At 45.4% G+C, this 70,473-nt stretch overlaps 3 protein-coding genes across 6 annotated transcripts; 1 reads left to right on the forward strand and 2 right to left on the reverse strand.

The window, feature by feature from the left end:
• Positions 1 to 1,353: 1,353 nt before the first annotated feature.
• Positions 1,354 to 15,405, reverse strand: CSTF1 (cleavage stimulation factor subunit 1). 3 transcript variants are annotated; one of them, XM_055544648.1, is made up of 6 exons: positions 15,205 to 15,405; positions 9,455 to 9,655; positions 7,690 to 7,967; positions 7,389 to 7,586; positions 5,896 to 6,286; positions 1,354 to 3,553 (listed from the first exon to the last, which is right to left on the reverse strand). In XM_055544648.1, exons 2-6 carry the CDS (start codon positions 9,621 to 9,623, stop codon positions 3,294 to 3,296), a joined length of 1,296 nt encoding a protein of 431 aa, XP_055400623.1. In that variant the 5' UTR covers positions 9,624 to 9,655; positions 15,205 to 15,405; the 3' UTR covers positions 1,354 to 3,293. The 3 variants fall into 3 exon arrangements, with proteins under 3 accessions (XP_055400623.1, XP_055400625.1, XP_055400624.1); XM_055544650.1 differs by having other exon boundaries at positions 15,180 to 15,405; XM_055544649.1 differs by lacking the exon at positions 15,205 to 15,405 and adding an exon at positions 15,000 to 15,145.
• A 42-nt stretch (positions 15,406 to 15,447) lies between these two features.
• Positions 15,448 to 31,128, forward strand: AURKA (aurora kinase A). Of its 2 annotated transcripts, none has more exons than XM_055544651.1 (9): positions 15,448 to 15,562; positions 18,655 to 18,698; positions 19,675 to 19,954; positions 21,379 to 21,433; positions 22,450 to 22,641; positions 23,407 to 23,545; positions 27,920 to 28,068; positions 30,162 to 30,336; positions 30,477 to 31,128. In XM_055544651.1, the coding sequence occupies exons 2-9, from the start codon at positions 18,660 to 18,662 to the stop codon at positions 30,654 to 30,656; spliced, it is 1,209 nt and encodes a 402-aa protein (XP_055400626.1). In that variant the 5' UTR covers positions 15,448 to 15,562; positions 18,655 to 18,659; the 3' UTR covers positions 30,657 to 31,128. The 2 variants fall into 2 exon arrangements, with proteins under 2 accessions (XP_055400626.1, XP_055400628.1); XM_055544653.1 differs by having other exon boundaries at positions 22,453 to 22,641.
• Positions 31,129 to 32,955: 1,827 nt separating this feature from the next.
• Positions 32,956 to 43,890, reverse strand: FAM210B (family with sequence similarity 210 member B). Its single transcript, XM_055544654.1, has 3 exons — positions 43,637 to 43,890; positions 35,999 to 36,174; positions 32,956 to 35,491 (listed from the first exon to the last, which is right to left on the reverse strand). Exons 1-3 carry the CDS (start codon positions 43,820 to 43,822, stop codon positions 35,275 to 35,277), a joined length of 579 nt encoding a protein of 192 aa, XP_055400629.1. The 5' UTR covers positions 43,823 to 43,890; the 3' UTR covers positions 32,956 to 35,274.
• Between the last annotated feature and the right edge of the window lie 26,583 nt (positions 43,891 to 70,473).

Below are 70,473 nucleotides of genomic sequence, written 5' to 3' on the forward strand. Positions count from 1 at the left end.
TCAGATCAGGCATTAGATCCTGGAGTTTGGGGACCCCAGCTGTACAGAGGTGCTAGCCTGACACTCCACTACCAGCTGGAGGGGTTTTAAGTTCTCAGCTTGAAACCACACAGAGGTTTTTCTAAACCACTAAGCCGTGTGACTTGCTGTAGCCTTGCTCAAGGAGCCAACAGCTTGTGGACAGGGGATTCTCGACAGCCTTCTCCTGTCCCAACACCACAGACCCTCTTCCCCAAACCTGAGCCAGTGTTGTAGGTGGGATTCCTCTTTCTGAGGTGGGATTTTGTCAACATCACCTTTTAGCTGTGGGGGGAAGCACCTTTTGGGTTCTGGGTTTTCTTTCTGGGTCTTGATCAAAGTTCCTACCTTGTGAAGACTCAAGAGCTCAAGGAGTCTAGGCTCCAAGGGACTGCCAATGTCCATTGTGTTCCTACCTTGTGAAGACTCAAGAGCTCAAGGAGTCTAGGCTACAAGGGACTGCCAATGTCCACTGTGTTACCAGCAGCTGTCACTATCCGTGCTCTGGATGTGGCTGTGTGGTGGGGTCTGCCTCAGGAACTCCCATGCTCTCTTGCTAGCTCACCTATCTACTTAGTGATTAAAAATGAAATCTGTTCAGGTTTGTAGTGAAAGGGGTTCTCAGAGGATCCTGGCCCGCTGTTTCTTTCAAAAGCAGAAGTTTCCCCCCAGAAATCAGTGTCTTCCCCCTCCCCCAATTCTGTTTATATCATGATGTGTTTTTAAAAAAGGAGCTTCACTGATGGAAGTGCATGTTGGGGATGACTTTGATAAGCTCTTCAATCACAGAAAAGGAAACTGTTGCCTGGAAGAGAAATGATTTCCCTTAAGCGAGCTGAGACTTGGGATTCCCCCCAACAATCTCTTCTTCGGGGTGGTTCAGTGATAAGGAATCTGCCTGCTAATGCAGGAGACTTGAGTTTGATCCCTGGGTCGGGAAGATCCCCTGGAGAAGGAAAAGGCAACCCACTCCAATATTCTTGCCTGGAAAATCCCATGGACAGAGGAGCCTGGCGGGCTACAGTCCATGGGGTCCCAAAGAGTTGGGCATGACTCAGCAACTGAGAATGCAGGCATGCATGCAAGGGAAACCAAAACTTAAGACAAAAGGTAGATTTCTCTGAATGTTCAAAGGAACAGATTATACTCAAAATTTTAAATTCATAAAAGAGCAAAGATACACATCTACAGGTGATTAAGTCTGGTTTCCAGAACAAAACACTAGAGAAACCGAGAGAGGTATCAATCCAAACTCACAATGGCTGTTGAAGACCTTATGTTGTAACACAGAAACATGCGCGAGAACTCCCCCCAAAAAACGAACTAGCTTTAAAATGATCATTATATATAAAAAGTTTATTTTAGAAATCACATATCTTTAAAAAAAATAACATTGAAGTTTTAAGTTCTGATCTTGACTGAATGTTACTCACCCTCTGCATGTCAGGGTGTTTGTTCTGTGGTATAATTAAGGATGTGAGGAAACCAAGTCCCTTTACACTAGTTCGAAACATGAATGTGAGTTTTAAAAGAAGAAAAATTTTAAAAAGAAGTTATTTTGGAAACACACGTGGAAGCATCTTGATCTTGTAAACAGAAGTCCTGAAACTACAGACACACTGCTGAGACTATTCCAAAAGCTGAAAAAAAGTAGGCATTATCATTTCAGTTCATGAGCAGTTAGAAAGGTCCAGTGGGACCAGTATCAAGAGTGCAGTGTGCTCACCCTAGTGCATCTCAGAGAGAAGCAGAAAACTTAGACCTCGACTTTACCGCTTCAAAGGCTGAAAGTTGCAAAATGTGGGTAGTTTTGGTTGGTAATTTCTTGGGTAGAACTGGTTATCCTTTATTCTACTCAGCAGGTTTCTTTCAGTCTTATAAAAACGGCACCCACAGATGGCCAAGCTCAAATATTGGAGAATCAAGAAACAAATTTAAACTCACTAAGGACCCAAAAATATAGCTCTTTGGAAACCTGAACTATTTCCTGTGACTTAGCATGAAAATAGTTTTATAGATCAAAGAGTTAAAATGATCCTTAAGGATAACGTCTAAAGCAGAAGTTTTAAGCAGTAAACTTCAGAAGACTATAAATTAATTTCTATAACATAAAACAATTAGTCTATTTAGTATCTTTATCAAATGATCCCAGATTGTATTTCTAGGTGCTCCTACTCAGACCATGAGGTATCTGTATTGGGGGATAATGATAAACCAGAACATCTATCTGGTAAGAGGAGCTCAGCGCTCTCTGATGAGGCTAGAATTGAATCCAGAGAAGTATTGTCACTATATAAAAAATTCTAAGAATAAGAAAACCTGTATTATTTGGTTAATTGCAAAAAAAAAAAAAAAAAAAGGAAAAAAATTCTAAGAACACTGCTGCTGGGCACATCCAAGATGAGTAGTCATGGTACATGCTGCAGGGAACTGAAAGCTAAGATCTGAAATCACGTGAGGAGAAAGTCAATTGATAGAGATCATTCCTGACGATGAGCAACACCTGACAGCAGGAGGCGGTTCACCTAATTTTGATTAGATCGACTATACTGTCAGTGTTTCCCATCAAAAGGTAACAAGGTTATCTTACTGAAGATAAGTGTTTTAGGTTGTGCAAGGACTATGAGGGAAGTGTGCTGGGACACACACCTCCTACGAGTCTTCAGAAAAAAGCCGGCCGCTCATTTCACTGAAGTGAAACGTGTGTTGACAGTAAAGTTGCAGATCTGAGCTTTATTATCAGAATGACGTCATTTTAGGATAGAATTGATAGATTTTCTAAAATGAACTTAATATGGCATAAAACCCTTGATTCTCAGAGCTGTATGCCTATATATCTGCCAAAATGTATTTTGGAAATATACAAGGAGGATGCAGAACAGGCACAGAAGCTGACAAAAATATCCGGATGCACATTCCTCATGACAGATCCACGTGGGATCCAGAAAGCACTTTAATACCCTATCCTTCAAGTGATCAAGAGTCTAGAGAAATAGCCAGTCCTGTATTTACAAAACTGATGAAAATCACACTGTAATAATCAGTGAGTGCAGAACAACCGCACAGATCTGTGTTTCCAACTTTTTCCACCATGATTCTCCATCAAGGTAAAAAAAGATTCTTTCATACAAATCCCAGAAGGATGTAGAGGTGGCAGCACAACCGCCGGAGATGGAGCGATGACTTACTACTGAGGCTGGTGACAGACAAGGAGGGGGTTGGTGGAGAAGAGGGCAGAGTCCTTGAGAAAAGAACTCTGTTGAGCACAGGCAGCTCTAGTCTGTGGTTGACCTCCGGTACCAAAATCGTGCCCGGAAGTCATCGCTGCAGGTCATGAAGCCGGGGTTGGTGGGCGAGTGCACAATGCAGCGCACGATGTTGTTGTGGCCCAGGGAGAGCAGGTTCCGGCGCTCGGCCGTCCGCGAGTCCCAGCAGCACAGGCTGATGGTCCTCTCGTCGGGCAGCAGCACGTAGTCCTCCGTGTGGTTGAAGACAGCCTGCGTCCGGTGCACCTGCCGCCCGCTCAAGCCGGCGCCTGTGCAGAGACCGAGAGGTTAGGGGCCCGGGTGCCAGGGCCAGCTTTCCAAGTTCACATCTAGAACTTAGACACCAGTTCTACTTTTGACTTAGACACCAGTTCTACTTTTGTTATTAGCTGTACTGATATAAACACAGTATTAATTGTTGAAGTAATACACATTTATTGTTCAACTTTGGAAACTCTTAAAAACACCTTAAAAAGGAAAAGAATATACAAGTGGTGCCACATTATCTAACTTCACGTTGGGTACACTTCTCCATGCTTTTTTCCTAGCTGCAAAGTAGCCCACTGTTTGGAAGCACCAGTACTTAACGATCCTTTTCTTGCCACGCCTTCAGTTTGTATCCAATAGCGATACTGTGATAAACATCCTTGGTGGAGAATACATTATTTCTTTGGGATTAAATTCCCAGCACTAGAAGCACTGGGATATATGAGCAGCCACTCTCCAGAAGGATGTTTAATGCTTTTTAATGACCATGAATAAAAAACCGTATTTTATGTTTAAAGTATTACATAAACTATTACCAAAAAAAAAAAATCTGATAACCTTATACCCAGGGTTAACATTTTGATAAGCAACTTTTCCAAATATCTCTGTGCACTGTACACTCATTTCTGATTTATATAAGTCAGAGCCTACTACATGTGGTGACCTACAAAGAGGGGAATATAGCTCAATGGGTCAAAATACACACTGTGGTACTGGATCTGGACTCAGTACTTATTCTGGACATGACCCTGCACAAATGACTTAACATTCCCCAGGCCTCATCTGTTCTGTGGGGATAATCAGAGCACCTGTCCTCAGGATGCTGCGGGGATTAAAAGGTGTGATGTCCAGTCCACTTGGCAGGCTCAGTGTTCACCAAACGTTACTATGAGTGTGTGTGCATGCTTCCCAAGACTCTTCTTAAATTTCTAACACTGGGTATAGCAGGTCAAAAATATATGTATATTTAAAATTTTGATCTATGACACCAAGCTGCCCTTCAGAAATACTTTACCAATTGATATTCCGAACAATACGTGATTTCCCAAAATGTTTATTGAACTAGATAATACCAATCTTTTAAATTCCTAAAATCTGATGAACAAGAAAAGGATACTTCCATTTTTGTTTCTTAGGTTTTTTGGTGAAGTTGGCCATCTTTTCTTGGGTTCACTGACCAATATCTGACATGTTTATTACATATGCTATGGATGTTTCCTCTGAAGTCCAGCGTTTTGTTTACAGTGTTTTAAGTTAACTTCTAATATCAAAATGTCTAATATTTACTTGATAGTTTTCCCTTCTCTTTCATTATTTCAAGAGCCCTTTGAATTCTAACTAAACATTAAAACTGGAAAAACAGATCCAAAAGTGCTGACATGAAGGGGTCTTAAACTGTGAATTAGGAAAAAAGGGAATTTGCATATAAATTCAGTATTATCTCATTTAAAAACCAAATCCAAATCTCCAGCAAAACCAACCAATCAACCACATATAACTACAAAAATGTTCCAAACATTCCTAAAACAAAAATGACTCCTCCGTGCTGCACCAGCTACAGAGGAAGCTGAGAAGGAAGCTGACGCTGGTCACCACGAGATAATCCTAAGGTAGGTTATGCTGCACCCTAGCGGTTCCCAGGTCACTAACTCTCCAATCTTCACTTACTAGCAGCCCAGGAGAGCCCTTACAATAGTGTTGTTTTCTTTTGAGTTTTAAGTTCTGGTCGCAGTAATTTCAGTGTGTGACACAAACAGCTCACAACAGGGGAAACCAGCTGGTTTTCTACCCAACAGCCTTTGCTGCTACGAGGATCAAAAGGATGAAACACAGTATTTTAACACTTACTATCAAATAGTTAAATCTGAACACGGACTGCTAGGGATAGGATCCATTTAAATGGATCTCGTAAAAAGAGCTCTGGGACAACTGTTACAACCAGAGACCAATGTGAATTAGTCAGACAATCAGACTAACATCATCGCGTATTTATATAGGTCCAGAACTCTTGGGGTCTCTTCTGGGGGCTTACTTTCTTCAGGCACAAGCCAAGACCTTCCCTCTCACTCACTGAGGGGTTTCTCTGCACTACGTCCATGTTCTGTGGGCAACAGGCAGGCCGTGGGTAAACAAATGAACCTCCAAACTCTCAAGTGTTACTTGCGTGGAATCAGATCTAATTTTAGCTGTTAACATACTGAGATGAGCCAAGTTAAGAAACTGTGGCTTCTACTTCCAGCTCTGCCTCTTGTTTGACTTACATGGATTTATTGTGTGGATCTGTTTCGAGGTCTGGAAACTAAAACATCTCAGAAACATGAATTGATATCAACCTCTTTCATACCTGTGTATCTGACCAGCGTTCGTCCTGTTGATATTTCCCAAAGTTTAGCTACAGAGTCTTTTCCACTTGACAGAATGTATTTAGAATTTTTCGAAAAGATGGCAGAACAAACTTCCGCGCCATCATGTGCTTTCTCGAACGTTGTGATGCATCGATTTGAGACGCCATCCCATAATTTGATGCAGCCATCCTTGCTACCAGTCACGTACATATTGGCACTAGGATTGTAATTCACTGAACATATGGCATCAGTGTGCTGATCTTGAGGGTTGCAAGAGACAAAGCACTGAAATGTGTTGATGTCATAAAGTCGAAGTGTTGGATGCTGAGTCCCCACAAGTATAAAGTCTCCCGAAGGATGAAAGGAGATGGAGCGCAACATTTCAGCCTCCTGTCAGGAGCAGGGGTGGGGAACAGGTAGGGGGGAGAAACCACTATTAAACCTAGATGAAATGCACAGAATATCTGGCCAATGCCAGAATCCATAAAACAATGACCAGATATTACACAGGCATGAGAAGAACAAGAACTTAATGAGAGAATCATTTAAACAAAGATTTCCAAAACTATTTACTGGTAAGATTATTCCACACAGAAGTGAGCTTCATTATTTTCAAATAAACAATGGGTGAACTCAGAATGGAATATTATCATTCTATGATACATTTGTGGGGCTTCCCTGGTGACTCAGACCGTAAAGAATCTGCCTGCAATGCGGGAGACCCATGTTCAATCCCTGGGTCAGGAAGATCTCCCAAAGAAGGAAATGGCAACCTACTCCAGCACTCTTGCCTAGAGAATTCCACGGACAGAGGACCCTGACGGGTTATATTTACAATCCATGGGGTTGCAAAGAAATGGACATGACCGAGAGACTAACACACACACACGATACCTTCATATACAATTAGTCCATAAAGATAAACAACTGTACTTTAAGAATAGCTCCTTAGGACTTCCCTAGCAGTCCAGTGGTTAAGACTCTGTGCTTCCACTGCAGGGGGCACAGATTTGATCCCTTGTCAGGGAACTAAGATCCACCCCCAAAAAGAATAGCTTCTTTGTCCCAGGGCTCCAAATACTGAGGTGGAAGCCACTACTAAAACACCAGAATGTCTGAACTGCGTATTCAGAATAAGGCAACCAAATGTTGCTTTTTCGGCAAATACCTGAGTGTGTCAACTAAATAATTTTGTAATTCTCATAAGTTACACTGTGGAGAAGTTGGTTATATTTTGTCTTTAAGCAAGAATCTTCAACCTTTAAAGAGTGATGTGAATTCTGAACCATCTCTCTGACCACCAGCTGTCCTGAGTGGCCAGAGGAAGTTGGTGCCTGACAGCACCAGAGCCGTGCCATCTGTGGCAGGCAATGCATCCTCCTTGTTGTTTATAGGATGACCACTGAGACAACTTTTAGAAAGAGAAGAGTCACACATCAGCTCACTGTATTTAAGAAAAAAAAAAAGAAGCTCCTTTCCAAACATTCCTCACCTGGATGTATTTGAAAGCTCTTTTTGCAGACGGTTTGGAATAATCAAATAATTTAAGAGTATAATCCCTTGAACCAGAGGCGAGGATCTGTTCCGTTGGGTGGAAGGCGAGACACGTGACTTCATCCACGTGGTCGTAAAGAGTTCGAATCACTGGGTGGTTTTCCATGTTCTGCTGTGCAGTCTCATTCATCATGACCTAGGCCAACAAGGACAGAAGAGAAACTCTAAGCGCACTCACTCTCATTCTTCCAAGAAGAGACAACAGAAGATAAACGGTAAGATGTGACTGGGATCTTCACCTCGATCGGCATGGCACTTTTGGCCAGCATTCTTTCTGTGTCTAGGATTTTTATGGACGCGTCAGCAGATCCAGTAGCTATTAGCTGCCCATCTCTACTATAGGTAGCTACGCGACAGGGTCCTTTGTGGGATGTGACGTAGCAGGTTTCATACTCTGATGCTTCTGGGGACATAGTCTGGACATCTGCATCAAACTCCAGGTCAATTCCCGTGCCAGGGGCAACCGTGTCTGACCGACCAATTGCATACTGAACTGCACTGTCGTCATTCTCCATTCCTGAAAGCAGCGAAAATGAAAGGCATGGAAAACATTATTTTCAAAGGACAAGGCAAAGTTCTTGATCCAAACTGGGAATGCTGTTTGCCAATGTCAAGGTATTAGTTCTTGGAGCCACATGACACTACTGTACAGAATTACGTATGTTGAGCTGGGGGCACACACAGTGACGAGACTGTAAGGCAATATGGGCTGTGGGAGCTTAGGCTCCAAGTCCTCTCCCCAGATACTTGCCTCTGAAATGTTCTACTTTAACCACAACTATACAAGCTGAAAAAAAGCACTTCTCTAGTTAAATCGCTCACTTTTTCCCGTTCTGAATTTTAATATTTTGCATGTCGAGATCTGTCATTAGCAGCTTTGAAGCTCATTAAGTCAGACATAGTGTTAGTAGTAGCACTAGGGAAACATCTTTGGAAAAGTGTTAAGCTGTGAATAAAGTCAATCAAGAATATTCATTTTGAATTGAAAAATAACTTGACATTGTACAAACAATGTTGATTAGTATAGAAAAAATCAGAAATGCAGATGAACAAAAAAATAAACATAATCTTGTATGATATATATCACCCAGAGATAATTACTGCTAACGTGGTGATATGAATTCTTCTGAGCCTTTCTCCATGCACACGGTTGTTTCATTTCTTAAAACAAAAATAAAACCACACCATATAACATGGTGGAACTTACTTGGTCATTTAACCATACAGAACAAACACCTGGTCAATTTAATAAATGTTCATCCACATCACACCATTGGATCCAATTTTATGGATACGAGAACCTTTATAACCACTTGTAACCAGCTTGTATAGTTGTGGTTAAAGTAGAACATTTCAGAGGCAAGTATCTGGGGAGAGGACTTCACCTAGTGGAGCCTAAGCTCCCACAACCCATATTGCTGGGCATTTCAGTGGAAATCATTCTATTTCCCCAGGCTAATCTCACAATTTACATTGCCAAGTCAAAGGGTACAAACATGTATGGTAATTCTTATTGCTTCCTATGACACAGGCAAGCACCAGGATACACTGTTGAACAAGACAAGGTTCAAGGTTTTTATTAAACTTTCAGTCTTCCAGTGGGTGGTAAGGATTGTGAGGGAAATGACAACTCTAAACAATAAAGAAAATTTCAGATAGTGATTCTATAATGAAGGAAATAGGACTGTTGTTTCAGAGCAAATGGGGAAATATGGGGAAGATGTTCAAGTTATTTTAGAAGAGATGAGGAAGACTCTGAGATGACATTTGAGTTGAGATTTGAAGCAATAATAAACAGAACAGCAGAAAGCACCAGATAATTCATATAAAGATCCAGAGGCTAGACAGAATCAGCTCAAAACCTTCACAATCTGGACTTTGTTTACTCCTCCAGTATCTAGCACTGTACTTGATACATACTAGCGCTGAAATGAAAGGGCAATCATCTTGAAAAACATCTGAAACTGTCATGGGCTCAATGAAGAACTTCCGTTCACAAGTTACCAAGTTTGATGAGATGCAGGAGCTGCTCCGAGGGTGCACACACAGACTGAGGCTTGATCTCATTGATGAGGCCATTGGCAATGCTGATATAGCCATCATAGAGCAGCTGGCTAATGATCAGCTTGTACAGCTGCTGGCGGTCCTTCAAGCCCACTTTGGTTCTGTACATCTTGCAGAAGAGGAAGATAATTTTCCTGCCAGCTGTAAGAAGAGAAAACAGGTGATAATGAAGGGCAAAGGCGAGTAAACCACAGAAGCAACACAGGAATCTGGTCAGACTTCTCAGGGTTTAAATCCCAGCTCTACCAGCATTCTCTTTGGTTGGCAACTATGTTTCTCTGAGATCAGGGCCCTCAGCTCTCAAAAGTCAGTGAAGGTTAAACATGATAGTGCGTGTAGATTCTTTTGTGCACAGTGGCACACAAACAGCTCAAAATAGGTCAGCCAACATTTACAGCTAGACCTCTCTTCACCGTTGTTTCTTTGCCAAATCAGCCACCTGCGACTTTAGTTTTTCACTGCAATCCCCAGAATCTTCCATTTGTTCTGCTAATAAAACACTGGTAATGTTGTAATAGGTAAAAGAGCTGCTATTGTAGATGCCCAGACATTACTGTTTCCACCAGCCTAAGCTGTTACATTTACTAATGTCAGTTATGGTTATTCTTAAAACACCTTTTAAGACAATGGAGCTTGTTATGTTACATAATTTAATTACACAGTAAGTCAAAACATAAGGGCAAAAAAGCTATCATGTAATGAAAACTAAGTCAAGTTGAATGCTTTGGAAAGCACTGCTTAATAAAATATTTGTGAACAGGATACGGCGAAAACAACTACTTAAAAAAATGGAAAAATTGGAAGGACTGCACACTTTGATTTACAAGTTCTCAGTCTCAGAAAGCAAAAGAGAAAACTGTAAATAATTGTTAGTTTTTGAGTTTATGGGGGGAAAAAAAGAACTCCAACTGGTGAACATGATTAGATAATCTGATTACAAAAATCAACCTCTGTACATATGTGTAGGTCTGTACAGACACCAGAGATGGGAAACAACAATAAAGAATAAGTCACTGTCAGACAGGTGGTTGTGGCAGAGAAGAAAACTAAAAGACAGACCACAGGAGAGATAATATAAGAAGGGTGGTCAACAGCCTATTAACACCAGTACCTCCTGGTACTCCTGCACTACTAATTCTGCAAGGGGGAGACTGTAGTAAAGGGGTGGGGAATATGTCTTTAACTACACAATGCCCTCTGGAGAATTACTGAGGCTACTGATCATAAGAACAGTTAACATTTACTGGGTACTGACCCCACGAACAGTATGAAAAGGCAAAATGATAGGATACTGAAAGAGAAACTCCCCAGGTCAGTAGGTGCCCAATATGCTACTGGAGATCAGAGGAGAAATAACTCCAGAAAGAAAGAAGGGATGGAGCCAAAGCAAAAACAATACCTAGCTGTGGATGTGACTGGTGATAGAAGCAAGGTCCGATGCTGTAAAGAGCAATATTGCATAGGAACCTGGAATGTCAGGTCCATGAATCAAGGCAAATTGGAAGTGGTCAAACAAGAGATGGCAAGAGCAAATGTCAACATTCTACGAATCAGCGAACTGAAATGGACTGGAATGGGTGAATTTAACTCAGATGACCATTATATCTACTACTGCGGGCAGGAATCCCTTAGAAGACATGGAGTGGCCATCATGGTCAACAAAAGAGTACTTGGATGCAATCTCAAAAAAGAAAGAATGATCTCTGTTCGTTTCCAAGGCAAACCATTCAATATCACAGTAATCCAAGTCTATGCCCCAACCAGTAACACTGAAGAAGCTGAAGTTGAATGATTCTATGAAGACCTACAAGACCTTTTAGAACTAACACCCAAAAAAGATGTCCTTTTCATTATAGGGGACTGGAATGCAAAAGTAGGAAGTCAAGAAACACCTGGAGTTACAGGCAAATTTGGCCTTGGAATACGGAATGAAGCAGGGTTTTGCCAAGAAAATGCACTGGTCATAGCAAACACCCTCTTCCAACAACACAAGAGAAGACTCTACACATGGACATCACCAGATGGTCAACACCGAAATCAGACTGATTATATTCTTTGCAGCCAAAGATGGAGAAGCTCTATACAGTCAGCAAAAACAAGACCAGGAGCTGACCTGTGGCTCAGACCATGAACTCCTTGTTGCCAAATTCAGACTTAAATTAAAGAAAGTAGGGAAAACCATTAGACCATTCAGGCATGACCTGAATCAAACCCCTTATGATTTATACAGTGGAAGTGAGAAATAGATTTAAGGGCCTAGATCTGATAGATAGAGCCCCTGATGAACTATGGAATGAGGTTCGTGACATTGTACAGGAGACAGGGATCAAGACCATCCCCATGGAAAAGAAATGCAAAAAGCAAAATGGCTGTCTGGGGAGGCCTTACAAATAGCTGTGAAAAGAAGAGAAGCGAAAAGCAAAGGAGAAAAGGAAAGGTATAAACATCTGAATGCAGAGTTCCAAAGAATAGCAAGAAGAGATAAGAAAGCCTTCTTCAGCGACCAGTGCAAAGAAATAGAGGAAAACAACAGAATGGGAAAGACTAGGGATCTCTTCAAGAAAATCAGAGATACCAAAGGAACATTTCATGCAAAGATGGGCTCGATAAAGGACAGAAATGGTATGGACCTAACAGAAGCAGAAGATATTAAGAAGAGATGGCAAGAATACACAGAAGAACTGTACAAAAAAGATCTTCATGACCCAGATAATCACGATGGTGTGATCACTGACCTAGAGCCATACATCCTGGAATGTGAAGTCAAGTGGGCCTTAGAAAGCATCACTATGAACAAAGCTAGTGGAGGTGATGGAATTCCAGTTGGGCTCTTTCAAATCCTGAAAGATGATGCTGCGAAAGTGCTGCACTCAATATGCCAACAAATTTGGAAAACTCAGCAGTGGCCACAGGACTGGAAAAGGTCAGTTTTCATTCCAATCCCAAAGAAAGGCAATGCCAAAGAATGCTCAAACTACCGCACGATTGCACTCATCTCACACGCTAGTAAAGTCATGCTCAAAATTCTCCAAGCCAGGCTTCGGCAATACGTGAACTGTGAACTTCCAGATGTTCAATCTGGTTTTAGAAAAGGCAGAGGAACCAGAGATCAAATTGCCAACATCCGCTGGATCATCGAAAAAGCAAGAGTTCCAGAAAAACATCTATTTCTGCTTTATTGACTATGCCAAAGCCTTTGACTGTGTGGATCACAATAAACTGTGGAAAATTCTGAAAGAGATGGGAATCCCAGACCACCTGATCTGCCTCTTGAGAAATTTGTATGCAGGTCAGGAAGCAACAGTTAGAACTGGACATGGAACAACAGACTGGTTCCAAATAGGAAAAGGAGTACGTCAAGGCTGTATATTGTCACCCTGCTTATTTAACTTATATGCAGAGTACATCATGAGAAACGCTGGGCTGGAAGAAGCACAAGCTGGAATCGAGATTGCCAGGAGAAATATCAATAACCTCAGATATGCAGATGACACCACCCTTAGGGCAGAAAGTGAAGAGGAACTAAAAAGCCTCTTGATGAAGGTGAAAGAGGAGAGTGAAAAAGTTGGCTTAAAACTCAACTTTCAGAAAACGAAGATCATGGCATCCGGCCCCATCACTTCATGGGAAATAGATGGGGAAACAGTGGAAACAGTGTCAGACTTTATTTTTTGGGGCTCCAAAATCACTGCAGATGGTGGTTGCAGCCATGAAATTAAAAGACGCTTATTCTTTGGAAGAAAAGTTATGACCAACCTAGATAGCATATTGAAAAGCAGAGACTTTACTTTGCCAACAAAGATCCGTCTAGTCAAGGCTATGGTTTTTCCTGTGGTCATGTATGGATGTGAGAGTTGGACTGTGAAGGAAGCTGAGCGCTGAAGAATTGATGCTTTTGAACGGTGGGGTTGGAGAAGACTCTTGAGAGTCCCTTGGACTGCAAGGAGATCCAACCAGTCCATTCTAAAGGAGATTAGCCCTGGGATTTCTTTGGAAGGAATGATGCTAAAGCTGAAACTCCAGTACTTTGGCCACCTCATGCGAAGAGCTGACTCATTGGAAAAGACTCTGATGCTGGGAGGGATTGAGGGCAGGAGGAGAAGGGGACGAGAAAGGATGAGATGGCTGGATGGCATCACTGATTCGATGGACTTGAGTCTAAGTGAACTCCAGGAGTTGATGATGGACAGGAAGGCCTGGAGTGCTGTGATTCATGGGGTGGCAAAGAGTTGGACAGGACTTAGCGACTGAACTGAACTGAAAATCCATTAGACATTCAGTACAGCATTTAATGAGGTGGCACAGAGGTAAGGAACCCACCTGGCAGGTTGGATCTTGGAGTCAGGAAGATCCCCTAGAGGAGGAAATGACGACCCACTCCAGTATTCTTGCCTGGGAAATCCCATTGACAGAGGGGCCTGGCAGGCTACAGTCCATGGGATCACAAGAGTTCGATGTGACTAAGCATGCACGCCAAGCCACAGTACGTAATACACATATTTGTTGTGTAAGGAACAAATATGCATACCTCATTCAACCCTCATTTAATCTCATTTTAGAGCTGGCCAACTGGAGGCCCAGAAAGGTTAACTCACCCAGGATTCAACAGGTTGTAAATGGCGGAGCCTGGATCCTAACCTAGAGCCTGTGCTCTTACTGTGCTGTACTGATGGGGGTTGAGCTGCTGCCGCCAAGTCACTTCAGTCGTGTCCGACTCTGTGCAACTCCATAGACAGCAGCCCACCAGGCTCCCCCAACCCTGGGATTCTCCAGGCAAGAACACTGGAGTGGGTTGCCATTTCCTGCTCCAATGCATGAAAGTGAAAAGTGAAAGTGAAGTCGCTCAGTCGTGTCCCAGTCTTAGCGACCCAATGGACTGCAGCCCACCAGGCTCCTCCGTCCATGGAATTTTCCAGGCATGTAAATCCATGCTTGTGTAAACACTAGGACACAACAGAGGTGATGAAGCCGCTCAAAGAAATCAGTGAACACTGCAAGGAAAATGTGGCTTTGTCATCCTGTCTCTTCACTTACGTTAGGCCCATCAACCGGCGTACCAAGAGATGAAATAAGAGGACGAACCCCGCTGAATTCCCATAGAACGTTCACTCGCTGGGCTAGTAAGCAGGTAATTACCATCCCCAAATTGGCAGATGAAGGGGCTACAGCCCGAGGGCAGGAAGAGCCCAGTGCAGGACAAGTTGTACCTGGAGCTGGAAGAAGGACCAGGGCGAAAACACAGACGCCCCCTCACAGAACGCTCCGCTATGACCCCGACAAAGAGGCCAACGAAGGATGGAAGGGAGAGTGTGAGCAAGGCCATTAAGGAAAAGAAGGGACAGTGCAGGCCGAGCCCAGCAACTCAGGGCGCACGCCACCCCGCTCACTAATGACCCTTCCCGCCCCGCCCTGGTCCTCCCGATGGTCCCCCAAGGGTCCCAGCCGACCGCATCAGCACTCTCCACGCAACCCTGGCTCCCCATACCCGCTGGTCCCGCTCTCTCCGTCTCCCGCTCTCTCCTAGAAAAATGGAGACGCGAATCCTGCCCGATCAATCGCTCCGTGCGCACGTTCACTGCGCACGCGCATAGGGCGTCGCGCTGAGCGCTGCGCTATCGATCCGCACCCGTCAACTTGCTCCTGCCCTTCTCGCCATCTTACTTACGGGCACGATCGAAAGACTCGCTCACCTCCTTCAACTTTATCTACTCCGTGACAACCCTGACGCCAAGGAACTGGTGATTTATGGACAAATGTCAGATCCAGAGAACACCGCGGGCGCTAGAACGGCCACGGGTGTGTCGGGCCGTTGGCTCCACCACTTCCGAGACATTACGCAGCAAGTGCGCCTGCGCGCCTTCTCCGCGTGCGTGTGACACAAGCTGTAGAGTTGGCTCAGAACCAATGAAAAGGCAGCGCCTCTCTAGCCCCGACCAATCAGCATTCGGAACAGAGGGTTTAACTCCTATTTAAAATGAAGACTTTGAATCTTAACGGCTGAGCTCTCGGGAGGACTTGGTTTCTTTGGTCGGAGGTGGGAGTCCACAGGTGCGTAGACCTGGGGCATCTCTCTGAGGCTGGCTGGCAGGCAGGCGGGCTGGCGGACCCAGGGTGGCCTTTGCGGTTTGGTGGGAGGGAAGCGGTCTTGGGGATCGCTGGGTCAACGAGGGGAGGTCGGGGCGACAGAGCTTCCTTTTTCCCCACCCCCCGCCCCGTTCCTCCCTGCGCCCCCTCCCCCGCCCCCCGTGCTTTCCCTGCACCCTCCCTTCTGTGCTTGGATACCGATATGCCCTATAACATGCCGCCTGGTGTTTATTGAACACCCGGAGTGAATGGGGTTGTGGGGGTGGGGGGATTGCTTTCTGATGGGATTCTCATGTTAAGTGAGCACCTGGGTAAGAAAGAATGCAGAATGTTTTTTTTGCCGTCTTGGAATTGACGTTCTAGGGGTGGGGGGTGAGGAGACAGACTAGCAAGATAACTTCCGATAGGGATGAGTACTAGGAAGTGGGCTAGTTTGAATGGACTAGCCAGGAAAGGCCCTTGTCCGGGCAGGATGGATGAGTGGGTGAATAAATAAACCTGGAAGCCAGTGTTTCTCAAACCGTAGACCCTGGACTACCTTTATAGGGATTACTTGAGCGTTCTAGTTAAAAATATGAACCCACCTAAGGGATCAGAGGGGCTTCCCAGGTGGCGCTAGTGGTAAAGAACCCTCAGGAGATGGAAGCGACTCAGGTTCGATCCCTGGCCTTCCCTGGAGGAGGGCATGGCAACCCAGTCCAGTATTCTTGCCTGGAGAATCCCATAGACAGAGAAGTCTGGTGGGCTACAGTCCATAGGGTTGCACAGAGTTAGACTCGACCCATGCAGGCAAGGGATCAGAAGTGCTTGGGCGTAGGACTCAGGTGTTTGTATTTTTATCAAGCTCTGCAGGTGATTCTGATGTTTCATTGAGAACTAGTGTATGCCCGGTGTATACTGGTCATCTGGGGATGTCTTTGAAACGCAGGGTCTTAATTTGTTAGGTCTAGAGTTGGGCTCCAAAGTCTCCATTTCTAACAGTTGTCCTCCTGATGTACATGTGGCTACCATCCTTGACTTTCACTGTTTTCTTCTTATCCTTAACCTTCCTTGTTTGTTTAAATTAAACGTGTTTCAGCAGCATACTCATTTCCTCTCCACTCTCCTTCATATGTGCGGGTAATTTGCAGGTTTGATGAAGGAAGGAAAAGTCTCCACCCACAGTGCTATTAAATCTGCTTTTCTATGTAGACTAGTAGGATCTCCAGTTTGAAGTGCAGGGATCTTATGCAGGTCGTCTGGACATGAGACTCTCGAACTTGGCTGGAGTCCAGAATCACCTGAGAAACTGTCTTCTGTGGCTCTCTGTGGAATTCTGAATCAGAGACTTAGTCAATTCTGTTCCGTTATTCTTCCTGAGAAGGAAAAGTGTATTACCTGGAGCGAATGAACTTTGGTAGCTTCTATAAAACCAGTGTCTGTAGAGCTATGTGATCTCATGAGTCAGCTGCTTGTAACTGTCAGGGAGAGTGAAGAAGGCACCACAGCATGGGTGAAATTACGGTTCACATGATATGAGAATGTATTTCCTTTTCTTGTCTATTTCTGAATGGCTGTTTGATATAAGGACTCCAGATTCTTTAGTCTGGTCTCCTCTTGCAGGTGGAGTTATTTGTTTGCTTATAAAATGGATGTGAAAGTGGGGGTCTGAAGAGTGCTTTCTGATTGGATTCTAGAATTTAGGGAGCAAGAGAAATGGATAAAGGTTTCTCTGGCCCAAGGATCCATATATCTGACTTGTTAAAGGGATTACTGGGCACGGTGTTGCAAATGGACCATAATGGGGCAAAGGTGAAAGCAGAGTGACCACTGGGAGCTTTTTGCAAATAATTGAAGGGAGAGAAAATTGTGGTTTGACCAGGTGGGAGTAGGAAATGTTGTGAGCAGTGATTTTCAAAATAGAGCCTGTAGGATACGCTGATGGCTTAGATACAGGATTTGAGGGAGAACCATATAAAAGATTATAGGACTTTAGACTTGAGCAACTGGCAGGATGGAGAGAGCAGGTTAAGGGGAATGGGGATTGGGAGGAAGCAGGATGTCAGTTGGGGACAGGTTAAGATTGAGATGCCACTCAGATTACCAGGTGGTAGGAGTTCAGAGGAGAGCTTTGGGCTCAAGATGGAAATTTGGGGGTCCTCAGCCTGTGGATGGTATTGAAAGCCGGGGAAGAAGAGATTTCATTTGGTGTGTTGGGTTGAGATGCCTGGCAGGCTTTCCTGGGGCATGCTCAGCAGGTGATAGAGAGCCTGGCAGGAGAGGAGAGGGCAGAAGGCACCAATTTGCATTCTCCTAATAGAGATGTTTAGAGCCCTGGGGCCCTAGGAAGGTGTAGACAGAGAGTGGGGAATCCCTTCCACGGTTACCCTAGACGCTGAGATTGGTGGCAGAGGTGAGGCTCATCAGCAAAGGTGTTTGCTTTGGGACAGCTAGTAGACAAGTCTGTGCAGGAATAGAGTGCAGGACCCCCTGGAATGCCGGGAATGCTTCTGAGGGGAAGGCTGAGAATTGACCTTTGGATCTGGCAACAGTTGGGTCTGCCTGGAGCCTGGTGGGGATGAAAGCCCTGTGGGAGGGAGCCTGCAGCCTGGTGAGGGAAGTGATTGAGACAACTGTTGCCCAGTTCTGCTGCTGAAAGGGGAAGCCAGAGATGTGGTCATAGTTTGAGTCAATTTAAGGGTAAAGAGGACTTTTTTTTTTTTTTTTTTTAAGGCAGCACTTAAGGAAGCCAGCCTATAGACTGATGGAAGGGATTCATTAGAGAGATGATGGGAGAAAGGGACAACGCAGTTCAGGAGTGGGGTTGGAGTACCAGGGAGGGGAGAGGATGGGATGCAGTGAGTGAGGGGAGAGAAAGGCCCCACACCTGAACCTGATGTAAGCCCCATACTTATGCTCTATCACAAGAGAGAATGCTGCTCCCTTACTGGCCTTCATTGGACAACAAATCATGTAAAATTCTGTGTGATGCTGAGGCTTTTTTTTTCATCAGGATTTTTAACCCTTTGAAGCAGATGGATTTTTACAAATTAAAGGTGGTTCTTTTTTCTTTTCAGGCATCATGGACAGATGTAAAGAAAACTGCATCTCAGGGCCTAAGGTAAATTGAATAATCAGGAATCTCAGATTCCGTTTGTAAGACCCAAAGGGAAGCTGGGTTTAAGTCTAGAGTTGTTTTCACCTTTCCTTTGAGGTGTGACTGTGGCTCCTCCTCCACGTCCCTGGGTGGGAACTCGTTGCTTTCCTGAGCATTCATCAAGGCTCTGTTGCTTCTCTCAGTGTAACTTTTATTTTGCTCTAACTTTTTGAAGAGCCTATGTTTGTTTCCTCTTTTGCCTCAGATCCGTTTTGTGAGTACTTGGAAACTGAAACACTAGTAAATCAATCGTAATTAGCTTTGGGGACTATTAAAACTGTGCTCATCATTATTAAAAAAATTATATAATTAGCTTTTTGTGGAACATGTGGCAAATACAAAACTTCCCGCAAAGATAATCACTATTGAATATTTGATATGTTTAGAGAAAAGACTGAAAAAATACAAGTATTGTTGAAGAAATTTCAGTGGAATTGGGATTTTAGTATAAAGTTTCTGAATTGTAGCTTCTTGCTAAAGAATAATTCCCAAGTCACTGAGAATTCTTAGAAAGTGTTTAATGACTCACTTTTTAGATAAAAGTTTAGTTAATGAACATTTTTTTAATGGGGACATGACTTTTAGGGGTAGGGTGTTGGGGAGCGGGTAGGAGGTGTCATTCAGGTATTTCAACCCTATACTAACTGTATCCTCTGCAAGTGCTGATTCCAATCGGTTTCCCTGTCCATCTTATCATTGCTGCTGCTGCTGCTAAGTCACTTCAGTCGTGTCCGACTCTGTGCGACCCCATAGATGGCAGCCCACCAGGCTCCTCCGTCCCTGGGGTTCTCCAGGCAAGAATACTGGAGTGGGTTGCCATTTCCTTCTCCAATGACAGTCATTATATTGCAGTATTAGAAGACAGACCTTTGGAATACTCTCAAGATACTCAGCTTTCCTTCATGAAGACCATCATATTCCTTTTTCCTCCCCCATCTAGACTGCAGTTCCAGTTAGTGATGGCCCAAAACGTGTTCCAGTGGCTCAGCAGTTTCCCTCTCAGAATCCGGTGTCTGTGAACAGCGGCCAGGCTCAGCGCGTCCTGTGTCCCACAAATTCCTCTCAGCGTGTTCCTTCACAAGCACAGAAGCTAGTCTCCATCCAGAAACCAGTACAGACCCTGAAGCAGAAGCCACCGCAGGCAGCCAGCGCCCCTCGTCCTGTCACCAGGCCGCCAAGTAACACCCAGAAGAGCAAACAACCCCAGCCACCAGTGCCTGGTAAGCAGTCTTCTTAGGCTCATTGGAGAGCCATTCTTTTATTTGCTTAAAAAACTACCACATATACAGATGTGTGTTTACTATTTGGAACCCTAGCTTTTACATCATTTCTACTGAGGATGGGGAGAGCATCTGATGTCGGGGTGAAGTAACAAGTCTACTGTGGGTCAGGCCTGACCCCCACCCTCCTGAAAGAGGTGGGCAGCCAGGGAAGACACAACAGCAGCCCCGTATTCTTTGGATTGCTTACTGGGGCAGAGGGGATTCTTTTAGCAAGTACACTTAGAACTGAAAAATTCCAAGGTTCTGGAGTGTGGAGGGAAGTGCTGGGGGTTGGGGGAGTGAGTGGACTGAGGCAGGCGGGGCGAGGTCGGGGTGGGCACTGTCAGCCTCAGCAGGGCTTTGTCCCCTATGTACTGGGAAGCTGCTGATAGGTTTTTGAGCAGAGGAGGGGCTGACTTGCCTCTTAGAGAAAGCTTATCTGGATATGTGGGATGAATTGAAGAGTAGCAATGGTGGACCCAGGGGTACCAGGTAGGAGGGAGGCCACTGGGGTTTGGCTCCAGTATTGCAGGGGCCTGAGCTGGGTTGGTGTTAATAGTTATTATTTACCAGTTGTTGAGTGCTCCATAGCAGGCTTCCTTCATCCACATTGTGTCATTATGTCTTCGTAAGCACTCTACAGAGGCAACCGTAGTTTCTACCTCGATTTTGTGGAGGAGGAAGCTAAGACTTCAAAGCATTAACTTATTCAGACACAGCCAGGGCAGAGTGATTGAGACAGATCTGAGAGCTCACTTAGGATGCCAACTTGATGGAATTGGGCGGTAAGCCAGACATGGGGATGGTGGTTATACAGCTGGCATTAAACCACTAAACCGAGATCATGAACCGTGGAGGGAAAGACGACAGTTTAGACCTGAATTCAAATATCTCACCAGAGCAAACTGCTGCTGTTGGAGGTTGAAGTGCTGGAAATACTCAAGTAGGAATGTCCAGCGTAATTTCCCCTTGGCTGCTAACACAGTGGAAGGAGGGTGCTGGTGGGCTCATGTTTTGTTGCACATTGTCTGATACTGACCCACCTCCTGGGGAAGAGGTGATGAGTTGTTACGGATGGGAAGACTGGTAACTCTGTTTAGAAGCTCTTCATTTAGAAACTGAGGCTCCAGGGAGAATCTACACAGCCTTGAGTTTTTAGATTATATGAGGGCCTATGATGTATCTGCTTATCTTTACTCTCAAAGCTTTATACAGACTTCAGATGGCAGGAGTCAGGTTACAGTGTAGTTGTCTTTTTTTTTCCTTTTTAAAATAAAGAAAACCAAAAATAGTTGATCTGTCATTCTGGGCATACCACTGATATTTTGGTGACCACTCTTCGATTCATCTCTAATCAAAGACTGTTAACTTATTCAATTTAGGAAATAATCCTGAGAAGGAAGTGGCATCAAAACAAAAAAATGAAGAATCAAAAAAGTAAGTTTTATCTTATGTACAAAGTTCTGTACCATCATTCTACTAGAACATACTAATGTCATTTAATTGCAAATTTAGTTATAGGAACAGGCCTGTTAAAAATAGACCTTTGTACTTTCACTTGGAAATTTGAAACGTCTATATTTTCTAAATCTTCAAAGAGAGAAGGGATTTTAATGATGTTTATGAGAGACTCGAGTTTTTCTTACTGCTTTTCACATTTAGAAAAGACTTATATTTGACTTAGAATCTGTTACAGAAATCAAGTGAAACTTCCTCTCTACCCTCAGAAGTAACTTCTGCGTACAGTTTATGTATGCTTCTCTACTACGTCTAATAAAGAGGTGGAAGTTAAACAACAAAATGTGGTCCTCTTGCAGCCCTATGGACAAATACTTGACTGTAGAGTATTTTGAAAGTATTGATACAATTACTGTATTTGTTCTTCATAATAAAGCTTGGCTGTATTTTCCCTTGCTCTCAGTCTCTGAACTGTCTAGACTCTAGCATGTAATAGAAGGTGACAGGAATAAACCCACAGCCTTTTTTGCTCTAGCTGCCTACCAGAAACTTTCTGAGAGTCTCATCCAGTGGTTCCCAGCCCACTGTCCTGTAGGCTCCATCCTGTTTGCTTTCCCAGAGTGCGTCTCCACCCCAGAGAGTGGTGGCATCTCCACGGCTAGAGGAGGCCATTTGAAAGAGGTTCCCAGTTATCTCGGGAACCTTCTTCCTTCTCCAGCTCCTCATCTAATTCTCCTATGGTCTTAGCATCGTTGCTAATGGGTCTGTGCTCAGAGCATAGTACTGTCTCAGGCCACTTCCCAGCAAGTGCCTCAGCTCCAGAAGTCTAGACTCATTCAGAGGAGGCTGTGGTTTGGTTCTTGCCGAGGATACGTGCTGAATACAACTTTGAGTATGGAATTATTTATAGGACTGGGATGTCTGCTACTCATTAATATACCTCATTAGAAAGGATGTGTTTTCTTCACACTTTCAAATGTTCATTTCTTCCCCAGAAGGCAATGGGCTTTGGAAGATTTTGAAATTGGTCGCCCGCTGGGTAAAGGAAAGTTTGGTAATGTTTATTTGGCGAGAGAAAAACAAAGCAAGTTTATTCTGGCTCTTAAAGTATTATTCAAAGCTCAGCTGGAGAAGGCAGGCGTTGAGCATCAGCTGAGAAGAGAAGTAGAAATACAGTCGCATCTCAGGTAAGTCTTCAGATGATGTCCGGGAGAGTGGCGTACGGAACTTAGACTTCAATGTTTATGAACTTCTTTGTAGAAGGCTGGCTTCATAGTACTGCAAAGAATGACTAAATTCATCATTTTTTCAAAGATTTATCTAGACTTAACTGTTGTGGTTTGGAAAAATTGCTTGAAGGTTTGTCTTGTTAATGGAGTAATTTACTGGATGAGTTTTGTTTTGTTTTGATGGATAATTAAAGGAATGATACCTCTTATTTTGAGTTCGGGTTGCACACTGGTAGCCTACAGGTTGACTTTGGCCAGTGGATCTTTTTGTTTTCAGTGAATTAAAAAAAATCTCAGCTAGCCTGTGCTCAGCTGTCCAAAGTCCTCCACAGCACATCTGCTGCCGTTATTGAACATGGTCTGCGTTGTCTGTCTCATGGTATTTGAGTTTCAAACTACTGTGGGAATGGCATGTCTTTTTTTTTTTTTTAATTTGCGGAGACTTAATATTTAGCTGAATTCTTTCCCCCTAAGAATACAGATGGTTCGAAGGAAGGAAATAGTCTTAACTAAACCTGAGGTCCAGGTTTAATACCTTGAAATGCATGTAAATTGATAGCAGTGTACGTCTTTTTCTTAGAGTGGGTTCATAGCTTCACATTTTCAAGGGGAGTGGAAGGTGGGATCTGTGACCAACAGCAGCTCTCACCACTGGTTTCACATGAGGGATCTGATACTCAGTACAGATGACCCCCCATACCAGATGTCCATCTTGCATTGCAGGCATCCAAACATCCTCAGACTGTATGGTTATTTCCATGATGCTACCAGAGTCTACTTAATTTTGGAATATGCACCCCTCGGAGCTGTCTATAGAGAACTTCAGAAACTGTCAAAGTTTGATGAGCAGAGAACTGCCACAGTGAGTTTTCATTTACTGTCCAGACTAATTGTGTTTACTCTATACCTGTCCTACATAGCGCTGTACCTTTCATTATATAATAGAGGGGGCTTTGTTTCATGGAAAGCTAGCTTAATACAGGGGTCCCTAATCTCTGGGATCTAATGCCTGATGATCTGGGGTCAGGCTGATGTAATAATAGAAATAAAGCACACAATAAATGTAATGCACTTGAGTCATCCTGAAACCATCTGCCCTACCCCAGGTCTGTGGAAAAATTCTCTTCCACAAAATTGGTCCCTGGTGCCAAAAAGGTTGGGGACCACTGGCTTAATAGGATCAAATATGTGAAATGGGAAAATCAGAGTAGCTTAGGTGTACCTTATATACAGATGAAATCAAATACCAAATGAAATCTTGTGGTTGGTTTCCACAGCTGTTTCTGTGGAAATATATATAAATAGTTACCCTGTTTAAAAAAGAGAAGAATGTATTTTTGATTAGTTTTAGATTTACAGAACAATTGAAGATAGTGCAGACTTACTTTTTCCATGCACATCTGACTTCTATTACTATTTTATATCTGTGTGGTACAACTGTTATAACTAATGGACCACTAGTACATAACTATTGACTGAAATCCACACTTAGATCCAGATTTCCTTTGTTTCTCATGATTAGATTCAGTTCAGTTCAGTCTCTCAGTCGTGTTCGACTCTTTGTGACCCCATGAACTGCAGCACGCCAGGCCTCCCTGTCCATCACCAACTCCTGAAGTCCACCCAAACCCATGTTGATGATGCCATGCAACTATCTCATCCTCTCTCATCCCCTTCTCCTCCTACCCTCAATCTTTCCCAGCATCAGGGTCTTTTCAAATGAGTCAGCTCTTTGCATGAGGTGGCCAGAGTATTGGAGTTTCAGCTCCAGCATCAGTCCTTCCAATGAACACCCAGGACTGATCTCCTTTAGGATGGACTGGTTGGATCTCCTTGCAGCCCAAGGGACTCTCAAGAGTCTTCTCCAACACCACAGTTCAAAACCATCAATTCTTCGGCTCTCAGCTTTCTTTATAGTCCAACTCTCACATCCATACATGACCACTGGAAAAACCATAGCCTTGATTAGACGGACCTTTGTTGGCAAAGTAATGTCTCTGCTTTTGAATATGCTATCTAGGTTGGTCATAACTTTAGATTAGGGTCATGGGTTTGGGGAGGGAGGTCAGAGGTGAAATGCATTCTCTAAGGATACAAGCTACTGACCTGACTCATCCCCAGGAGTTGGTCTTGACCACCCGGCTGGGGTAGTGTTTGTCAGGCTTCTCCTCTGTAGAGTTACTCTCTCTCCCTTTTCAGAGGAACAGCTCTTCTCCTACAGGGCAGGGTATCAACATAAATTATTTGGAATTCTGTACCACAGAGCTGTCTTTTCTCCCTTATTGATTTACTCAAATATTTATGAGTATGGACTCAGATGCTTGATACTTTGAGGTGCTATTAATCTAATAGCACTTTACTCTCATTGTTCGTTCCAGGTTTGGCCACCGGGTGCTCTTTTACACAGTGCCTGTGTCCTTCTGACTTGTCCCCATCTTTGTGGGGAGTGTGGGCCTGTGTATTTTTTAAAAGCACTTTCTGTTTGTCGGTGCTATAAGGTGCTCCAGCTTCGTCTTATACATTTTCTAAGTCTTAGAATTCATTATTTCTCTAAGGAGTTTTGCTTCCTTTTATTGGAAAATGTTATTAGAAGCCTTGATCTGGGTGCTGGATGTGCTCATTGCTACTGTTACTACTTCTGGGCTTTCAACTGAAAGAGAGCATTGAGATGTGTGTATTGTAATCTCGGTATTTGCATGTATCTAAAAGTATTTATAATTATCCACCTGTATCTATAGTAAACATGAGTCCCTTATCACATGGATCATTCTACCCTCCTCCCTTATCATAACCTCCACTCCAACACTGAGAAACTTGGATTCCAGCTTCGGCCATCCTTTTATCCAATTCCAGTGTTCATGTATAGTGGTGTCAGAATTGTTAACCAGTTACCCTCGTGGGGAACAACCGTATGCATTTGAGGTTCATCTGTATCCTCTTAGGGTTTGATGGTTCATTTCTCTTTATTGCTGAATAATACTCCATCATATGGCTCTACCTTGGTTTATTGCTTCATTTGTTGAAGGGTATCTTGGTTGCTTCTAGTCTTTGATTACGAGTAAAGCTGCTGTAAACAGTTGCATGTGGGTTTTTGAGGGACACAAGTTTTCTTATCTGCTGGGTAGATACCTAGGGGTGTGCTTGCTGGCTTGTATGGTAAGTCTACGTTCAGCTTTGTGGAAACTGTCAGCAGTCTTCTGCAGTGGATATGCCTACCATCTGTGCATTCCCACCCACGCATGAGCGTGTCCATGGCTCCCCACCAGCAAGTGGTGCTGTCGTGCTTTTTCAATTTCAGTCTTCCCAGTAGGTGTACAGTGGTGTCTCATTGCTTTAATTTGCAGTTCTCTAATGACATGCAAGGTTGAGCATCTTTTCAGGTGTTTATTTTCCATCTCTGTAGCATCTTTGAGGTCTGTTCAGACCTTTGAAAGTGAAAGTCGCTCAGTCATGTCCGACTCTTTGCGACTCCATGGACTATACAGTATAGTAGACTGTACTGTACAGTTCATGGAATCTCCAGGCCAGAATACTGGAGTGGTAGCCTTCCCTTCTCCAGGGGATCTTCCCAGCCCAGGGATCGAACCCAGGTTCAGACCTTTGGCCCATTAAAAATTTTGTTGTCTTACTGAGTTTTAAGAATCCGCGTGTATTTGTGATATGAGTCCTTTATCATGTGTTTTACAAACATTTTCTCCCCTTCTGTGGCTTGTGCTTTCCTTCTCTTAACTGTGTCTTTCATGGGCAGACATTTTTAATCTTAAAATCCAACATAATCAGGTTTTTGTTTTGCCTTTTTCTTTTTTTTTTTTTCATGGATTGTACTCTTCTTTATTAATGTGAAAATTGTTTGAAGAAGTTGTCTTAATTTGGACTGTTTTTTGTTGAATTAGCAGATGAAGGGCCTATAGAATGGTGGTTACTTTGTTCTGTTTCTTAGTGGAGGTCTCTGGGTAGTATGTACACTTATCTTTTTGGCATTGATCTAAATGGCATTAAATTGGAGTGGTTTTACTTTTATCTTCTACTGAAATCACAGCACTGTTGGTGAATGACCGCTTTGGTTCTGTCTGTGCAATGAGGACATACTATTTCAACTTAAATATTTGCCCTTTGGATAAGTAGAAATCTATCTTATTTGCTTTTTAAATATTAACTAGGCAAGCTAGTTTCTTCTTTAATTGGCAAGTAATGTTTGTACTCAGTTGTCTTCAATCCAGTGGAATTTACTTTGGTGTAAACAGATAGCTGCTTGAAAGGAAGTAAAAGATTGTTCTTTCTAGATTCCCTAGTAGTTTACACACACACACACACACACACACACACACACACACACACCTGTTTTTCTTTCCTGATTAATTAAAACTAGTTCTGGACATAATCCATAATCTTAATGAGGCGTGTGGAGGGGGTGGATGCAGAGAGCTCTGGTTCCTGCCGGATTTGAGCAGGGGCAGCCCATTGTCATCTGGAATCGTACTGTATCCTCTTAGAGCATCACCCACTTTGGTGCAGGAGATGAGCTTTCTTTGCCTTTGCTTTCAGTTTATTTATGGTTTATTTAAGTTTATGGTCTAAATTTTGGTGGAAAGCAATGAAAAATGTCCTTTCTGATGATAACATCTGGTTTGTACCCCTTCATATGGTAAACCTTTTCGGTATAACATAATGTTCAGTCCTGTTTAGAATTACTTTTTGAGGAACCAACACTTCTCAAACGTCAGTCAGAACTAAATATATTCTTTCAACATATTAGAAAACAATTCTCATTTACATGTTAAAGCAAATCCTGGGCTTGCTTAAGTTTATAGCTTCAAACAAACCCTTTTGTTGTAATTTTGCCTTAGTTTTAACAATGGGAATGGACTATAAAGTTTTTCTTTAAGAATGTTAAAAATTGTTTCAAGTCTGACTCATTTGTACCAGTTTTTCAGTGTTGTCATAATTGATGGCTTCCGGGCCATAAATTGCCAGGTGGGATGTGGTGGCGCCTCGTGTTCTCCTGCCTTCCAGCGTCGCACCTGCTGCGTTAGCAAACCTAGCACGGTCACTTGTGCTTCATGCTGAGCACTAAATTGGTTTGTTTTCTTGTAGAGTCATCCACTGTCTCTAGTTTTTGCTTTCAAATCTACAAAACATGTTAAAATCTATGTTGAGTTTCCTTTCAGAAGAGATGTCTAAAATTAACTTGTTATATAAATCTAAAACAGATTTCCAATACTTTCTGTTTTAATAGTATATCACAGAATTGGCAAATGCCTTGTCTTACTGTCATTCAAAGAGAGTTATTCACAGAGACATTAAGCCAGAGAACCTGCTCCTTGGATCAGCTGGAGAGCTTAAGATCGCCGATTTTGGGTGGTCGGTACATGCCCCATCCTCCAGGTATGTAACTTCAGAGATGGAACTTGTTTGGTTTAGCAAAAGCCTAGGGGCTAATGAGCTGAATAGTAAAATATTTACTATAAGTAAATGTAAGCATAGATGTTGTGGGCGGTTGGGTCAGGTAACTGATATACATGCTTTGGAGTAATTTAGGCCTGGCAGGAAACTAGTGTCTTCAAGAACATTTTTACTGTGCAGCCATTTGTGGATGTTTATCCTGGGGTTACGGGCAAGGCTATGGCACCCCACTCTAGTACTCTTGCCTAGAAAATCCCATGGACAGAGGAGCCTGGTAGGCTGCAGTCCATGAGGTCGCTAAGAGTCGGACCCAACTGAGCGACTTCACTTTGACTTTTTACTTTCATGCATTGGAGAAGGAAATGGCAACCCACTCCAGTATTCTTGCCTGGAGAATCCCAGGGACGGGGGAGCCTGGTGGGCTGCCGTCTATGGGGTCGCACAGAGTCGGACACAACTGAAGCGACTTAGCAGTAGCAGCATCCTGGGGTTAAAGATGCATACTATCCTTAGAGTGAAGGGGACAAATAGGTAAAAGATACGACAAGTGTATCACGGAATGAAATGCAGTGTGTAGAGGGGGAGTAACACCTGACTGCCTGTGGGAGGGAAACTCCACTGCCTCCAGGGCCAGGAGACACGAGTTCTACGAGTTCTGAGGGCAGCACCTGCAGAGCTCTAGAACTGAGAGCTTAAAGGAATCAAACTAGTTTGGATGGAACTTTCAGGGTGGTGGTTAAAGATTCTTTGGTCTGCTCCTGTCAACAGAGCAGTCTTTTCCTATCTCTTCTTAAAGCAGAGAGATCAACCTAATGAAACAATTGAAGTGAACTCTGTAAGCAGAGCTAAAACATTTTCTCCTGTTTTTAAGTTGGGTTTCAATGAGCTTTTGAAACCATGTGTGAAGTAGGGCAATTGAAAGCATACATCTACTGCTAAGAGTTTGTCAGCTTTGGGGTAGGTCTTAAAAAAATTGTAACCAGATTACTTTAAAGCCAGTTAAAAAAACTGTATAGTCCAACATGGATGCTGTTGAGTGTGAGATTTGTTTTTAATACAGATCACTCCTAATTGTTTGCAGCAAGGCACTGAATCTGCTATTGCAGTCTCTTGTTGTTTTGGGGGGAAAAAAATCTGGTTGTCACAAGTGGGAGCTGTTGGCCTCTGAGGCCAACAGCAATGGCTGTAGCACCACAGGGCTAAGCTGGACCTTGGCCTGCCCAGCGGTGTCATCATGGCAGGAAAGATAAAGAGGATATCATATAAAATGCTGGTCACTTGGCCCGGCTTCACATAGCTGGTTAACTGTAAGAGCTCTCAGGTTACTGTGCTGTCTTTTGAGGCTCTTGATCTGGGCTTTCTCCCGAATCCAGTGGTGGTGAGAGGCTAGGAGTCTACAGTGGCAGCTCCTTTAGGTGAGTGAACATTTGTGTGCTCGCCGGGCACCAGTGGCACCAAAGAATAACTGGTACAAGGCAGCAAAATCGGCCTAGCCTTTGCTCCTGTTTTGATGTCTGTTTCCAACCTCTGTTATAAAAACAGACACGCTGAATTGGTCACCTGCCTATCCAGTGCCTATAGTCCCAACAGTTGTTAACATTTTACCATACTGAGTGCGTCTACATTTTGGTGAACCTTCAAAAATAAGTGACAGGCAGCATGCCTCATGCTTTGAGTACTTCAGTAGTAGGCACGTCCTGAAAATAAGGACATTGTCCTGTATAATTACAACCATTATCACACCTAAGAAACCTAGTCTTGTTAATATCTACTATTTAGTCCATGTTCAAATTTCCCTAGTTGTTCACACAGTTTTATAGTGGTGATAGTTTAAATCTTATTTATCATTTAAGGAAGTTCTAGAATTAGACATATTTGGGGTGCCACATGATTGCTAGCTGTGAGGTCTGGTACAGCGCCCCATCTAAAAATGGATTTTTAATAGCACCTGCTTTGTAGCACAGGAGCTAGCCTAGGAAAAGCGCTCAGTGTTAGTGGAATGGTTGGGGACTTTGAGCAGCTGTCGTGCTAATAGAAACAGTAGCACGTCAACCTGAGCCTGCCTGTGTTTTCAGGAGGACCACCCTCTGCGGCACGCTGGACTACCTGCCCCCTGAGATGATTGAGGGCCGGATGCACGACGAGAAAGTGGACCTCTGGAGCCTTGGGGTGCTTTGCTATGAGTTCCTCGTCGGGAAGCCTCCTTTTGAGGCAGACACGTACCAGGAGACCTACAGAAGAATATCACGGGTAAGGCCTCACTATAAAGGCACCCATCGTTGTTAGAATTCCTTCCTTATCAGCCTTGACAGGAGGCTGTGATCTGAGTATTTCTCGTGTTCTCTCTGAGCCACGTTGTGACTCTTGTCACTTATTGTGTACTCATCCAGGTGGAATTCACATTCCCTGACTGCGTGCCCGAGGGAGCCAGGGACCTCATTTCAAGACTGCTGAAGCACAATCCCAGCCAGAGGCCCACCCTCAAAGAAGTACTTGAACACCCCTGGATCACAGCCAACTCAAAACCATCAAGTTGTCAGAAAAAAGAATCAACTAGCAAACAGTCTTAATCTTTGGGGGCAGAGATCCTTAGGCCAGGGCTGCCTTGTCCTGGAGCAGGCTGCTGGCATGTCTCCCTGTGGCCTGCCCGCCATCGAGACTCTACAGGACATGCTGCTGACAAGCAGGCAGTGCTCGGAGTCCCACTTCTGCAGACACCACACCCTGCAGCAGTGGGCGCAGCTGTGAGAATCGTGCTAATAACTTCACTGGTTATAGAATCAATCCGGAGGCAAGGTTTGAGGGCAGCCACCCCGAAGCCTATTTGGAGTAAGGCGTCCTCGTGGAAGATGGACTCAGAGCCTGGCTGTGGGGAAGGGGGTCATGCCTAGTCCTGCCTCGACCCTTGAAACACTGTGCAATAACCTTCCCAGTCCTGTGTGTGTGTAACTTATCGGGTGGCCCAGTCTGGTAACGCTGTCAGAATGAACATGTGATTCTTCCTTTTAAATGTTAAAATAAAGACTTTTGTATAGCCTTGTATCTTTACCCCCACAGCATCCCTTCAGGACTGTTCGGGGTCTGTCCAGCACCCCCGCTTGGCCTGCTTGTGGGTCCTCAGTCACTCACCTGGTGAGACTGAGGCAGGAGCATGGGCTTGCCTCAGTCTTGGGGCACAAGGGTGTCTCAGCCCTTTCTAAATGGTAAAGCCTTATTTTCTCTCATGGTGTTGATGTTTTTATAAAGTTCTCACGTGTGTAACCTTGACATTACAGTGCGTCTCCCAGGAGTTCACATTCGACAGACACTTTGAGAAACTGGCCTAATCCTGTCACTAGGTGGTGGGGACGGGGGAGGTCGGCAGGCCCATGGACATATGGGCCTTCCTTCATTCCCGTCCTTCCCTCATCCCTTGTCCTACACTCCTGGGGGTGGGGGAGGAGTCGTCAACCAGCAGGCATCTTGTGATGGGTTAGGGAACAGAAAGGGGGAGCAGGGCCCTGGGGAAGGAGTCTCTCAGTTGGACTTGAGAGGATTTAAAGTGTAGAGGCAGGTGTGGCAAGAGGTCCTTGCAGCCTGAGGGAGGGGCCTGCAGGAAATGTGGCCCATTGGTGGGGGGAACTGGAAGTGGGGTGCTCTGCTGGGGAACACCAGGAGCGGTTGTGAGCGCAGCCAGCACCCTCCACTGTCCCCGGTGCCCCCGAGCCTTGGTCCCTGTCCTGGGCAGTGGACATTCACCATTGTGCATGACCACAGCCCGCTGGAGCCCTCACCCTGAGGAGTCACCTGCCCAGTCAGCAACAGCTCACAGAAGTGAGTGATCCCGGCACGGGGGCCGCTGGGGGCTCACTAGAGCTGCAGGCGGTCTGGCTGGACAGAGGGGAGGGGTCAACCATCCATGTCCACACCCGCCCCCTTCTGGGCTCTGACCATGTTCTTGACAGCATGGTGAGGAGTTCCACGTGTTGGGTGAGCCAGCTCCCGGCAACCTGATTTTCCCAGTTTGGCCCTCCGTCTTGATTCTGTGGTAAAAGTGTTCACCCAGCCGGACTCCCTCCCCAGCCGAACCGGAGTCTGGGTGCTGCCAGTGTTCAAAGTGGTTCATACAAGTGGACACTGCTGCCCCCTCAGTACAGCTGGCTGGGGCTTCCCTTACCCTGGTCACCTGGTCCCCATGGGACACCCTAGAGTTGTGGCATCTGTGTCAACTTGCAACCCAAGTCCACAGATAAGTCTGCTTGCAGTCCACAGGTAATTCTTTTCACCAGCTGTTCAGTCTCGGCCTAGAAATGAGATGCCATGAGGAGCTGGTCTCTCCCATTTTTGGTCTCAGGTTCTGTGTGCTCCTATCACGTAAAATTACGTATTTCTAGCTGCCAACACCTGTGCATCAACCGAGGTGGTGAACTTGACCATGATGCAGACAAAGGTGGAAGTGTTGAACTTACTGAGAACTAGGAGAGGAAATAAGCTTTCATGGCCAACTTTCAACGCAAGAGGTACAGAGATCAGAAATGTCCACACAAGTGCTATACACTTCCATGGCAGAGTTGGTGAAGTAGTCACGGAAACATCAAAACAAGTGGGTAAAACTGCAGTGTCCGATTGCCTTAGGACAAAGGAATTTCCAGTTCCCATAGTCTTGAGCTTTATATCCCATTCATCCATCTACCCCAGGCGTGGTCAACATGACATGACTAATCCCACCAGGGCTATTAGCTAAGCCACATTTGCCCGAGACAATCCCACACAGGCCCAGAAAAGAGCTCACTGCAACGGGGCCACATTAGCAAACTAGTCCCACGCAGTGCTGGTTTGTCACTGGCAGCAGTGATGGCTTACCACAAGAGGAGTAACAGGTTCTTCACAAACTTTACAAAGGTGTTTATTCGTTTCATGGAACTTAAGCTGCTCATTTTGTCAGATTAAAAAATTAGAGGTGAACAATGGCTTACATTTCTAAAATAGATAATCAGTTCTATTCCCCTAGTTCCATAAAAACAAAATACAAGCAATCTGTACATCTTGCTGGTGAATTCACATAATGCTCTAGTTCCCTGATCCTTTGACTTTCTCTCCTCTCTAGTTAACTCTGTTCTGTTTTGACCACTGGCCACAGGAGTGGAGTGGCGTTGGGGCTTAGAAGCAAACGCTATGGCTATTTGGTATGATAATTTATTGCTTGCCCTTTCAGTCCACTCTCATTTCTCCAAACAGAATCAAAGTTTGAGATTTAAGCCCTTAAACTTGGAGGAATCCCTGTGGGCTTTTTTGCATAGGCATTCCTCAGGATGTGAATGGGTTGGGAAGCCGGTGTGGAAGGTGGTTAGGAGCCCAAAGCTAACTGTTGCCATAGAGACAGCAACACAGAAGTGCTGGTCCTGCCTCACAAGGAATTACCTAGCCCTGGTGCCTTCATCTTGTTCTGCTGTGTCCATGGTCCTTGGAATTAGACCCCAGAAAGACAGTTCCAACTTTAAATGGCTAAAACTTTTTGGCAACGGGCTAACTGCTTTAAAAGGGGAGAAAATACCCAATGCACTTTAAAGATCTTGCAAGTGGAGAATCTGTCCCACGAAGATACTTTTAAAAGTTAACTGAAATAACCGATTGATGTGGATCACTAAGGTCTAACTAGGAAAATGTCAATAGTCCGAGCTCAGTAAAACCAGGATGATCAGTTCACAGTTGCTTTAGTTTTCTGATTGTCACAAGTGTAGTTAATCAAACCAAAAAACTAAAATAAAAAGTAAATCTGGGAGCCAGAAAGATAAACACAACCCCTCATCCATGGCAGAGGGGCAGACGGGTTACAGTGGGGTTCCCGGGTGTGGAGCAGGTGCCCTGCAGGAACCCGGCCCGGGGCGGGGCGGCTGTCAGTGACGCTGAAGCCTACCGGAAGACATTCCTTCTCTGTTGCCTGCTTCTGACTATTCCGCAGAGAAAGTCTCAATTTGAGTGTGTGTGCTTCGATTTCTATTCTTAAATGTCCCTAACAGAGATTGTGGGGTCTCAGGTCATACCCCCTTTATCTGGTAAACTGGCTCCATCCCTCCCCGGCTTGTATTATTACTGTATTATATATTTTGTAGTGGCCTCTTATTTACAGAAACTGCTAGTAACTTTCCTTTTTTAGAGAGTGATACAAAATCTTTTTTTTACACACATAATTTTAACTCAATTAAAAAATAGAAATAGCAACTCAGTGTAAACATTGTGACAGTGATTCTGGAATGTCTGAAGTCTGAGACAGAGTGAGTTAGGCCAAGATTGTCTCAGTTTTCCATATACATGCAGTGGAGCCAACTGATGCCATTACTATTGGACAAAGTTTCCATTTTTTACCTAAAGAGACAAATGATTCTGACCTATTTTAATGAAATTTGTGAAAAACCAACTGAGGCAGGCTCTACATGTCCAGATTTGAAGATGTTTGGGAATCAATGAAACATACCAGAAATACTTGTTTGTTTTCTTTGCCCAAACAAGTGTAATGAATGTCAAAGTGTTGATGCTAATTTAGATCCTGATTACATATTGGGAAGTCCTCAATTCTGCTTCATTAATTGTAGCACTGGACTCTGTTTTGCACAATACTGCATATTAAACTGCAGGCAGCCTGACAAGTTGGAGAAGGCAACGGCACCCCACTCCAGTACTCTTGCCTGGAAAATCCCATGGATGGAGGAGCCTGGTAGGCTGCAGTCCATGGGGTCACTAAGAGTTGGACACGACTGAAGTGACTTAGCAGCAGCAGCAGCAGCAGCCTGACATGTATGGGAGGAAGGGGAATTTTAAAAATCAGCTTAATGAATCACCACCCTTCAAGAATTTGAGCAAAGACGAACCCCTGAGGCTCTTGCAGGCAGACCCTCACCAATGGTCTTCTGGAAGGAACATTTCCTGGCTGACGGTTTTGTCTGACATGACAACTCATTGGTGGTGTTCTGCTGACATTTTTAGAGTATGCAGACAAGCCCTGTGATGAATAGCATTACCCAAACTTTAAAGCAGAAAAACTACAATGATTTGAAACCCTGAATTTTTGCTGGCAAAAGTAAATCCTATTTGTGAGAATGCAACAATTAGCCCTTGCTACCCACCCACCACAAAACCTACATCCTAAAACCAATCTAGCATGTGTCATTTACAAGAAATAGGTTTTCAGGCCCACAGTTGAAGAGTTCATCAAGGCTTTGCCGCTGGAGGTTTAAAAATTCCCACTTTCCGAAAGTATCTGACAATCAAGGGCACAGAAACTAAGGTAATACTGATCCTCACGGGCGCGAACAGCTTGTGGATGGCGTAGGCCACCACAAAGGTGCTTGTGCCGGCCGCCATTTTCGACTGGACCAGTGACTCTTTAAAGCCGAGTTTAAGTAGGACGGCTGACATGTCCACACCACTGGAGGGGAGAGAGACAGACAGACAAACACAGAAACACAAAAGATATTTACTACAGCAAGGGACTAAGTTAAGCACTCAATCTGGCTATGAGATTTACACTATTTTTTTAAAATGTAAGTAAAGGTAGCTAGATGAATACTAAGTCTTAGGAAGAAAGTTCTTACTCTCAAAGACTCTTGCTGCTGCTAAGTCACTTCAGTCATGTCCGACTCTGTGCGACCCCATAGACGTCAGCCCACCAGGCTCCCCTGTCCCTGGGATTCTCCAGGCAAGAACACTGGAGTGGGTTGCCATTTCCTTCTCTAATGCATGAAAGTGAAAAGTGAAAGTGAAGTCGCTCAGTCCTGTACGACTCTTAGCGACCCCATGGACTGTAGCCTACCAGGCTCCTCCATCCATGGGATTTTCCAGGCAAGAGTACTGGAGTGGGGTGCCATTGTCTTCTCCGCTCAAAGACTCTTACATGATAGCAAAAAACGAATACCTACTACTGTCCCAATCTTACCTTGAAATAACCATGTAAAACATTCCCAAGGAGATTAATGAGATTCCAATGTGCAGTGACACTGCCACGGCACCATATTCTTGAAAAATCTTTTTCAGCTGCTGCGACTTGCTTAGCTTTTCCTCCTCTGTGCCCTTGATATTGCTGCCTGTGGTCACAGTGATTTTGCTGGGGTCCTGCACACAAACCAAAGAAAGGGAGACACTTGAGGGCAGGTGCAAGGATGTGAGTGGTCATCACCACATCACCACCTTCAGAATCATGCGATGTTCTGCTCTTTCTTATCCAATGAGAGATGAGTTCCTCTCTTTCTTCATCAGCTGAGGCTAATGCCCGCTACGCCACTGAGTGCACTGAAGGGCTGGATACCACATGTGATGGGCAAAACGATGGCCCCAAAGATGTCTAGTTCCTAGGCCCTGGAACCTGTGAATATGTTACCTTATGTGACAAAAGGATTTTGCAGGTAGGATTCAGTTAAGGATCCTAAGATGGGTAAATCATCCTGGATCTTCTGAGTGGGACCAATGTGATCACAAGGGTCCTTGTAAGTGAAGGGAGGGAGCCAGCAGGGTCAGAGAAGCTGACATGAGGAGAGAAGCAGAGTCAGATTTGCAGAGGCTGGTGCTACTCCCTCTGAAGATGGAGGAAAGGGGCAAGCCAAGAGGGCAGGCATCTCTAGAAGCTGGGAAAGACAGGAAATGACTTTCCTGGCAACTCAGATAGTAAAGAATCTGCCTGCAATGCAGAAGACCCAGGTTCAATCCCTGGGTCAGGAAGATCCTCTGGAGAAGGAAACAGCAACCCACTCCAATATTCTTGCCTGGAAAATCTCATAGACAGAGAGGAGCCTGGTGGGCTACATAGAGTCCATGGGGTCACAAGAGTCAGACACGACTAAACCACCACCACCAGAGCAGGTGGAAGGACCCAGCCCTGCTGATGCCCTGAGGTTAGCACCTATGAGACCTCATGGGCTTCTGACTTCCTTGACTGTAAGAAAACAAACGGGTGTTGTCTTATGCACATGACAACCAGGCTAGACTCTAGCCTGTGGGTGTGAAATAAATGGGAGCAGAAGCTATGATATATTTACTTTTGGAATCAAGGTTTATCCCTGAGATCTGAACAGATATAGGGGGAGGGCTAGTTCCTAGGCCATAAATACAGCATTGGGGGTTTGCAGAGAAATGATTTACTGTGTAGGGTGTCCATTAACATTTATTGAGCATCTACAAGGCCTGGTACGGTTTGAGAGAAACAAAAACAATAATATTGGGTTCAAAAGACAAAACTCCTCCACGCAGAGAGTGCTTTTTCATCAAAGGATTGCTTCAGCTCTCATGACAGACCTCACAGACAGAGCTCTTCTCAAGGACAGGATCTGGGTCAGCCAGCTCCGGTTATGGACTTTGAAGTGGAGGCCATTTCCTTATATTTTTAGAACATGCAGGGGCACAGGCATACCTCAAAAGCTGGCAAGGCAGGGGTTGGGGGTAGGGACAATGACATGCATCATGGCGACCCCGGGAATGAAATTAAATGATACCCAGATATCCAGATCAGCAGCCTCCAAACCGAATGAGGCAGCGGTCCTCCCAGTTCCGCCCCGCCCTGCTCTGGAGGCATAGGTGGCCGCTGGGTTTCCTCTCTGGTCACTCCGTGTGTCCACCAAGGGAGGGCACTGGGAGCGAGAAGTGGTCCAAACCCCCGCATGACACCAGCTGGGCCCTGCTGACACCCCGCCTCGGGTGGTGACCCAGATGTGTGTTTCCCTGAACTCTGAGCTGGCGCATCTGCCTTGGCTGTGATGTCCACAGTCACACATCCACAACACGTCTGGACAAGCTCCTGACCCACTCCCACCCACATGCTCCTCTCCAGGTCACAGCTGTCCCTGTTTCGGCAAACCTCATCCTCCTAGATGCTCTGCCTGAAACCTGAGTCACTGATTCCCACAACCAGCCATCAGCCAACCCCACCAGGTCCAAACTAACCCCCCTCCCCTCCCCACCCAACACTCCTATCACCCTGGCCCAAGCTCCGCACCTCCTCCCTGGGTGACTGTGATGGCTTCTTCCTAGCTGTCCCCCAATCCTACCTCTGACCCCTCAACAGAGTGGTCAGAGACAGCCTGTGAAATCCGAGGTGGGATTACAGCACCGCCCCCGCTCAGAGGCCTCCTGGAAGCTAAAGTAGTCTGTGCACTAGCCCCGCTGGCCCTCCAGACACCACCCCCAACCCAACCCCTCTCCTTCCTGCTTCCCATTCTAGCCGCCCAGCTTCCTTGCTGCTTTAAGGAGGACAGGCCAGGCCCGACAGGCCCTGGCATCTGCTGCTCCATCTGCCAGGAAGTTTTTCCCCAGAGGGCCTCACAGCACTGCCTCCAGATCTTTATCCAGCACCACCACAGGGAGGCCCTCCCGGACTGCTCTCTTTAAAACCAAGAGCCCCTCACCCTGTGGTTCCTGTGCATTTCCCTCCAACCTGACTTCATCATCTAACATTCCACGTCCCACGTGCATTTTCTCTTCCTCCCCAGGGAGGGGCCCATCCACTTTGGAAATGGTTTTGCCCACATAGAAATTACAAACCGTTAAGTCCACCTTAACGTTTAAAGTATACAGTTGCATGGTTCATGTGTGTCTGCCATTGTGCAGTCATCACCAGGGTCTAATTCTGGAAGATTTTTGCTACTCTATCTGCAGTTACTTCCCATTCCCCTCTCCCCCGTCTTGCCAGGGAGAATGGAGACACCAAGCTCCTTTCCGTCTACGGATTTGCCCATTCTGGATGTTTTTAATATGAATAGGGTCATGCAACACGGGGCCTTCGGTGACTGGCTTCCGCTACAGACTGAATGTTTGTGCAACTTGCCTCCCCTCCCTCAAATTCATACAATGAAACAAAATCCCCACCCTGACCGTATTTGGAGGTGGGAGGTGACTAGGTCATGAGAGTGAAGCCCTCATGAATGCAATCGGGGCTCTTATAAAAGATACCCCAGAGGGCTACCTTGTCCCTTCTAACATGTGAGGACATGCCAAGAGGACAGAAGACAGCTGGCAATGAACCAGGAAGCAGACCCTCTCCTGTCCTGATCTTGGACTTACAGCCTCCTGGGCTGTGAGAAATGAATGTTTGCTGTTTAAGCCACCTGTGCTTGAGTGCTCAGTCACTTCAGTTGTGTCTGATTCTTTGCGACCCTATGGTCTGTAACCTGCCAGGTTCCACTATCAATGGGATTCGCTAGGCAAGAATATTGGAGTGGGTTGCCATGCCCTCCTTCAGGGGATCTTCCCAACCCAGGGATCGAACCCGTATCTCTTATGTCTCTTCCACTGGCAGGCAGGTTCTTTACCACTAGCACCACCTGGGAAGCGCTTAAGCTGCCCAGTCTATGGTATTTTTGTTATAGCAGCCTGAACAGATTACTGCAGCTTTTTCCACTTATCATGTTTTCAAGGGTGATCCACATTGTAGCAGGTATCCAACTTCATTCCTTTTTATGAAGTAGAATTTGATTCAACTGAAATACAAAGTATGGATTCTAAAATTTATCCTGCGGGCTAAGCTAGGAACCATAGCACATTTTTTGCTGACAAAGAATGTCTGCTGTGTCTGGGAGCGTTGTTGTGCCTGGTAACCTCTGGGACAGGATCTCACCCTGGCTTCATGCAGGACAGGAGGGCCTGGCTCTGAGTCAGCTGCTGGAATGATAAAGTGTACGTGCTACACGTTTGTGGAAGGTAAGGTACAAAAGCAGAGGAAGGAAGGAAGGCTCAGTGAAGAGCCACATTCTGGGCATGGTGATGAGCAGGTGGAATTCAGTCTTGGATCGAAACTTGCTCAGAACTGAGACTTCCCTAGCGGCCCAGGGGTTAGGACACCTTGCTTTCACTGCTGAGGGGGAAGGGCTTAATCTGTGGTCAGGGAACTAAGATCCTTCAAGTCATGCGGCCAAAAGAAAACAAAATTTGTCTAGTCATCCATGATTTATAATCATACGCAACTGCTACTCATTTGCCCCTCTTCTCCCAAAAGCTGGTACAAAACTCAGATTTATGAGTTAAGAGTCTTTTCATTACCTCCCAGTTGAAAGAGCATCTCTTTTGTTCCCAAACTGCAGTTAGGACTGAAAAAACAAATACACACACACACACACACACACACACACACACACACACACACAGGTGCGCGCGCGCCACCCGCCCCCCACCCCCCACCCCCGCCGGAAGCTTTCATCCTGGAATTAAATTTCAGTATCATTAAAGGCTGTTCTGTCCCTGGGAATTAAGTGTTAAGGCCTTAAGGGTGGGGATGAACTGTTATTTTCTCACGGCCTTTAGCTTTAACTTCTGCGGGGGGTTTTCAGACTTATGAAAACAAACAGTTAAAAAAAGGGTGGGTGATTTAGTTGCTCAGTTATGTCTGACTTTTGCGATCCCCTGGACTGTAGCCTGCCAGGCTTCTCTGTCCATGGGTTTCTCCAGGCAAGAATACTGGAGCGGGTTGCCATTTCCTCCTCCAGGAGATCTTCCTGACCTAGGTATCAAATCCACATTTCCTACGTCTCCTGCACTGCAGGCAGATTCTTTATCGCTGAGCCAGTATCCGTTTATGGGGTCCCAGAGACTGATTCTGATAGGCAGGAAAGCCTATCATGTTTTGAAAGGTTTTAGGAAAACCATGAGTATTCTCAGGAGAGGCCACTTCTGTTGAGCCAGCCACTGAGCTTAGGACTTTAAAGGTTTTATAAAAACCCTCACGACCTCATGCTACAGGTACCTCTGTGACTTCCACTTTGACAGATGGGAGACCGGGGCTCTGGGGTGAAGCTGTGAGCTGGCTGGCAGTGCCCAGACTGGGTTCTGCACTACAGACTCTCCTTCTTGTCCCCCAAGAGTTGAACATTCCTAGAGGAAGAGCCTGTTCCAGAACCTCAGGACTCTGGAGGGGAGAAGGAAAACTGTCTTCAGCCTCCCTTGTTCGGCCAGCACCCACGCTCCCAGTTCTCCGACGCCCACCAGCCGGAATGGCCGCTGGGAGCTTAGGCTCTTTCTGATAAACAGGTCCCCACCCGCCTTTTGGCTGCGGAGGAGGGCTGCCGGGCGCTGATAGGATGGCTCCCAGAGCCAAACCATGTCCTGGGGTGGATGACGATGAGTGAAAGCCCTTTTCACTCCCACCCCAACACTTGGCCTGACAGAACCTCATTCTGCCCCATCTGTCCACTCACAGGACGGGGCGGAGCTGCCACTCTCTCTCTCTTCCTCCCTCTTCTGTGCAAGCTCTATTTTGGCAAATGGCCTTTTGGCCAAAAAAGAAAAATAAAAAGGCAGCCAGACTTCCAGCTACAGAATAACAAGTATCTATTGCCAGACAACAGGAGGGACAAAATATTCAGACACATGGACAATTTCCTGTTAGCCAGTGCCAAGGTTAGTTTTTAACTTTCTAGAGTTAGATTTTTTTTTTTTTTAAACATGGACAATTTTCTTCCTTTTATTTTGAAAATCTCTTTAATCACTGTGAATCATGTATTTTTCTTCCTAAGCCTGGAGGAGACGAAAGAGGTTAAAATAAAAGGAATTTATGAAGAGGTGACCTGCAAGGAATAGGACTCTTTCAAACATTCATTTCTTGGTGAGATATCACCTTAAAAACCTGTGATATATTTTTAGTCGCTGTCCTGGTTGGAGATAACTTCGTACCTCCCCCGGTGTCTGTTTTTAGATAAAAGTGCTTTCATACACTTGAGGATGGCTTGGCTCTCTGAGCCTCAGCGTTTTCATCTCCCAGTTCTCCCTCACATGCTGCCTTTCAGTGAGTCAAAGCAGTGCCAACCCAGAGCAGACACTCACAAATAAGTGAAGAACAGTTGTTAAGAGCAAAAGCTTTGGAACCAGACTAGTTTGGATCCCAGTTCTGACAGGTAATCTCTGTGTTTCTCACAGAGTTACTCAACCTCTCTGGGCTTACGTGAAGATAATAGTATTGCTTATGTCTCAGGGTTGTTGTGAGAGTTACACGAATTGATATTTTCAAAGTACTCAGAACAGTGCCTGTTACAAAGTAAACACAATATAGTGTTTATCATTAATATTATTTACTGCATGAATGAAAACAGGTGTCACTCTTAACAATCTGACCTTTTAAGCAAGATTTTTGGCTTATTCCTCCAAACTTCTTGACTCTTCTCATACAGCCTCCTTACTTTAATAAATGCAGCAGTGGTGGCTGGGATTGGTGGAGGGAGGGCAGCAAACATACGCACACACCTGCAGACACACACACAGACACACACACTCACACACCTGCCAGTGCCAGGCTAACCAGACAGACAAGCAAATCAGAAGGACATTCCGTATGAGGAGAGCGTAGAAGATGTACTCCCACGAGGCTGAGGAGAGGCCAGTGGAGGCATCCGAGGCATCACTGGTGGTCAGGGAAGGCTTCCAGGAGGAAGGGACAGCTAGGCTGATGTCTGGAGAATCACCAGGAGTCAGCTGGGTGTATGCGGAGGGTGTTAGGCATGTGAAGATCCCCAAGCTGGGCTCAGGAGGCAAAGATAAGATCTAGCCTGTCAGATGGCGCAGCACAAGGCAGAGAAGGAAGTTTCTCCATCTGTGGTGGAGGCATGGTTAGGTCATGGGTCAAAGGCCTATGGAACATTCAAGAAGCACTGGCTCCCAGGGACACCATGCTCAGGCCTGCACCAGCTCATGGAATGGTCCCCAAACTACTGTTGGGAAGGTGTTATTTTTAGCCCCCTGAAAGGTCAGCAACCAGGCCTCAGAGACCTTGCGGACAGGGTGAGGCAGCAACCCTGGTGAGTGGATGCAGGCAGGCTGGACCAGAGCAGCAAAGCTCCAGGCACTGCTCCTTCCAACTGAGTTCTGCATCTCCAGAAGGCACTGCTCACCACCTGTTTTCTTTAAGGAGACCCACTTCAAAATCAAACTGAAACATATTTACAGAAAGGAGCAGTCTGCATTTGCATTCTGAATGAAAACCAGTTTCCACTTACCATGCATAGAAGGCAAGTGAAGATAAACACAAAGAAGAAACCCTGCGTTTCAGGCGCGAGTCCCGCCCGCAGTCTAACTGGGAGGCCTGCACTCGCGGTTAGATAAAAAGGGAGTGGCAGCAAGTACTCGGGGGGGAGGGGGGAAGGTGCGGGGGCAGGGGAAGGTGCGGGGGCGGGCGGAGGGGGGGAAGGTGCGGGGGCAGGTGGTGGTGGTGTTAGAGACAGCAGCACCCACCGAGCCTTCCTCCTCAGCCCAGCGAGGGGCCCCAGCGTGACTTCAAAGGGAACAACTCTAAGCGCCGGATGACAACGTCGATACCAAGTCCAGCCCCACCTCCAATACTCTTGGCCGCCACCACAGCGCAGGCCCAGCTTTGGGCAACTGGGATACCCTGGAGGCTGCGACCTTGGGCATTCGCCACGCCCCCCCTGAGCCTCAGTTTCCCCGGTTGTCAACTGGGAGATCGCTTCCTTGGCTTGAAGAGATTTGGGGTCTGGGGACCTGAAGGTGCCCGGTCTCAGCAGCTGCGCGTGTAAAGCTCTCCTCCGGCGCAGGTGGACCAGCGATCCGGGAGCCCGGGGATCCGGGTGGGGGTGGGGAGGCTTACCTGACGGCCCTGGTAGTTCCCGCGGGCGGCGCGCAGCAGCTGGGCGTCCGGCCCGGGCCCGAGCAGCGGCAGGAACACCGGCGGCGGGACACAAGGGGCGGCGGCGCCCAGGAGCCAGGTGGCGCGGCAACGAACCCGGGCGCCCACCCGGCCCGCGGGGCTAAGCAGCGCCAGCAGCCCGGCCATGGTGCGCAGAGCCGGGCGCTGCCGCCCTAGCAGCAGACCGCAGGGGGAGCAGCGCGGTGGGCGGGGCCCGCGGGAGCCCGAGCCGCGAGCGGCGGGGCGGGGCCAGAGTCGTGCCCAGTCCTAGGCCCCGCCTGCCCCGCCGCAGCCAGAGCGGCGAGGGCGGAGCTGGAGCCCCGCGGAGTGGGCGGGGCCGGAGCTGGAATCCTGCGCCCAATGCGAGGGCTGGAAAAGCGGGCTCTGACTGACACCGGGTTAATTCCAGCCCCAAGGACCCTGACTCATCATGTTGGTTTCGAGCGAGTCGGAGGCCAGCCCAGCCCAGATTGAAGAGAGAAGGAGTTAGATTCCTCCGACTTGATGGGAAGTGGCAAGGCCACGGGTGGCAGGGCTTGTGGAGTGGGAAATATTGTCGTGACCATCTTTAGGAACTGCAATCTACAACAGTATTCGACTGTTAACTGCAATAAAGATACTAATTTTTGGTTTCCATTCTGCAGAAAAAACTGAGACTTACAGAAACGAAGCCTTCCCCGAGGCCTCTTATCCTCATCCTCTTCTCATGACTGACCCCTGGTAGCACTTTTGGTTGAAACTTTCGGAGAAGGCAATGGCACCCCACTCCAGTACTCTTGCCTGGAAAATTTCATGGACGGAGGAGCCTGGTAGGCTGCAGTCCATGCTAAGGTTCGGACACGACTGAGCGACTTCACTTTCACTTTTCACTTTCATGCATTGGAGAAGGAAATGGCAACCCACTCCAGTGTTCTTGCCTGGAGAATCCCAGGGACGGGGGAGCCTGGTGGGCTGCCGTCTATGGGGTCGCACAGAGTCGGACACGACTGAAGTGACTTAGCAGCAGCAGCAGCAAGGATCCAAAGTGTTTCTAGATCTTTGCTATTTTTAAGCAGGGGGAAAAAATAGCACGGAGAATTGTTGCTTGGAAAACCACTGGAAAAGCTGGAGGAGTGGCCGGGCCCCCAGGAAAGACTCTGGTTAGAGCAACACCAGGGGGCAAGGGGAGTGGCCCCTCAGTCACAAGCGGGAAGGTGAGTGTCAGGGGCAAGCTAGCGAAAAGAATGAGTTTTAGAGAACACTGCCAGAGACAGTGACCCCAGGATCAGAAAGCTGCCACTGCAGCTGCCTTCCACAAAACAGGCCACTGGATACCAGAAGGCAGGGTCAAGCTGCGGCTTCTGTCCCCACTAACTGTCCACACTCGTGGGTTGGCAACTGGACACCTGGATTCTGCTGCAGAAAACCCCACATCTCTCCCAACTTGTTAACCAGCAGCAAACAACCCAAGCTACGGGAGGATGCCTCTGCCTTCAAAATATTTTATGAGTGCATCCAGTTGGCAGAAAGAAATTAGTACCCAGAAACCTAGCTGCAAAGGGAAATTATAGCCATGCTGACCAGAAGGTGCACAACAAAGGGATGGGAATCCGTGTGCTCAAATTCAGTACCTCAAGACCGCCCCCTAACCTGCCCCCACCTTGTCTCACTGGGTAGAACTGAGTCACATGATACTGTTAGCTGCAGGGGACTCTGGAATTTGAGGATCCTGCAAAGAAACAGACTTGGCCTAGATCAAAGCAGGCACACTGTCCTCCTGAACACAGTTGGGGTTCTATTGGCAGGGAGGTAGAGGAGGATGGCTGCAGGGGTGGTATGGCGGAATGGTAATTCCAGAAAGTGGATGGGCCTGTGTGCCCATGTGTGGTGGTGAGTGTCACATGGGAAGTGCACGTGTACCAGGGGGAAGGGAACAAGTCAGTGTGTATGTGAGGGGGTTGAAACAGAAAGGGGGCTGGGATGCTGGAGGAAGAAGAAAGGATTTTTCCCTTCTGATGGAGGAATTACTCTGCCCCAGTTTCCAGGGGAATCTGCCTGGGGGTCCAGGGCCTCAGAGTTACTCACTGTGGCTAATTTCTCTAGGAATGTGTTAAAATCTGGCAGACTGTGTTAAAATAAAAAGTGGACAGTATTTGGGACAAATTGCCTTGTTTTCTCCGATTACATATTCTGATTGTACCTCTGTATTTATTCCAGTTCTCTTTCTCTGTCAGATTCTGCAGTGCCTATTCTAAACATTTTCTGCCCACCTGGGGTCCTCCCTCCTGCCCTGATGCCTTCCCTCTTGGCACACACCCTTGCCTCCTACCTCTCAGGGGAAGCCTGGGTCTTAACTGATGGCTCCAGCCCACCTACTTGTTTCCCTCCACCATTCTCCACCTCCTGCTTCAGTCCCCTTTTCCAAAGCAAACCAAACTACCCATTCCCACATATGGCTTCATGCCTCCTCTCTGTTCATTTCCAATCAGCATTCATTATTCTGAACACCTGCCTGTGCCAGCAGTGGCGATGCAGTGAAAATAAGACTTTGTTGTTTCGTGAGCTGGTGGTTAGCATCACAACTTTGATGCGGTGCAGGCCTGATTTAGAATCTCTGTTAAGTGATTCCAACTGTCTAAGCTGGTGGTTTCCTCACTTGTAAGAAGTGGGAGTAATAACACCTATCTTAAAGGGTTACTGCAAAAGTTAAAGGAGATAATATATTTCAGTACTTGCAGAACTGAATCTGGCACAGGGAAGACTCAAGACAAGGAAATGTGGCTGGCATTTCTTTCTTTTTTGTCTACCCAGCTCTCTCCTTCTAATAAAGATGCCTGTCCCTCTCTACTATAGTTTGTATGAATCTTAGTGGTCAGTAGCCCTCTGGTCAGGGGATGGATTTGAGATCCTTGCCCCTTGTACTGGTGAAAATGGGGTCATGCTGAATATAGACATCATAGTATGACTTTTTCACTTAATCTACTTCTATGCAGAGGACATCATGAGAAACGCTGGGCTGGAAGAAGCACAAGCTGGAATCAAGATTGCCAGGATAAATATCAATAACCTCAGATATGCAGATGACACCACCCTTCTGGCAGAGAGTGAAGAGGAACTAAAAAGCCTCTTGATGAAAGTGAAAGAGGAGAGTGAAAAAGTTGGCTTAAAGCTCAACATTCAGAAAATGAAGATCATGGCATCTGGTCCCATCACTTCATGACAAATAGATGGGGAAACAATGGAAACAGTGTCAGACTTTCTTTTGGGGGGCTCCAAAATCACTGCAGATGGTGATTGCAGCCATGAAATTAAAAGACACTCCTTGAAAGAAAAGTTATGACCAAACTAGATAGCATATTGAAAAGCAGAGACATTACTTGGCCAACAAAGGTCCATCTAGTCAAGGCTATGGTTTTTCCAATGGTCATGTATGGATGTGAGAGTTGGACTGTGAAGAAAGCTGAGCACCAAAGAATTGATGCTTTTGAACTGTGGTGTTGGAGAAGACGCTTGAGAATCCCTTGGACTTCAAGGAGATCCAACCAGTCCATTCTAAAGGAGATCAGCCCTGGGATTTCTTTGGAAGGACTGATGCTAAAGCTGAAACTCCAGTACTTTGGCCACCTCATGCGAAGAGTTGACTCATTGGAAAAGACTCTGATGCTGGGAGGGATTGGGGGCAGGAGGAGAAGGGGACGATAGAGGATGAGATGGCTGGATGGCATCACTGACTCGATAGACGTGAGTCTGAGTGAACTCCAGGAGTTGGTGATGGACAGGGAGGCCTGGCGTGCTGTGATTCATGGGGTCGCAAAGAGTCGGACACGACTGAGGGACTGAACTGAACTGAACTGAATGTCTTTCCTGTTGGAACCATAATTGTGGAATATTATTTAAAAGCTGTAGAACATTCTGTCTATAGATACTCCATGACTTATTTAATCCAGTGTCTTGGTGAGGAATGTTATAGAATGAAGGGGGTCTTTCCCCAAATTCATATGTTAAAGCACTAACCCTCAGTACAATATTGTTTGGAGATGGGGCCTTTGGAAGGTAAATACAGTTAGGTTAGGTCGTAAGGGCTAGATCCATGTAATGGTATTAGCGCCCTTAAAGGAAGTGGAAGAGCCGCCAGTCGCTCAGTCTCTCTGCAGCAAGAGGGCAGAACAAGAAGGCAGTCCACAAGCCAGGAAGAGAATTCTCAGCAGAACGTGACCATGCTGCCATCCTGACATCCTGACCTCAGACCTCCAGCCTCCAGAAATCTGTTTTGAAATGAATAGCATTTTATGGCTTGGGGCCAAGAGCTGGGGCCTTGGGGTCAGATTGCCTGATGGGGGTGTCCCCCCCTTTAAGGTGTACTGACCATGTAACTGGTTAAATCACTCAACATCTTGGAACCTCAGTTTTCTTATTTGTAAGATGGGAATACTAATAGCAGCCATATCACACAGCTGCTGTGAAGAAGAGAAATTTCATGTAGTTGGGTGCTTGGCACAGTGCCTTCCTGAAAGCTGATCATGGTAAGCACAGTGGCCATCATTATTATTATTACTGTTTCTCTTCATTCATTCATTCTGAGAAGAGGATGAATGGTGTGGGCTGGACACGACTAAAGGCTTTGAGTGTGTGTGGGGGGCACAGGGTGTGGGACCTGAGCTGTCCAGTCCAATGAGGCCACCTACGAGAGAGATGCGACTTACAAAACCACCACTGAGAAAAGCAATAGCTTGTAGAGGATGAACTTGCTGGTTTCTAGGAATCTCCCCTCTACTGCCTTCAAGATAGAAATGATCACTTCTCAGTACTCGGGAAAGGTCTCAATTAGTTGGAACCATGATTCATGAAGATTCCTTTTGTTTGTTCGATGTCTGGAGGGTTGCTAATAAGAACACCTAAAGTACTTAGAAAGAACAATTTAAAGATTATTGACTCATGTCTGAGAAGCATGGGGATTAACAGGAAATAAAATCAATATCCGTAAAGCAAACCAGCTGCTGCCTGTTCTACGGGCAACTATGGAGTCTTTAAAGGCTTCATTGTTTGTTTTTGCTTTAATTATTGTAAAGAAAAGAAATTGAAAATGAAGTCGCTCAGTCATGTCTGACTCTTTGCGACCCCATGGACTGTAGCCTACCAGGCTCCTCCATCCATGGGATTTTCCCGGCAAGAGTACTTTATTATTAATTAATAATTAAGAATACATTAGTTATTGTAATGGGTAACATTTGCTCTTTGTAAAAAATAAAGCTCAAAGGACACAGCCAGCAACATAATTTATTCATTCAATAAACACATTTTGAGCACTCCTAAGTGCTGGGCACACAGCAGTGAAGTAGGAAGACAAGGCCCCATGGAGCTTATGTTCCACCAGAGAAGAGATGCCAGGCAGGGAAGAGTGGTGGGAGGAATTCAAGACAAAATCTGCCGACCCAGAAAATCTTTCAGCAAAAAGATAAGAAAAACAAAAGAGTTTTATTATTGAATAAACATCAAGTTATTATAGAATAGAATAATAGAGTATAATAGAATGTGATGCAGATAGCAGGCAATTCACTAGAGATTGCAAGACGGGAAGTTCCTCCTTTTATGCAGCTGAATGTATGCTTCATCTGAAGACAAAAAATAGCTAGTTCTCAGGTAAGAGGACTTGACGGCACCATTTGTCACACATAGCTCGCCCCAAATCCACTGGTAACTGGGGAGGTCGTTTGTCCTTGCTAATTGTCTATCCAAAGGAATAGACACTTCTCCCATCTCTATGACAAACCCATAATGATAACACAGAGCTGTCCACCAAAGTTAAACCCTTACCTGGACTAGGAGATAGGCTGCTGTCTTCCTTGATGTTCACATTTCAAGGAGACAGCTCTTTTTTTTTAAATTTTATTTTATTTTTAAACTTTACATAATTGTATTAGTTTTGCCAAATATCAAAATGAATCCGCCACAGGTATACATGTGTTCCCCATCCTGAACCCTCCTCCCTCCTCCCTCCCCATACCATCCCTCTGGGTCGTCCCAGTGCACCAGCCCCAAGCATCCAGTATCGTGCATCGAACCTGGACTGGCAACTCATTTCATACATGATATTTTACATGTTTCAATGCCATTCTCCCAAATATTCCCACCCTCTCCCTCTCCCACAGAGTCCATAAGACTGTTCTATACATCAGTATCAAGGAGACAGCTCTTAAGACTCTTAACTAACATTTTCCTGGGTCGTAAAAACTGGCAAGTGGCTAAGTTTGCCTTTAAAACATTTGCATACAACTCAAAGGGGCAGAGGAAGAGTTAACTGCTCTAAGAAAAGGAAAGTGGTGATGAGAAGGTTCTCATCTTTTTTTTTTTTTTTTTTTGCACCAGGGAAAATCAACTTTTTTCAATTTATTCTTAATTGTTTAATGTCTTTACAGAGACAGTGAGCCCTATGGTGTCAGTCAAGTAAGGGGCTGGGGAGTTGGGCGCTGTAACTGGAGACAGCCTTGCTAGGTCTCAGGGAATTCCAGAGCCTGGAGCAAGATAATGGGGATACCCTCCCCTCAGTGACCAGCTTTGCGTGTCCTTTCAGCCACCTTTCTATGTATGAACAATCACATCTGGTGGTTGTTTTGTTTGATGTTTTAAAAAAAATGGGATTATAACATGTGTTTGTTGACTTAAAAAATATTCACAACCTAAAAGTTGAGAGCTATGTTTCATTTGGCAGGAATTTTTAGGACTTCAAGCTTGGAAGGCAGCATCTCAAGTAATCCTGAGAGAATTGCTTCAAGGAGGCAATGGGAAGAGCCAGGTTTTACTGAAGTTTTGCATCAAAGCGTAGATAATCTGAATGTGAAAAGATTATTGTTAAAGAAAACCAGATTATCTCAAAGAATTGGGCACTTTTCTTTGTATGGGAAGATGGAAGAGACTGGGCTCACTGAAATCATTCCTTTGATATGCACCTCCACTTTCTGGGGCCAGCATCCTGTGTTTTCACATCCTGCTTTTCCTCAGGGCTCACTGTGGGGAGTGGCTTCATTCTGATGGTACTAGATGGCAGGTATTCTTTCCTTTCTGGGTTCCTTCAGGGGTCACCAGCTCACCATTGGTGGTGGTTGTAATCGCTGATGATTGTAACATATCTTATTCACCAGTTTGGCAGGAAATATACCATTTCTCATGCTCGTCATTTGCTTTTTTCACCCACTGTCCCATCAAGGACATGTCCATGTCAGTAAACACAAAAATCCTTCTTTAAGTATCTGCCTTGTATTCCCTGCACAGGGGGCTGTCCTTTTCCTCATGAGATGGACATCTAGGGCCCCTTTTGTGGGGGCTGAGAGCATGAACTCTGGAGGGAAGCCCAGGTTCATGGTCAAGGCACACTGCTTGCTTCCTGAAGACAGTGGGCAACCAAACCGAGCCTCAGGTTCTGCACGTGTAAGATGGGAATTGATGCTTTTGAACTGTGGTGTTGGAGAAGACTCTTGAGAGTCCCATGGACTGCAAGGAGATCCAACCAGTCCATTCTAAAGATTAGTCCTGGGTGTTCTTTGGAAGGAATGATGCTGAAGCTGAAACTCCATTACTTTGGCCACCTCATGCGAAGAGTTGACTCATTGGAAAAGACTCTGATGCTGGGAGGGATTGGGGGCAGGAGGAGAAGGGGACGACAGAGGATGAGATGGCTGGATGGCATCACTGACTCGATGGGCGTGAGTCTGAGTGAACTCCAGGAGTTGGTGATGGACAGGGAGGCCTGGCGTGCTGCGATTCATGAGGTCACAAAGAGTCGGACACGACTGAGCGACTGAACTGAACTGAACTGAACTGAAGATGGGAATAATATACTGGGGACACAATGTGAGGATTAAATAAATGCATTGACATGTGGAGTTTGAACAGTGCAGAGCTCAGAGCAGGCCCATCCTGGTGTCAGCTGTTATCATTACAAATTACATTAATAATCACTGATTGATCATCCATGAAGGCTGTTTCTGTCGTCTCATTCCTTCCCTCCCTTCCTCAAATTTTTCCTGCCCTCTCCTTTGCCAGATCATGCAGTGGAATGGCTTGGAAATGGTCCCTGCCTTTAGGGAGCTTAGAGTTGGGTGGGATTGATGGACAGAGAACAGATCGCCAGTGGAAGCCAGCATTGTGAATCTGTGGTGGGCAAGGGGTGATCATAAAGGTTTCCGGCAGAAGGAGGCATCGGACATCTGAAAGGTGCCAAGGAGCAGACACAGAGCTTCTGGGGAGAAGTCACCAAGTTGAGGGAGGGCTGGGTGCAGGTCCCAAGGAGGATGAGAGTGATGTGAATGGTGGACTGGGGACGGGAAACTCATAGGAGACCTGAGTGGCTGGGACTGCAAGGAGTGAAGGGCTTGAAGGGGCCTGGAAAAAGTTGCAGGGGGTGGGGGTGGGGTAGGGTGCTGCGCAGATGAGCTGATTTTATTCTAGCTGCGGTGGGTAAGCATTGAAGGGTCTTCATCTTCAGTGAAGGGAGCGGACACAATCTGACGACCATGTTAAACTGTGGAGCATGAAGGTGTGGGTGGAGGAAGCAAATGGGAAGGAGGGGACGCCTGGGGCGGCTGAGTGGGCAGACTTGGGAGATGTGGGAAGTGGGAAGCCTGGAGGTGGGCCAGGAGGAGAGGATCTGACCTCCGCTGGGCTCTGGAACTAAACCCTGAGAGTTGGAAGCTCCTCCCCTATCCTGGAAAAGTACCTTCTGCCCACCACACGGCAGTGGGAACAATTTCAAGGAGGTACCCTTGAGAACAATGTGTTGTCCCAGGCCTTCTGGATGACTGAACCCCTCTAAAGCCTCTGCATAAACCTTTAAGATTCTTGGGCGCAGGGCGGAGAATGGCTTGTTGTATCTTACAAGCCTCGTGCATAATTTCCCTGCATTTTGAAAGCTCCACTCACTCATCTGGAGGGCACACCTCTTTCTGGGGCCTCACCTGGCCCGGTTCACACGGGTCAGTTTCAGACCGCACCCTGGCACTCCGCGCTTTTGAGCTCCAGAGCTGAGTGCAGGCCCTGTGGCTGAGGAGCTTGTCAGGTAGTAGAAGTGTGGAGGAGGATCTTTGGGGGAAAACAAAGCTATTTGATTTGTTCTGTTGTCATTGTTCAGTGGCTAAGTCGTGTCCAACTCTTTGATTCTCTTAGTTTCCCCTTTTAAATAGATTATCCAGGAAAAAAGATGGGGGGTGAGGGAGATCTGACCTGCCAATATCCATCCAGGAAGAAAATTTGTCTTACTTCTAGATACAGGGTTGCTGGCTTTTGAATTTTTTGTCCTGCTACTTGCTTCTAGCTGTCCTTGACCAAGTTACTTAATCTCCCTGAGCTTTCCTTATCTGTGAAATGTTACTGACTTTATGGAAATGCATACATGCATGCTAATTTGCTTCAATCATGTCTGACTCTTTGCCTATGGACCCTGTGGACTATAGCCTGCCAGGCTCCTCTGTTCAGGGGATTCTCTAGGCAAGAATACTAGAGTGGGTTGCCACACTCTCCTCCAGGGGATCTTCCTGACCCAGGTATCAAGCCCACATCTCTTATGTCTCTTGCATTGGCAGGAAGGTTCTTTACCGCTAGCACCACCTTTAAAGTGCCTTTATGGGAATACTTGAGGTTTAAAAATGTTCAGTACATCTAAGGGTCTTGGAGCCTGGCCGATAGTAATTCCTGAGTATCTCATTCCTGGTGGATGGGGCGGGGGTGGGGACACTATTGGTTATTCCTGTTCCGTTATTTGATTCAGTGGAAATTCAGGCCTAACATCAATAGCTGCTGCTTGTTGCACACTGCTGCCAGGTTTTGAGGGTTTCTTCTGGGTCTGTGTATTTGCCCCTAACAGCCACCTCAAGGGATGGACATCATTTCCATTTTGCAAACGAGGGAATTGAGGCTTAGAGAGGTTAAGGAGAAGGTATTTGGGGGCTCTGAAGGGGGCAGGGGCTGCAGAGCTGGGTCTCTGAATTGAGTGTCAGGGGACCCCGGCTTTGCTGGCTTACCACTGAGTGATGCTTGCAGGTCCCTTAGGGTGCAGATCTTGTCCTGGACTTAGCTCAGTAACCCTGCTCTGTGCCAGGCGGATAACCCTGTCCCCGACGTTCTCGGCCAGCAGGTGGCACTGCAGGCTCTCCCAAGGCCAACAGAGGAGCAGCAAGCACTGTAGGTGTTCCTGAGGTTTGGGGCAAGTTACAGTTTTTAAATTCAAGGTCCTAAAACAGCCCCCTGGGCCCTTGGGTCTCCGGATCTTTCAGCAAATCACTTCTGCACCAGAGTCTTGAATTGTTGTTGTTATAGGGAGCCTGATGTAAACTCACAGCTGAGCAGGAAAATGACCTTAACCACTCATTTCTCTGAGTGCTTTTCTGGGTTGTTATTACTTATGTTTCTTTCTTTTTGGGGGCTAACTTTCTGTTACACTAAAAACAGGTTCATATTTATGCAAAATGTTTGGATCATTTAACATAATTAATTTTCAAGGAGAAGTATGCAAGCATAGCAGGTACGGTTTTACAGAAGAGAAACAGGCTTAGAGAGACTAAATAAATGGGGATCCTTGAGCTTCGAGGAGAACCCAAGTCCATTGGCTCCAAAGCTGCTGTTTCCTGGGTCTTCCATCTGCTGAAGAGTCATCTCCTTCCCCCCTTACACAGCTCCTTCCCTCACTGATTCTCATAGTAGGAAGTGGGATATTTATTGTGGGGAGGGAGATAGGATGAACTGAAAGGAGATGTTCCTGAGAAGTGAAACGTGACCCCAGGGTTTGGTGTATAATTCCAGTGATTCCTGACAGAGATAGCAGTCATGGCTGGGATGGGGCTTTGTGATACACCGGCTCGGAACTTATTCCAGGATCAGGAATGGCAAACCCCGCCAGGTCCTCAGGGCCAGATGATTGTGTAAATGAATCCCAAGGGCACAGCTTGTGCAGAGGGGTGCTGACATCGCCCTCATAGGGAGAAGCTTCCTCTAGGCTCCAGAACACTGTGTTCACATCTGTTGATGTCTTTTTTAAATTAATTAATTAATTTTTATTTATCTATTTATGGCTCGCTGGGTCTTCATTGCTGTGTGTGGACTTTCTCTAGTTGCAGCAAGAGGGGGCTACTCTCCATTGCGGTATTTGGGCTTATCACAGCAATGGCTTCTCTTGTTGCAGGGCTTGGGCTCGAGGGCACAAGGCTTAAGTTGCCCGCAAGCTTTCAGTAGTTGAGGCACGTGGGCTCAGCAGTTGCGGCTCCTGGGTTCTAGAGCACAGGCTCAGTCGTTGTGGTGCGCAGACTCAGTTGCTCCGTGGCGTGTGAGATCTTTGTTCCCTGTCTGGGGATAAAACCCACGTCCCCTGCATTGGCAGGTGGATTCTTAACCACTAGACTACCAGGGCAGTCCTACTGACTTTTTTTAAGATAAGCTCTTTGTAAATTTGCAAAATTGGCCATAAATTCTTCCCCTCCTATCCAGAGATGAAATCTTTTTCTATCCCTTGAATCTAGGCCAGTCTGTGAAGTTTCTTTGGCCACTAGAATGTAGCAGAAGTAATGGCATGTGTAAGTTTTGAGCCCAGGCTTCAAGAAGTCTTGCATACCCTGTTCTTGCTCTTAGAGCCCGTGGTCACCTTGTGAACAAGCCTAGGCTAGCCTCCTAGGGGAGGAGACCTGATGGAACAGAGTCTATTGTCCCAGTTGAGGCCATGCTCCACCAGCCAGCACCCCTCTGATCTGACAGCTGACCACAAACACATGAACAAGCCTGGACAGAGATCAGTCAAGACATCCCAGACCAGGAGAGCCACCTGGCTGAGCCCAGCCCAAGTTTCTGAACCCTAGAATCATAGGACCATCAATGGTATTACACAGAAAATGCTAACTGACCAAGGCTTTCCATCTGCATTGAAAGAGTGTGAAATCTCCTGACTTAAAATGTTGACTTTTTCAAATCCTAAAAGATGATGCTGTTAAAGTGCTGCACTCAATATGCCAGCAAATTTGGAAGACTCAAGCAGTGGCCACAGGACTGGAAAAGGTCAGTTTTCATTCCAATCCCAAAGAAAGGCAATGCCAAAGATTGTTCAAATTACCGCACAATTGCTCTCATCTCACACACTAGCAAAGTAATGCTCAAAATTCTCCAAGTCAGGCTTCAACAGTACATGAACTGTGAACTTCCAGATGTTCAAGCTGGATTTAAAAAAGGCAGAGGAACCAGAGATCAAATTGCCAACATCTGCTGGATCATCGAAAAAGCAAGAGAGTTCCAGAGAAACATCTACTTCTGCTTTATTGACTATGCCAAAGCCTTTGACTGTGTGGATCAAAACAAACTGTGGAGAATTCTTTAAGAGATGGGAATACCAGACCACCTTACCTGCTTCCTGAGAAATCTGTATGCAGGTCAAGAAGCAACAGTTAGAACTGGACATGGAACAGTGGACTGGTTTCAAATTGGGAAAGGAGTACGTCAAGGCTATATATTGTTTACCCTGCTTATTTAATTGATATGCAGAGTGCATCATGGGAAATGTCGGGCTGGATGAAGCAAAAGCTGGAATCAAGATTGCTGTGAGAAATATCAGTAACTTCAGATACACAGATGACACCAGCCTTATGGCAGAAAGTGAAGAAGAACTAAACAGCCTCTTGTTGAAAGTGAAAGAGGAGAGTGAAAAAGTTGGCTTAAAACTCAACATTCAGAAAGCTAAGATTATGGCATCTGGTCCCATGACTTCATGGCAAATAGATGGGGAGACATTAGAAACAGTGACAGACTTTATTTTCTTTGGCTCCAAAATCACTGCAGATGGTGATTGCAGCCATGAAATCAAAAGACGCTTGCTCCTTGGAAGAAAATTATGACCAACCTAGATAGCATATTAAAAAGCAGAGACATTATTTTGCCAACAAAGGTCCATCTAGTCAAAGCTATGGTTTTTCCAGTAGTTATGTATGGGTGTGAGAGTTGGACTATAAAGAAATCTGAGTACTGAAGAACTGATGCTTTTGAATTGTGGTATTGGAGAAGACTCTTGAGAGTCCTTTGGATTGCAAGGAGATCCAACCAGTCTATCCTAAAGGAAGTCAGTCCTGAATATTCATTGGAAGGACTGATGCTGAAGCTGAAACGCCATTACTTTGGTCACCTGATGCGAAGAACTGGCTCACTGGAAAAGCCCCTGATGTTGGGAAAAATTGAAGGCAGGAGGAGAAGGGGATGACAGAAGATGAGATGGTAGGATGTCATCACCATCTTGATGGACATGAGTTTTAGCAAGCTTTGGGAGTTAGTGATGGACAGGGAAGCCTGGCATTTTGCAGTCCATGGGGTCACAAAGAGTCAGACACAACTGAGTGACTGAACTGAATATGTTGACAGTATATCCAAATAAACCAACAAAGAACCTCTGTAGGTGTGGCCAAATATTTCTGAGCTCCAGATGGGGCCCCAGGAATCACTAGTTTGCACACAATGCAATAAAGACCATGGAATAGAAACAAATCTTATTTTTTCTTTGAAGCAATCTTGGCACATGTAAATCTTAGTGAATTTATAGATACTGATTGAAGGTGAATGTAGAGAATGATTTTTTCAACAACTCTCAAAGGACCTGCATCTCTGTGGGTTTGTCTCTTAGAGTATGAACTTTCAGCTGTTGTATCTATGGGTTTCTTTGTTCAAGATCATCTCTGGCCTTGTTAAAAATAGAATCTTTATGCTTCGGTGCGCACAAAGTCCTCATCTCATTACCCTGTGTGGTGAACCTGGCCACCAGCTGAGCTCTAGCTTCTGCACATCAAGCTTCTCTAATAACTGCAGTGCTGAATAATCAATGGCTATTGACCAGGGCTAGGAAACGACTATTTTGAAGCAATATCCCCGAGAAAGGTAAGCGAGGCAGCAGGAGAGAAACACTCTTCTTTCACAGGTCAGATTCTCAAGGTTCCTGAGTCATTTTGCCTACGTGGAAATCCATGAGACTCTAAGGAGCTGTTGAAAAGCAATCTTAGTCCTGAACACCTGATAGAGTGAAACAGATGTAGTTCTTTCGGATTTGCAAAACGAGGGAGGAAAATAAAAATCCTGCGGGAGGTAGGAAGGGCCACTGATTCTTTCACGGGGATTTTTCTCTGAGTTGTTTACTGGCAGATTTTTTTGTGAGATAGAGAAAGGCTTGTGATTGTATATGTTTTACACAATGACGCTCAGCTTGCCATCCCCCAACTTCAGACTTGGAGAAGGTCTGACTTGATGATGCTGGCAAATGCTTTCAATGTTATTCCCATCGCATTAACTAATCGCTCAGCTAATGTATCAGGGCAGTAGGGGTTGGGAGAGGAGGCACCGGACTTTAGAGTGCCTCTTTTCAGAGTGTAGATGCAGGACTACCTGCATCAGGATTACCTGGGGATGGCTTCCTTATAAAGCAGATTCCTGGCTCCAGAATAAAACCACTAATTCAGAATCCCTGGGGATGAGATCCAGGGATCTACAGTTTAGCGAGCTGCTTAGGTGATTTTCTGCAGTGCATTAGAGATGGGAGGGAGCATTAGAGTATGGTGCAAGGCTGAGCTCTGGACAGCCTTCCTCTTTGTTAAAATGTCAAAGCTGAAGGCCCTCAGTGAGGTGATGACCTATAGCTTAGAATAGAAAACTGGCTTTGATTTTTGCCACTAGAATCAAGAAAGAATTTTGTAGATAATTAAAACCATGTCTTAGCACAGGCTACAAGAATGACCTCTGGTTGAGAAAGACCCGTCTTTTTATCTGAGTTAGGATAGTGCCCTTTGGGACTAGTCATGTACTGTGAAATATGGTCCTCAGTACAATGGCTGACTACCATTGTAGAGTTTAGTAATTATCTGTTACTGCATAACAAATGACCCTGACACCTAGTGGCTTAAAACAATAATAAACTCTTAATATCATTTACAGTTTCTGTGGATTAGGAATTCATAAATGGGTGGTTCTGGCTTAAAATTTTGCATGAGGTCACTGTCAACATATGGGCCAGGGCTATCGGGATGTGAAGATTTGGCTGTGATTGGGTGATCCACTTCTGAAGTAACTCACTCACACAGCAGACCAGTTGTATGTAGCCGGCAGTTCCTCTCCACAGGACTTCTCCACAGAGCATCTTGAGCGTCCTCCCAACATGATGGCTGGCTTTCCCCAGCCCAAGAAATCCCGGGAGAACAAGGCAGGCGTTACGATACTCTTTGCAACCTGGCTTTGGAAATCACACACAGTCTCTTCTTTTTTAAAAAAATATTCATTTATTTGACTTTACTGGGTCCTAGTTGCGGCACATAGGCTCTCCAGTTGCAGCACATAGGTTTAGCTGCTGCACAGCATGTAAGATCTTAGTTCTGCAACCAGGGACCAAACCCACATTCCCTGCACTGCAAGGTGGACTCTTAACCACTGGACCGCCAGGGAAGTCCTCCACGCTATCACTTGTGCAACATCCCATTTGTCAAACAGGTCAGCCCTATTCAGTGCAGGAGGCGAATAAAGCAGGAGGTGAGACTCATTGGGGACCCCTTTGGAGGCTGGCTACCAACATGAATCATATTTGCTGTAAAAATAATAACTACTATGGCTGGAGGGCTTACTCTGTGCTAAACACTGTACCATGCTCTTTAGACATATAATCTCATAGTAATATATAAAGTCTATTTATTGGTTTTCAGTATGTAAATTTTTATTTACTTATTTTTGGCTTCTCTGGGTCTTGGTTGCTGCGCTTGGGCTTTCTCTAGTTGTGCCAAGCGGGGACTGTTCCCTAGCTGTGCTGAGACTTCATTTCAGTGGCTTCTCTTGTTGTGAAGCATGGGCTCTAGAGCATGCAGGCTCAGTAATTGTGCTGCCTGGGCTTAGTTGCCCCGTGGCATGTGGGATCTTCCCTGACCAGGAATTGAACTGGTGTCCCCTGCATTGGCAGATGGATTCTCAACCACTGGACCACCAGGGAAGTCCAGTTTTCAATATTTAGACTTAGCTTATGAATTTAGAAGGAACTGTAAATAAGATTTGTCTAGAAACACAACAAGTAAAGGAGTCTTGGGCAGAAGCTGTGGAGTAGATTGGAGGGAGGAGACGGGGAGGGGAAAGGATGGGAGCTAAGGAGCACCTTACAAAGCAAGGGGTCCAGGTTCCTGCAGGAAGTGGATGGAACAAGACATAGAGGGCTTAACACACCATCTAAGATTCTAAAGAGTCCCAGTGTATACCTAGTTGCTCAGTTATGTCCAACTATTTGTGACCCCATGGACGGTAGCCCACCAGGCTCCTCTGTCCTTGGGGATTCTCCAGGAAAGAATACTGGAGTGGGTTGCCATGCCCTCCTCTAGGTGATCTTCCCAATCCAGGGATGGAACCCAGGACTCCCATATTGCAGGCAGATTCTTTACCATCTGAGCCACCAGGGAAAGCCCAAAGAGTCCCCCAGAGGGACGAAAAAATAGAGCTATAAATATCGAAAATTGAGATGGAGAGGGGAAGTTATGGCCTAAGATATGTTGGTGGGGAGCTAATATGTGCTGTCTTAGTCAGGAATAATGGCACACACATATTATTTAGAGCTCTGGAGGTGAGCCCTGGGGTTGTTTGAGGTTGGTACTGTGAGCCCAGACCCGATGATTCTGCCCTGAGGGAGTCGTGGATGCTAGGCCAACTAGAGGAGGCTTAGACCCTGCAGGGACTTCCTGGAGGAAGCAGGCAATGGTCTCAAATCCGAATTTGTATCAGAGTCACCTGTTGGGCTTGTGAGAATAAGACTGCTGGGACCTGTTCCTAGTTTCTGGAAGCTTCCGTAGCCCTGGATGGTCTGAGAGAGAGAAAAAAAAGAGAATGATCTCGTTTCTCTTCTATGACTCACTTCTGTGTCCAGTTGTTATTTAGTTTCTAAGTTGTGTCCAATTCTTCTTCCACCCCATGGACTGTAGCCCACCAGGCTCCTCTGTCCATGAAATTTCCCAGTCAAGTATACTGGAATGGGTTGCCATTTCCTCTTCCAGGGGATCTTCCCGACCCAGGGATCGAACCCAAGTCTCCTGCTTGGTATGTGGATTGGCATGCTTAGGCACCAGGGAAGCCCATCTGTGTCCAGAAGTGTAGGTATTTTTCCCCCCACATCAGCCAATTCTCCAATACCAACTGGGTGTCCTGGAATTCAACTCAGTTCTGAGACAGTTAATCAGATCCCACACGTTCAGGGTTCAGTCTCACAAGACTGACCCCACTTCAGAGTTTGGGATTGACATGTACACACTGCCATACTTAAAATGGATAACCAGCAAGAACCTACTATATAGCACAGGAACTCTGTTCAATGTTACGTGGCAGCCTGGACAGGAGGGGAATTGGGGGAGAATGGATACATGTATACATATGGCTGAGTCCCTTTGCTGTCCACCTGAAACTATCACATTGTTAATCCCCTATACTCCAATATAAAATAAAAAGTAAAAAAAAAGATTGACCCTACTTTAGATGCCAAATCGCAAGACCCAGGTTGTCACTTGTGCTTCTGACCAAGTAGCTGTAATTCAAGGCTCCCATGACCTCCACCTAGGGTTTGACAACTTGCTGGAACAATTCCTAGAACTCAGGGAACCCTGACATCCACCCCCTCCCCAGACATTCAGGATTGTCCTGAAGCCCCCTGCCTCTTAGGTCTTTTCCCTGGGAAGTTCTCAACCAGATGGATGAAGTGACAAGTACAGAGGAGGCTTGATTTTCATAAACCTAAACGAAAAAAGGCTGCTGACAATGGGACTAATATCTTTCCACGTCTTTCTTTTCACAACGAACTATTATTATACAGAAGCAGGAATGCTTTTGAATTAAATGACTAATTTTCTCCTGTACTTTTATTTCAGAACAATGGCTTCTTAGAAGTCTCCATGGTACCCAAGGAAATAATAGAGATGAATTGGAATACCACCCAGAATAGAGTAATACCTGCCATCTATGCAAAATATGACCCCTTGTCTAGAGCACCTCTGAAAATTAGTTTCTTGTGTTGTTCATTTATTTGTTCCTTCATTCATTCACCCAACAAATATTTACTGGGCATCTTGCTATGTACCAGACAGTGTTCTAGGTGCTGGGGATACTGCTGTGAATATGAAAGACAAAAGACTGCCTTGAGGGAGCTGATGTTTTAGTGGAGAGAAGACCCTAGACAAGTAAACACTGAAATATTGCTACTGCTAAGTCACTTCAGTCGTGTCCGACTCTGTGCGACCCCATAGACGGCAGCCCACCAGGCTCCCCCATCCCTGGGATTCTCCAGGCAAGAACACTGGAGTGGGTTGCCATTTCCTTCTCCAACGCATGAAAGTGAAAAGTGAAAGTGAAATCGCTCAGTTGTGTCCGACTCTTAGCAACCCATTGGACTGCAGCCTACCAGGCTCCTCCATCCATGGGATTTTCCAGGCAAGAGTACTGGAGTGGGGTGCCACTGCCTTCTCCGACACTGAAATATATGGGAGAGCAAATGATAGTACAACATACGGAGAGGAAAGAAGGCAGGTACGAGGAAGTATGGGTGTCAGGGATGAGATGTGATGTAACACTTGGGAGTCAGGGAACCCTGGGAATGTCACAAAGTGGGGACATTTGATCAGAGATCTGAGTGAAGTATGGTAATGAAACAGTAGCTTCTTTCCGGAAAAGCATTCTATGTAGAACATTGGAAGTGCTCTGTGCACAGTTGTGTCTGACTCTTTGCAGCCCCAGGGACTGTAGCCCGCCAGGCTCCTGTGTCCATGGGATTTTCCAGGCAAGAATACTGGAATGGGTTGCCATTTCCTTCTCCAGGGGATCTTGACCCAAGGATCTAACCTGGGTCTCCTGCATCTCCTGCACTGGCAGGCGAATTCTTTACCATTTTGCCATCTGGGAAGTCCATTCTATTTAAAGGGAACAGTATATACACCAGGGACTTCCCTGGTGTCTCAGATGGTAAAGAATTGGCCTGTAATGCAGATCTGGGTAGAGTATATTCAAAGGCCTGAGTTCAAAGTGTCTCTGAAATTTGTCATTGATGGAGAGGAAAGATAAGTTGGCTTGCTGACCAATTTTTACCTTGACCACTCTATCCTCTGAATTCTTCAGTTCAGTTCAGTTTAGTTCAGTCACTCAGTCATGTCCAACTCTTTGCGACCCCATGAACCACAGCACACCAGGCCTCCCTGTCCACAATCACCAACTCCCAGAGTCCACCCAAACCCATGTCCATTGAGTCAGTGATGCCATCCAACCATCTCATCCTCTGTCGTCCCCTTCTCCTCCTGCCCCCAACCATTCCCAGCATCAGGGTCTTTTCCAATGAGTCAGCTCTTTTCATCAGGTGGCCAAAGTATTGGAGTTTCAGCTTCAACATCAGTCCCTCCAACGAACACCCAGGACTGATCTCCTTTAGGACGGACTGGTTGGATCTCCTTGCAGTCCAAGGGACTCTCAAGAGTCTTCTCCAACACCACAGTTCAAAAGCGTCAATTCTTCGGTGCTCAGCCTTCTTTATAGTCCAACTCTCACATCCATACATGACCACTGAAAAAATCATAGCCTTGACTAGATGGACCTTTGTTGGCAAAGTAATGTCTCTGCTTTTTAACATACTATCTAGGTTGGTCATAACTTTCCTTCCAAGGAGTAAGCATCTTTTAATTTCATGGCTGCAATCACCATCTGCAGTGATTTTGGAGCCCAGAAAAATAAAATCAGCCACTGTTTCCACTGTTTCCCCATCTATTTGTCATGAGGTGATGGGACTGGATGCCATGATCTTAGTTTTCTGAATGTTGAGCTTTAAGTCAACTTTTTCACTCTCCTCTTTCACTTTCATCAAGAGGCTTTTTAGTTCTTCTTCACTTTCTGCCAGAAGGATGGTGTAATCTGCGTATCTGAGGTAATTGATATTTCTCCTGGCAATCTTGATTCCAGCTTGTGCTTCCTCCAGCCCAGCGTTTCTCATGATGTACTCTGCATATAAGTTAAAGAAGCAGGGTGACAATATACAGCCTTGACTTACTCCTTCTCATATTTGGAGCCAGTCTGTTGTCCCATGTCCAGTTCTAACTGTTGCTTCCTGACCTGCATACAGATTTCTCAAGAGGCATGTCAGGTGGTCTGGTATTCCCATCTCCTTCAGAATTTTTCACAGTTTATTATGATCCACACAGTCGAAGGCTTTGGCATAATCAATAAAGCAGAAATAGATGTTTTTCTGGAACTCTGTTGCTTTTTCAATGATCCAGCGGATGTTGGCAATTTGATCTCTGGTTCCTCTGCCTTTTCTAAAACCAGCTTGAACATCAGGAAGTTCACGGTTCACATATCGTTGAAGCCTGGCTTGGAGAATTTTGAGCATTACTTTACTAGCATGTGAGATGAGTGCAATTGTGCAGTAGTTTGAGCATTCTTTGGCATTGCCTTTCTTTGGGATTGGAATGAAAACTGACCTTTTCCAGTCCAGTGGCCACTGCTGAGTTTTCCAAATTTGCTGGCATATTGAGTGCAGCACTTTCACAGCATTATCTTTTAGGATTTGAAATAGCTCAACTGGAATTTCATCACCTCCACTAGCTTTGTTCGTAGTGATGCTTCCTAAGGCCCACTTGACTTCACATTCCAGGATGTCTGGCTCTAGGTGAGTGATCACACCATTGTGGTTATCTTGGTCATGAAGATCTTTTTTGTATAGTTCTTCTGTGTATTCTTGCCACCTCTTCTTAATATCTTCTGCTTCTGTTAGGTCCCTACCATTTCTGTCCTTTATTGTGCCCATCTTTGCATGAAATGTTCCCTTGGTATCTCTAATTTTCTTGAAGAGATCTCTAGTCTTTCCCATTCTGTTGTTTTCCTCTATCTCTTTGCATTGATCACTGAGGAAGGCTTTCTTGTCTTTCCTTGCTAGTCTTTGGAACTCCACATTCAAATGAGTATATCTTTCCTTTTCTCCTTTGCTTTTCGCTTCTTTTCTTTTCACAGCTATTTGTAAAGGCCTCCTCAGACAGCCATTTTGCTTTTTTGCATTTCTTTTTTTTGGGAATGGTCTTGATTCCTGTCTCCTGTAGAACGTCACAAACTTCCGTCCATAGTTCATCAGGTACTCTGTCTATCAGATCTAGCCCCTTAAATCTATTTCTCACTTCCACTGTATAGTCACAAGGGATTTGATTTAGGTCATACCTAAATGATCTAGTGGTTTTCTGTACTTTCCTCAATTTCAGTCTGAATTTGGCAATAAGGAGTTCATGATCTGAGCCACAGTCAGCTCCCAGTCTTGTTTTTTCTGACTGTATAGAGCTTCTCTATCTTTGACTGCAAAGAATATAATCAATCTGATTTCAGTGTCAACCATCTGGTCATGTCCATGTGTAGAGTCTTTTCTTGTGCTGTTGGAAGAGGGTGTTTGCTATGACCAGTGCATTCTCTTGGCAGAACTCTATTAGCCTTTGCCCTGCTTCATTCTGTACTCCAAGGCCAAATTGTCTGTTACTCCAGGTGTTTCTTGACTTCCTACTTTTGCATTCCAGTCCCTTATAATGAAAAGGACATCTTTTTGGGTGTTAGTTCTAGAAGGTCTTGTAGGTCTTCATAGAACTGTTCAACTTCAGCTTCTTCAGTGTTACTGGTTGGGGCATAGACTTGGATTACTGTGATATTGAATGGTTTGCCTTGGAAACGAACAGAGATCATTCTGTCGTTTTTGAGATTGCATCCAAGTACTGCATTTCAGACTCTTTTGTTGACTATTATGGATACTCCATTTCTTCTAAGGGATTCCTGCCCACAGTAGTAGATATAATGGTCACCTGAGTTAAATTCACCCATTCCAGTCCATTTTAGTTCGCTGATTCCTAAAATGTCCACGTTCACTCTTTGCCATCTCCTGTTTGACCACTTCCAATTTGCCTTGATTCATGGACCTAACATTCCAGGTTCCTATGCAATATTGCTCTTTACAGCATCAAACCTTGCTTCTATCACCAGTCTCATCCACAACTGGGTGTTGTTTTTGCTTTGGCTCCATCCCTTCTTTCTTTCTAGAGTTATTTCTCCACTGATCTCCAGTAGCATATTGGGCACCTATTGACCTGGGGAGTTCATTTTTCAGTGTCCTATCTTTTTGCTTTTTCATACTGTTTGTGAGGTTCTCAAGGCAAGAATACTGAAGTGGTTTGCCATTCCCTTCTCCAGTGGACCACATTCTGTCAGACCTCTCCACCATGACCCGTCCGTCTTGGGTGGCCCCATACGGCATGGCTTAGTTTCATTGAGTTAGACAAGGCTGTGGTCCATGTGATAAGATCGGCTAGTTGAATTCTTAGGAAAAAAATAAAAAGACATGTATTGTTACTATCACAGTAACTTGTGTAAGAAAAAGAGGAAAACCATAAATCATAACTGCTTTTTAATCTGAGTGGAATATTGTTAAATGGAAAGCATTGTGATTCTTGGTTTGGAAACACCAAAAAAAAATTAATGTGGTACTGGAGTGGAGCAAAGCACCTCAGGAAAACAGGATTTTTTTTTACTTTATTTTTCTGGGCTCCAAAATCACTGCAGATGGTGACTGCAGCCATGAAATTAAAAGACGCTTACTCCTTGGAAGGAAAGTTATGACCAACCTAGATAGCATGTTCAAAAGCAGAGACATTACTTTGCCAACAAAGATCCATCTAGTCAAGGCTATGGTTTTTCCTGTGGTCATGTATGGATGTGAGAGTTGGACTGTGAAGAAAGCTGAGTGCCGAAGAATTGACGCTTTTGAACTGTGGTGTTGGAGAAGACTCTTGAGAGTCCCTTGGACCGCAAGGAGATCCAACCAGTCCATCCTAAAGGAGATCAGTCCTAGGTGTTCATTGGAGGGACTGATGTTGAAGCTGAAACTCCAATACTTTGGCCACCTGATGTGAAGAGCTGACTCATTGGAAAAGACCCTGATGCTGGGAAAGGTTGAGGGCAGGAGGAGAAGGGGACGACAGAGGATGAGATGGTTGGATGGCATCACCGACTCGATGGACATGGGTTTGGGTGGACTCTGGGAGTTGGTGACTGTGCACAGGGAGGCCTGGCGTGCTGCACTTCATGGGGCCGCAAGAGTTGGACACGACTGAGCAACTGAACTGAACTGAACTGAATCAAAGTATTGTTGATTTAAAACGTGTTAATTTGTGCTATACAGAAAAGTGATTCAGTTATACATATTATATATATATATTTTTTTCTTTTAAAAATATTCTTTTCCATTGTGATTTATCACAGGATATGAATCTCATTCTCTGTGGTATACAGTAGGACCTTGTTGTTTATCCACTCTACATATAAAAGCTTACGTCTGCTGACCCCAACCTCCCACTTCATTCTTTCTCCAAGCCTCTCCCCCTACTCAATCATCAGTCTCTTCTCTATGTCTGTGATTCTGTGTCTGTTTCATAGATAAGTTCACTTGTGTCATCTTTTAGATTTCACATATAAGTGTTATTATATGGTAATTGCCTTTCTCTTTCTTACTTTCTTCACTTAGTATGATAATCTCTAGTTGCATCCATGTTGCTGCCAATGGCATTATTTGTTTTTATGATTGACTAGTTTATGATTGACTAGTATATGTACCACATCTTCCTTATCCATTCATCTGTCAATGATATTTAGGTTGTTTCCACGTCCTGGCTTTTGTGAATAGTGCTGCTATGACACAGGGGTGCTTATATTTTTTTGAATTATAGTTTTGTCTGGGTATATGCCCAGGAGTGGGATTGCTGGATCATATTGCAATTCTAGATTTAGTTTTCTGAGGAATCTCCATACTATTTTCCACAGTGGCTGCACCAACTTACATAAGGATAATTTATTTATGTAATAGAATGAGGGAAATTTGGACTGGAAAGGAGGCAACTGGGAGGGGAGCTGCTGCTGCTAAATTGCTTCAGTCATGTCCAACTCTGTGTGACCCCCATAGACAGAAGCCCACCAGGCTCCTCCATCCCTGGGATTCTCCAGGCAAGAATACTGGAGTGGGGTGCCATTTCCTTCTCCAATGCATGAAAGTGAAAAGTCAAAGGGATAGGAGAAAATATGGAAAATTGGGGAAGAGGATGAAGACTCTGCAGGATTGAAGAGGGTTGTGAAAAAGCTTGTGTGGTGGGATGGCCAAAGGATTTGATGAATAAAGATTAAAAAATATGACATAATAATTTACTATTTTTCAATTTATTTTAATTTATTTAATGACCACTCTTTAGCACCTAGCCAAGCATTATTCTAAGTGCTGTTCAAAATATTTTTTGGAGATATAATTCATATGCCATAAAATTTAGTCCTTTAAAGTATATAATTGATTGGTTTTCATCTGTGTAGAAAGTTGTACAGTCATTACCATGATCTGATTTCAGAATATTTTCATCACCCTCTAAAGAACCCTCATATTCCTTTACATTCTCCAGATGCACGAAGGTTTGGGCTCTGGGACCATAAATGTTCAAATTCTAGCTCTCCTAAAGTGACTTCACTTATTCTGAAGCCTCAGTTTTTCCACTGAGAAGAATGCTGCTTACCTTGGGGTCTTTAAGAGGATTAGAGATGGTAAATGGAACATGCCTAACAGCAGCAGCAGCAGCAGCAGCAGCAACACAAAACTAGTGCTCAGTTAATAGCAGTCAGGCTTAATGTAGGCTATAAAGTCACAGTGACCTTGGGGATCTGATCTATTAAAGCCAGGGCTGGCATTAATTTGGAATTTAGTAGAAAGCACAGCAAGAAATTGATAAAAATGAAATCCAACCCTAACATTTTCTAAAGAACTTTCTAATGAAAGAGAACTCCCTAACCTGTGAAACCGCGAGAACTGGGGAACTCAGTGCCGGCTAAATAGGCTTTTTTGCAGAAAAATATCTGAGCCCTCTTAACATTTAACTGGTACAAAGCAGTGCATTTTGTCTCTCAGGCAACCAACAAACTAGACTCCACTTCCTGGTTTAAAAAAAAAAATGTGACTGTTCTTCAGGGAAGGAATGAACTTAAGGCACATTTGTATCAGGGACCTTTGTATAAGGGTCATCCCAAGTGGGGCAGTAGTAAAGAATTCACTTTCCAATGCAGGAGACACAAGAGATGCGAGTGCGATCCCTGAGTCGGGAAGATCTCCTGGAGAAGGAAATGGCAACCCATTCCGGTATTCTTGCCGGAAAATTCCATGGACAGAGGAGCCTGGCAGGCTTCAGTCCATGGGGTCACAAAGAGTTGGACACAACTAAGTGCACACACATATTAGGCACCACATTTCTCAGCCCCCAATCTGAACCAGGCTGTGTGACATGCAAACAGACTCAGAACATCAGGCTTAGATCCCAGCCCTAGCTGACTGAGCCTGGGAGCCCATGGCGAAGAAATGTCCTGACTGCTTGCTCCTCCTGCCCTTGGACTTCCTATTGGTGCTCCCATTGGCCACAGCAAAGGGGCTTTGGGAAGCCAGTCCCTCGAATCACCTCCCAGGTGACCGAGCATGTGGACAGAGAAGATGCAAGGAGAGTTTAGTGGAAATTTTTGGAACAAAGGGAAATGCCGGGGTCCAGCCCCAGCTGATCCAGGGTATTCGAAGGAGAGACGGCATAGGCGAGGGTCAGGAAACAACTGTTTAATTACACTTTAATTAAGGATACAAAGAGTAATAGAATAAGGATAGCTCAGTGAGGAAATTCAGTGGAGAAAAGCGGCTGAAATAAGGATAGCTCAGTAGGAAAATTCAGTGGAGAAAAGAGGCTGAGTAGCTTGGTTTACGCGGAAAATCAATATAACCCGTGACACCAGGTTAGCTCTGACCACGGAGGCTGCAGGCGCCCTCTCGAATAGCGGAAGGTGCCCCACCTTAGACACCTTCTCCAGTGGGTCTTAGAAGCCCAGGCAAATAAATGGTCGCAGAGGACATCCGCACTCCAGATGGACACTCAGCTGGAAGTTAAAGGGAAGAATGACATGGGGAGACCAAGCGTTGGTGAGCAAGGCCCGCACTTTATTTTTCAAAGTAGTTTTTATACCTTAAGTTATGCATAGAGGATAATGGGGGAAGGGGTAGAGCCATGCAGCAAGCCAGGCTTTCTTCCTGCAAACTTATCATATGCAAAAGTTCAGGTGATTGACATCATCTTCTGGCCCGGAGGCCTGTTAACATTTTAAGAAACTTATTTTTCTCTAAAGGTGATTATTCCAAAGTCAGGCACCAGCCTCCCAAAAAGCATTGGACAAAGCTGCATTTTACATTTCTATACACCCATTATATCAATCAATACACTGCCAAGGACACAGTAGGTAAGGAGTATGGAGACTTAGCAGCAAACATTGGCCCAACAAGTGAACAACCCTTCACCAATACAATTTCTAATCAATCTTTTAACTACTCAAAGGAATCTGTGTTTAGGCAGTTTAGAACATCTCCTGCCTCTCACAGTTGGGAGGCTCTGAACAATCACATGTGGCCGGAAAAACCCATTCAGGCAGGCTAGAGGATTTCCAAAGGAGTTTGTAGGTTGAAACACTGTCACATCCAAGAATTATTAACTGGAGCTGTAAGCTAACTCTTTTTTTCAGAGAGAGGTAGTGGGGGACAGCCCCCCGTAAAGTCCGAGGTGTAGGTGAAAGCACAAAGCAGAAAGTAGGCAGACTCTGGTTTTGGGGGTAGATGCTCGAGAATTTCCAGGGGGACTCCTGAGGCTCGATCCCACCTTTGCATATGCCGAGCCTCCTTCCTCATGACCTTTGTCATGGGCGGAGTTCCTCACGCTGGCTCCCGGCAGTGATAGAAT

This window comes from Bubalus kerabau, chromosome 13 (genome assembly GCF_029407905.1).
Source record: "Bubalus kerabau isolate K-KA32 ecotype Philippines breed swamp buffalo chromosome 13, PCC_UOA_SB_1v2, whole genome shotgun sequence".
Lineage (NCBI taxonomy): Eukaryota > Metazoa > Chordata > Mammalia > Artiodactyla > Bovidae > Bubalus > Bubalus kerabau.

Bases quoted from the DNA above. Each gene is read 5' to 3' on its own strand.
- CSTF1 (XM_055544648.1), bottom strand. From the start codon at position 9,623: ATGTACAGAACCAAAGTGGGCTTGAAGGACCGCCAGCAGCTGTACAAG. The intron at 7,968-9,454 runs GTAACTTGTGAA...CGCTGCTTTCAG, and splicing joins CCTGCATCTCATCAAACTTG to GAATGGAGAATGACGACAGT. The intron at 6,287-7,388 runs GTGAGGAATGTT...TGCTCCTGACAG, and splicing joins GAGCTTTCAAATACATCCAG to GAGGCTGAAATGTTGCGCTC.
- FAM210B (XM_055544654.1), bottom strand. From the start codon at position 43,822: ATGGCCGGGCTGCTGGCGCTGCTTAGCCCCGCGGGCCGGGTGGGCGCC. The intron at 36,175-43,636 runs GTAAGCCTCCCC...GTTTGTGTGCAG, and splicing joins GGAACTACCAGGGCCGTCAG to GACCCCAGCAAAATCACTGT. The intron at 35,492-35,998 runs GTAAGATTGGGA...TCTCCCCTCCAG, and splicing joins TTTTACATGGTTATTTCAAG to TGGTGTGGACATGTCAGCCG.
- AURKA (XM_055544651.1), top strand. From the start codon at position 18,660: ATGGACAGATGTAAAGAAAACTGCATCTCAGGGCCTAAG. The intron at 21,434-22,449 runs GTAAGTTTTATC...TTTCTTCCCCAG, and splicing joins AAAAATGAAGAATCAAAAAA to AAGGCAATGGGCTTTGGAAG. The intron at 22,642-23,406 runs GTAAGTCTTCAG...CTTGCATTGCAG, and splicing joins GAAATACAGTCGCATCTCAG to GCATCCAAACATCCTCAGAC.